The following is a 72,089-nucleotide window of genomic DNA, read 5'->3' on the forward strand; positions in this document are numbered from 1 at the left end:
CCTTATAGGATTGGCTAGTTGCAAGGTGAGCATGCTTTGGAAGTGAGAGAACAATGTCTTGTTGATTTTCAGATTGGGCAGTATAAGGATCAAGTATTGTGTGATATTGTGGATATGAACAGTTGTCATGTGTTACTTGGTAGACCTTGGCAGTATGATTGCAGGGCTATGCATGATTTTGTTAGGAATGTGTTTACTATTGAGAAAGGTGGTAGGAAGTTTTCTTTGATTCCTTTGCAGAATGAAGCGCTCGGTAGGAGAAACCTGAGTGTTGGCAGTCGAGTTGAGTTGGCAAATTTTGAAAAGATTGAAAATCAGCATGGGAAGCAAATGTATAGAACTTTGTGGAAAGTTCCTTAAATCATGTATTTAATATTTGTTGGGTGCTTAGTTGTATTTGGGTGGGAATTTAATATTTATTTAAAGGTAGTTGTATTTACCTTTTATCCCACATTGGTTGTGTTTGTAATGTCTTGGGTTAGAAGTGCCTATTTAAGCAAGGCTTATTATCATTTGTAATCAAGTTCAAGAAATAGAAGCTCGAGGAGTAGAAGCTTGAGAAGTAGAAGTTGTGGAAGGAGAAGCTCAAGGAGAAGCTTGATATCATCTTGTGGGTGTTGTAAGGATCTTCAAGTATAATAAAATTTCTTGTGAAGCATTGTTTTTTTATTTCTCTTGGTCTCTATATTGTTGCTTTCTTGATTGTGAGTGGGTAAGGGTGGTGTGGCCCTCTATCATATAACCCCATCAATTGTTACCTTTGAATATGAGAACACAATTCATTTTCCTAGTTCTATGGAGAATTGATGAATGTAATAAATTAATTAATTAATTATTAATGTAGAAACTTATCTTTGAGTTCTAATTTGAGAAAACTATACATTTTTGTTTTGAACACATAAATTAAGTATAATCTAGTATTTCATAGTTCAAGTTAATGTATAACTTTTGTATGATTATATATGGTGATAATACTACTTTTGTAACAAGAAAAATGGGACTTTACATGCAATAAGTGCCATTAAAGTGAACATGAGGTTTCCAATATTATTTCATGTGTAGTATATATGTATATATGAGTTTACATAGAATGTTTCAAATATGTTTATGTTTACCACAAAATAAATATGTTTATATGTATGCTTAATAAGAACTAATGAGATCAAAAAAACAAAATAGTTATAATTATGGTTTCAATAAAATAAAAATGACATGCAAGTGTTAGAGTATTTAGAATAACTAAGAGGGGTGTGAATCAGTTATCAAGGTCCATATGTACTAATTGAACAAACAAACACTTAAACAAATTTAGATCTTATCATTCCATAGCTCAGTCTCTACAATCAACTATTACCAACATTAACTAGTTGTTCATTGACCTAAATAACAAACTTGCAGAATGTAAACATTAATCAGTGAAACACCATAGATAAGATCCACACAAGTTTGACACTAGGATTTAACGTTCAAACACAATTTGAGAAAAACCACCAGCAACATGTCACTAATTTTCACTCTTCTAAAGTGAACTCTGTTAGGATCCAACCCTGTTAAAGGTTACAAAACACACTATTAAATATGACCTTGTTAAAGGATTTAATCACCCTGTTAGGAATGGTCATGTTAGAGGACTTTACAGAATTCCCTTAGAATGTCACCATGTTAGAGGATTTACATAAGACTATTAGGTCAACCTTGATTAAAGGATTTCAAATACTATTTACAATGGTTAGAAAGTAACAACGAAGTTTTGATCTGTTAAGTACAACTCACTTTTCATGTACAAATCTTTGTTGAGCTCATAAATCGATTCACTGTCTGGCCTCCATTATTATCTATGTCCTTGATTCACTTAGCAACCCTTCAAGAAATCACGTCTTAGCCTTCTTCTTAGATTTGCCAGTCAATAACATCAGTAACTGCTCCAATCTTTCAAACTCTTTGGAACATAGAACTCTATAGAATTCTTTGAAAGTTCACCCTTGTACATCCTTAAATATGTATTTCTAATATTTTTCTGCTTAAACATCACCATAGATCTTAGGGTTTATGATTACATTCGTCACATACAATGAATTAGATCGTCATCTTATTTTTCCTCTTCTTTCCTAGAAACTTCTCTTGGAATCCAATCCTTAGGTTGTTTACCTAATCCTCTCCTGATATTAAATGATCCAACTCATTGATCCTTATCTTCAAAAATCTTTCCATATTCCAAGAAATCAACTTAGTCAATTAGAAAGTATGATTTTTCATACATAATTAAAATGAATTGTTCCTTGGCAAACATTGTGTTCTAACACTTGATCATCACTAGGTTACTCGGTCACTACCAAATTTCTTGCTCAGCACATTCACTGTTACTCAGTCGATACTGGTGCTTGATCAACACTGATTTTTCTTGGCACTTATTATGGCTCAGTTGACACTAGCATCACTCGGCATGTACTTCAAAGTTCTTTAGTCTTATGCTCTATTTCTTGGTCAAGCCTATGCATTGGATCTATCTTTGTTCACACTTTCAAGACTTGAGCATTATTGTCTTCTCCACTTGTAACATGATTTAAACAATCAATTTATCTTGTCAAAATCCAACTAATCAAATGTTCATTTGTAGTTTACTCTTCATAACTCAACCTATCCTCTAGATTCTTTTGTTATGAACAACTTTTGAAATCCTCTTCATCAATCAAATAGATATGACATTTAGATTAGATAGTAAAGTATGTCACTGATAGAGTTGACATCAATGACAACATAACAATTGTCTCAATTGTAGTTTCCAACAATCTCCCTCTCTGGCATTGATGGCAACACCTCAAGTTACCATGCAATTCAAAACATTTTATTGTCTCAAGCAACACCCTCAATATATCATATCTTCATTAATATCCTTAGTTTCATTCTGATTTCCATCTCTATAACTCTCTTTCTATCATATTAGATCTAGCAACACCTCAAACCTTTCAAGTTAGTCTTATGAACTCCCTCTAAGTAATCCCTCCCTCTTGCTTAGATATCTCTATCATCTTTCATTATCTCCCTCTATCATTTTGATCTTCTTTTGTTGAATGATATTTCTCTTTGCTAGAGAACCTCTCTAATAATCTCTCCCTCATGTTAACTGAATTACATCTTCTCCCTCTTTGACAACAATGCCAAAGAAATCTTTAACTCTTGCATCTTTCTCATGTGGATACCTCCATATCAATTTTTAATTCTTCATCTATCATCTTTGTATGACCGATCCATCATTTTATCCTTCTTCCTTACTACTACCTTAGGCGACTCCTAAATTAGAATTATCTACATCAATTTGTAAGATAGTTTGATCAACACATTTGATGCAAAGCACCATCTTTTCTTAAGTTTCTTTGTCCACGAGAATCACCCCTAATTTACTTCTAAGATATTCATGAACATCTTTAGGTAAACCTTTAGTGAGTATGTTAGCAATTTTCTCTTCAGTGTTCACATACTCCAATTTCACTTCTTTGTCTTAAACTGGCTCTTTCAAGTAATGGTACTTGATAGAAATGTGTTTTGTCTTTGTGTGCATTATAGAATTCTTTGATATGTTGATAGCACTATTGTTATCACAATAGATAACCACTAGATTAGTAATTTCTTCCTTCATACCTTTCAACAATTATTTGATCCATATGATATTTGAATAACGCATTGTTGCTGCCACATACTCATATTTAGTTATTGATTGGGAAATGTAGTTTTGCTTCTTGCGTGTCCATGAAATTAGTCTCTTTCTTAGAAATAATGCACCTCCAATTGTGTTTTTTATGTCATTAACATTTCTTGCCCAATCAAAGTTGGTGAATACCTTCAGTTCAAACTTATCATTCTTCTTGTAATACAATCTATAGAGTATCATTTTTACCACCATCATGTGGTTTTTTTTAGGACTTGTAGAAAATCTTGTGACTATCCCAACTGCTAATGCAATATCAAGTCTGCTATGAACAACATATTGCAATTTTTCAATCATTGATCTATATTGTGTCTGGTTCACATCAGTAGAATCATCATTCTTAGATAACTTATGTCTAGCAGACATAGGTGTACTAACTAGTCTTGAATCTTCCATCCCAAAAAAAATTAGTATCTTCTTGATATATTTCGACTAAATAATGAAGATACCTTGCTGCATTTGATATACTTGTAAGCTAACAAAGAATTTGATCTCTCCAAACATTGACATTTCAAATTCCTTCTTCATTTCATCAGCAAATTATTTGCATGATGCTTCCTTGCCTCCAAATATGATATCATTAACAAAAAATTTAGAAAACAATACCTCATTGTTCTTGCAAGTCTTTAAGTACATATTGTTTTTATCATCTGTTCTTGCAAAACCAATCTTCACCAAGTAGTTATGCAATCTTTCATAGCATGCTCTAGGGGCTTGTTTTAAACCATATAAAGCTTTATGTAGCTTACACACCATATTTCTCTTGGTAGGATCCACAAAGCCTTAGGTTGTTCTTTGTATACTTCTTCTTCAAGTATCCCATCCAAAAATGCAAATTTGATATCCATTTGATATACCTTAAATCCTTTATAAGCAAAATATGCAACTAGTGCTCTAACTCCTATTCTTGCTACAGGGGAAAATGTTTTTCTGTAATAAACACCTTCTTCTTGTGCATATCTTTTGCACACCAATCTAAACGTGTTCCTTATGACATCACCATTTTCATTCAGTATGTTCTTGAATACCCACTTTGTTCCAATAATATTTTTGTCTTTAGGTCTAAGTACCAGTGTCTATGTTTTGTTCTTTTCAATATACTCACTTTCTTCATTCATTGCTTGTATCCAATCTTCATTCTCCAAAGCGTCTTTCACAGATTTGGGCTCAAACTCACAAAGTAATCATGTATCACTTTTGAGTCTTTTTCTTGTCATAACACCATATTCTTTATCTCCAATATTTGTTCCAGTGCATGGTGTCTTCTCACATATTTTGCTAATATAGGTTGTTTTCTTCTTTGTTCTTCAACATGTTCATCTTGAAAAATGATTTCAATCTCATTATCTCTCTCTTGTTCAAATTCAAGTTCATGTTATGCACACTCGGCACTACCTTCTTGATGTTTGGCTTCCTCTGTTTGTGACTCGACATCATTTCCCTATTGCTCGACACCCATAATTTACTACTCAACAACTAGCTATTGCAACTTGGCATTCCTAGTCTACTGAGGATTTGCAACTTTGTTTTCTTATTCAAGTGGAGTACTAGTAGTAATATCATTCACCTATATGAATGAGCTGTAATCTTTAAGTTCTTTCTTGCATTCAACTTCATTCCTTTCTGTATATTCATCAACTTTCACATTTGACTTTCTACAACTTTCTTTACTTGCACTCTATTCAAGGTATAAATAGTTGTACTTGCAACTTCTCTCCGGTATTTATGTGACATATTTTCCCCATCATCATGTTCTGGAACAATCCATGATTGATCTATTAATTCTTTTAGCTATTCCATTTTGAGGAGGGGTCCTAGGTGCTAACATCTATCTTTTGATTCCTTTCTCATTGAAAAATATGTTAAACTCATTAGAAGTGAATTGACCACCTCTATCAGATATTAAGCACTTCAAACTATTCCTAGTCTCTTTTTCAACTCTAACCAAATACCACTTAAATAATTGAAAAGCATCATATTTTTCTTTAAGAAAGATCATAGTCATCATTCTAGAATAGTCATCAACAAATAGAATGAAATATTTGTCTCCACAATAGCTTTGAACACCAATAGGTCCACATAAGTAAGTATGAACCAATTCTAAAATATCATCATATGAATATGTTTTGCTCTTGAACTAGACTTTGTCATTTTTCCCAATTAACATTGTTTACACATACCATTGTCATCTTTCTTCAATTTTGGCAAACCTCTTACTCTTTTCATTTTACTAATGCTAACCAAATTGTCAAAGTTTATATGACATAAACTCTTATGCCATAACCAAATATCTTCATGTTGTGCAAACAAACATGACTCATCAGATAAATCTAGATAAAATAAGTTACCTCTTATTTGATCACCACTTACAATCTATGATAGAATTTAACTCTATAACCTGATTTGTTTAATTGTGACACACTTAAAAAATTATAGTTAAATCCTTCAACTCAACCCTTATATTCACCTATGAGAATGTTGGGTCTCAAGTCTGAACTTCATATATAAGTCCTAGTCCAATGTTCAGGTTTTGAGTTAGTTCTCTTCTCATCATGTCTCTTTTCCTTTAGTTATGTGGGTTCTCGGGTTTCCTTGTTCATGTTACTCCCCTAGTTGCATTCTGTGGAAATGGGCAAAGATTATTACATGCATTTGGCACTGGGTTGTTAGTACCTTTTATAAGTAGTCAAGTCATTGGAGTCTCCCCCAATGAAAAGTGTGTCTAATTGAACATATTACTTTCAATGTATCATGATTTTGGGTTTCCATCCCCTCTTCTACTCTAGTTGGAAAAGTGGTAAAGCAACTACTCCCTGTGGAAAAAAGCAATGTCATCATCGCAAAAGGCTAAATTAAATAAGCAATTTATTCCCCCAAAGATTCCTCAAAAGTACTCCTTAGGAAAAGAGGCTTACCCTTTGTGTCCCTGCAAAGAGGAAAAGATAAAGAAACGAAAGAAGATAAAGAAACAAAAGGGCTCGCAAGAAATGGAGAAATGCCTACTCCAAGAAGAGTATCACACTAAAGGGGTATTTAAACCACCTATTTAGGGTTTGGAAAAGTCAAAGACTAAGTTTAAAAGGGAAATAGAATAGAAAACCTAATGCCATGGGAAATAAAATAAAGCTAAAAGGATATAATGAGATACAATCCATTTGTTAACAATTGGGCATCAAATTCAAATACGATCTTTAACAAAGGGGTCATTTCCAAATTAAATGCATTACCCTTCTTTTGTGTGGTGCAGAAACCCTTGCTCAACGAACACATAGAAGAAATCCATTAAAATGGTTTTGGGAAGATCTTGCCATCATAATTCTCAAATAGGCATTTTCGATTCCCATAGCAAAGTAAAGCCTATGCATTTTTTTATAAGTTCTCAACCATGGCAATGATATTCATTGGATGTGATAGCTTGAGAAGAATTGATTGTAAGTGGAAGAACTTGAATGACACCCAACTCAAGTTCTATGATTTGGGGGATTTGCGCAGGAAGGTGAGGTCTAACCCAATTCACCCCATTACATAGAAACTGAAGGAGACCAGTTTGGTGGAAGCAACAAGGTTTATGTGGTCGTTGAAGCACCTGGACTAATTCTAGATTAAATTTCTTGTTACAATCCCACCACTGAACAAATCAAATTGACAAATGACAAGTGTTTCTCATGATCGATCAGGATACAGTGCAAAACTATTTCCACCTACATGCGAGAGGTGAATTCAATTATATGGATTCCTAGAACTTGGCAGGTCACTACAATGAGAAAAGGATTGTTAAAAGGGCTAACATGCTAGCAACATGGTTCCAGGTGTCACAAGGAAGCTAGAGTGAGTTTCCAAATATGCTTTATGGAGTTAACTTAAAAAGGGAAATAGTAAATATCTCGATACTCCTACACAGAGTTAAAGGGAATGAAGATGCCCTAACTTCAAAGAGCACTATTACTATCTAGTGAAAGTGGTATCCATCAAGGGCGAATACATAGATTGGGCCTAGATCTTGAGTGAGTAGCTATCCATGTGGCTCCAAGTAGAAAAGATGAAAAATCAATTCTTTATGTCCTATATGATATAAACATTAGCTAAAGTTTAGCTATGGTTAGGGCTCCCTCATATAGATGAGTATGATGAAGACATTCAAGTGTATGACTTCTACCCCTACCTCCAGCTTCACTATAGTTATGTAGAGTTCATGAAAGTGAATGATTCTTTGACGATAAACTTATGCAGAGAATTATAGGGATGCCCGGAGAGGAGATGATCCCTAGAAGTCCTCTCTATCATAACCCAATTCGACAGTTACTTCATTCAATTCCCCTCCTTCACCTACATCTTAGTGGTTGGATTTGATGAATTCCCCTCGAAGCTTTTGAGATACTCGGATGACAAGTTCATCCTAATTTAGCTCTATCGTCAAATTCTAGAGGTAAATACTATATGTACTAATGCACATAAGACGAGAATCCAATTCTCTATCACTATTGGAGCCTACTCTTGGCCATCACATTCCAACACGAAGAATATGTTGAAGATGTTTGGGAAAACTACAGGTTTGATTCTTATGAAGTACTAAGATTGAAGTTTGATCATTTCAGCTATATTAGGGACTATCTACAACTGGGCTCAATCTTTAGGGATATTTCAAAGCTAGTCGATTATTGGGCAAATTGCGTCGATGAGTTTGAGAGTAGAGAAAGGTTCTACTCTAGGCTAATTTTACAATGAATTAAAATGTACAGATTGAATATTGGTGTGGATGATGTTGAAGGTGATGTTAACATATGCAACCATCCACATATTTGAACTAGATCAAGGGTACTCTCATTGACTCTACACCACCTACAAAGCCCATGATGGAGACTTTGGATGACTTGATGGTTGGTATCCTAAAGAGGACAGACAAGTGAGTGGAATGGACCAGAGTGAGAAGGAAGAGGATAGGTGATTCACCAGTGACCACCAACCTAGTACAAGCCTCCTCTACTACCGCCTCTAGCTCTTCTACTGCTACATCCACCACATCAAGCCCCTCTCAAATCTCTAGTGGAGACCAACCTCCAAAGAAGAACATCTAGATTCAACCTAGTGGAGGAGGTCCTGCCCCAAATATAGGGTCTTTCAAGGAGGAAAAGAAGGATAAAGAAAAAGACAAGGAGATGGGAGTAGAAAAATAGTAGTGCACAAATGTAGATGTGATTAACCTGGAGGGCTCAGACTAGAATTAGCCTTATGATGGTCTTAACAGAGATCGGCAGTAGCATGAAACACCGCAAGACTAGGCGGACCAAGGTAATGCTCCCAATACTATGGCCTCTTCTAAGAAAAATATTTTTCCATTTTCCTCTAAGAAAAAAAGTACCCCTCCTATGGTGAGGAAGCTTTTTGATGCAGACTCTCTCCAATCCTCCCTCAACGTTTTGAACGCAGAATCATGGTTGGAGAACACCTTGGAAAAGAAGAGGAAAAGAGTAGAGGAGTGATCCTCCTAAGAACTTACTCAAGCAGCAAAGCCGCAACCACCAACCAAGAAGGCCAAGAAAGCTCATATTCTGACTTCCCTAGCACCATGGAAAATGTGGTGATGGAGATTGCTCAAGCCCAAGGTGAGGAAAACATAACAGAGCTCTCACCGACGGATTTCAATGTTCAAATATACGACATGGGACCCCCAAGGCATGACACCACTGTAGGGATGTGGAAATTTGCAAACGTGCAAGTGGGAGAAGAGATAAAAGAGCTAAAGGTGTCAAAGGCCCATTTGAAAGCATCCAACCAGGAGTTGTTTGAATATATCAAGTAGCTATTGACGTCACTTTCCATTCTACCCAGGGAGTCCTCTACCTCTAAGCCTTTTGATTTGTCAGTTGAAGAGAATAAGGCTTTACTTGTCAGATTACAGGAGGAAAGGCATTTTGGGCAAATTGGACTATGATGGATTGAAGATATGAAAGTTAGGGGGATGCCTATAGTAGAGAAACTCAGCAACCTCCATAAGGAAACTTTGAAGCTAGGAGAGGCTATATTTGCTAACCTCAAGGCATTAAAGAAGGATATCAATAAGTATAAAGAAATCAGTTTGTTGCTACAAGAGATTATAGATTTAAAGGTTGAAAGTACCATTAAACTGGGAATACTGAAGATCGACGATGAGCCCTTAACACACTAGCTACATTTGCTCGAGTTCAAGAGAGAAAGCATAATCAAGGCCAAAAAACATTTGAGAAAGGTATATGAGTCATTGAAGAAAGAGGAAACTCCCTTCAAGTATCTTAAGGATCTACATACAAAATCACATGTGAGAAAAAGTGGGAGGTCATTGAAATTGAACATATGAAGACCTCTTTCCATAACTTCATTGACGAGTCTATGCATCCTTCAAACTTCCAAACTTCAGAACTTCACTACTTTGGATGGGATGTTGGCAAAGGCTTTAGAGAAGATGTTGTATGGTCCACTAAGGCTTGGAAATTGGCAGATAGTAATGAGTACTAGATGATCTTCTCTAACAATGTGCAAATACCCAGTGTGGATGACCTTTCAATTATCTTGGAGTCCATGAGGAGTTACAAGCTAAATCGAGAAAATGTCAAGAAGGCTAGTGGCGAGAATGTTGATGCTTTGGCTCCCTAGTTCCTTTTGCTATCATTGCTCTATTGATAAGTGACTAGTGTCACTCTTCTTCTCATCTGCCATGTTTTTTCAACAATTATAATTTAATGATTAAAAGAGAGAGGGCCTATATGTATTAGTTTGAAAGTTAATAGAAAGGATCAACAAATTTTGGTGTGTATTCTCCCCCTGTTACTAAGACAACTAAGTGAGACTCAAGAATCTTGTCAAGGTTTGTTGTTCATTTGTTATGTTATTTTCTCTTTTATGTGATGAATATAATGTTAATGGAACTGGATAGTTGTTGAATTTTGGCAAAGTGGAACCTTTCTAAAGTTTGATAATCATTGGGTAATTTGAGAATTATTGTGATTCTATTACATCTACTTTTGTTGTTTGTCCATGTTCTAGAAGCTAGATAAGTGATTGCATGTGATTTACTCATATAGGAGTGTTAATAGTTGCATATAACAGTAGGAATGGAGGGGATTAAAGCTTATCATATTCACACTTGTGAGTAGGATAACATTCATAGTGAACAAATTACATGCCCAAGTCATTCATGGATATGGGGGACTTGGTAATTGTCTCTTTTGTTCTAGAGTTAGGAGCATACACCTATTAATTAGGAGACAACAAAGTCATTGTACATTTTTCTTTTTACAGGGGAGTTGTGCCTTTAAAGTTTAGAGGGAAGTTTCAGCAGTATACACAACTTCCCAACTATTGGGAATGTTTGTTTTTCACTATTTGGGCAAAAAGAGTAAAGGCAAGAAGAACAATATGTTAACCAACACACACACAATGTTCCCCCATGGATTCCTACTAGTTAAAAATAGATTAAACATGGACAAATATCTCATTACTTGGGTATCTCCTTTGGATTGGTAATGTCTCTTTCTAATAAGTGGAGGTAGTTTTTTAATAAAATGAAAGCTAAATTGCTTGCTTGAAAAAACAAGTTTTTTGTCTTTAGCCTACAAGATCCGAGTCGTGAATTGCATATCCTAGGCTTCCCATGTTTATTAGTTGTCTTGTTGTATGTCTTCTAAAAAAGGCTATGATGACGTTATCAAACAAGTTTGCCACTATTTATGGTCTAATTGGACCGGCAAGGTTGGGTTCAAATACACTTCTTGACTACATTGTATTCAACCCAATGCTCAAGTTCATTTAGGCATATTGGATCTTAATACTCAAGGAGTTTATCTAGCAATAAAATGGATCAGTCGGGCAATTAACAAAGATGAACCATGGAAAATCTTAGTGCACAAGATTTTCCAAGATTGGTCAAGCCTCAATCAAAAGAAAAGGACACAACATGATGGAAAAATAAACTTTTGATGGCTCTAATTTCCAAATTAGAGCTCCTTGCTCCTTACAATCTATTTTGAATTGGAAAGATTTCTCACTAGAACATAGTTTTAGTTTTGGTTCTATTTGGTGGAATAGGTTCACTCAATACTATGGACAACCTCTTGTTGTTTCCTTCCAAAGAGAACTCTACCTTTTATTCAAGACAGGTTACTAAGAGTTTGGAGACTTGGGGGATTTTTCTTTCGTGGAATGGGATAATTGGTTAAACATTAAATTAAAGTTTGGTTTGGACAAAAACTTCAAGAGTATTATCATATTTGTGATCGATTTCTTCATTTCCAATTATCTAACAATTAAACTTTGCACCACTTTAAAATGTTATTTTTCCAAGGATTAGTGTCGGTTGTCAAAGCATTATTTTGACTTCTTTTCCCTAAAAGAAATTTATTTAAGCATCTTGGTGGACTTTCTATTAAGTCAAGGGTTTAATAAAAAAAGAAAAGTAAATTCCAAAAGAGCACTAGGAGAACATTAAGTGTCCAAATTTGGAGGTCTAGAGTTGAAACTAATGCCTAGATTTTAGCGTTGGAAAGTTATTTAAACTCCAACTGGTAATAGGTTAAAATGCATGAAATTCAACCAGATAAATGCTTATTCTGTCATCAAAATGGAAGTATTAAATATATTTTTGGGGATTGTGTGTAGAAAAAAGAAAAAAGAATATTCTCTTTAAATATATTTACATTGGAAAGAGGTTTTTTGGGCTGAATAGTTAGAAGACCACTGTTGTTGATTCTATGAGGCATATGATTTGATCTAACACATGAAATAGATGTATGCATGCGTTTTCTAACCATGATATTCCTCAAGGAGGTGATACTAAAGCTTATTCTCAGACCATATTTCAAACTCTCTTTTTTGCTCTTAATTGCAGAAACGGCCTATAAAACAATTGAGGATTAGCAATAACTTGGATAGAATCAAGTTCCAGCTGCTGCAGCTTCACAAGCATGGTACTTTATGTTCAAAATGACTTCAAAAAATTGTTAAATTCAAGATATGATGGGTCTTTGTAAGCTCTTATCGAGATGTTTTGCTATTAGATGTTTATTGCAACCTTATTTGTATATTGCATGTTGCTTCAGAAATGTTTAAGCTAAGTCCGATACTATGCTCGCTTGTTAATATAATTGGCATACATTATCATCACCGGTGTGCTTTGGTAATTATTTAATTGTCTTTTCCATATAATTTATTCCTTTGCTTTATTCAATTTTTAAAAATTATGTTACGCCCCAACTTTTAAAAACGCAAATAGAAGCATATCATGAAAGAAGAGTTCATTAACAAAATTTAAATTAACAGAGGAAAATATGACGTCACATTGAATTTTATAGAACTGATTACCACCTTTCTGGTTCATGGTGTTATAGCAAGCTTGCATTAAAAAAATGCAGGCATATTATATAATCTGCTATTGATCAAACAATGCTTAGCTAACAACGATAAACAATCCAACTATTAAAGGTGCTTCTACTATTTTATTTGGAGGCAATTTATTGCTCATTATCAATTAGCTAAGCTAAATGTTAAAAGAGTAATGGGGATTTAGATATACAAGAGTGTGAAGCATTATAAACACGTCATGCATAATCATACAACAGCCAATGTTTACTGAAACATGGTTTCATCTTTTCTTTGCAGATTTACGACCATGGAGGAAAGATGAAAGAAAATTCTTGGTTTGAGGAGATTGACGAACATCCCTTCTGTGATTGATCTCTATAGAAAATGAAGGGTTTGTGCCTTCGATTGGATCCTGCCACCATACACCACAACAACAAAAATTGATGAAATTAATATTTATATTCTGAACTAAAACTATTGCCATATCACAACTTTATATAAGATAAGATTTTTTCTTAGATAACTAATGAATGTTCAAGTTGTTGCAGAAGAGTTCAATCTTGCTAAATGACCATAGCTACCAGTATAGAGGATGGAGATGGGTACCAGTAAACCAATTTTTTAATGGGAGAAGTATAATTTAAAGATGGAGAAGTATAATACAAAATAAAGTTTGATTTTAGAAAATAAAATTATATAATGATTATCCAACTTTAAGAGGGTAGAATGCTTTAAAATTAAGAAACTGTCATTTTAAAACACAAAATAAATATCAATCAAAGAAAAATAAATTACATTAATACTTAATAATCATAAGCATGACAGAATAGTCAAATACCAGAATGGGAATGTCGTGACATTAAGAACATGGGAAGGCCGGCAGAGTTGAGAGATCTTCAAACAGAGGGTTTCCTGTTAATGCTAGTTATAGCTATGGTTGGATTCCTTCAGACTGACATAGATAACATAAAGGTTGTGATAATATAATTATATTGATGAAAATATAATTATTGCGATAATTTAATTATTGGGGCCAACTTCGAAGAGTGGCGTCCCTTTAGTGAAGGAGGGCTACCAATAGATATAAAAGATGAAGGGATCTTCCTCTCTTAGTATTGAATAAACTCACAACCTACAGCCTATCAAATAATAAATCTGCATTATTTGGAAGATAAGTGCTTGGGGGAGACGATAAACGTTTATCGTCTATGGTTAAGAGGGCAAAAATGATCAAAGTCACTATCAGCGGTTAAACATGATCTAAATTACTGTCAGTGGTTAAACATGATCTAAGTCAATGCCCATGATTAAACGAGCACACCAATCAACATGGTATCAGAGCAGCTCGGTCTTAGTAATCTTTCTGATTCTAAGTAGGTCCTATGTTCTGGGGGCAATCTGCTAAAATCAACAGGAACTCTGTTAGCCTGGCTTCACTGCAAACACTACCTTGGTTGAGAAAGATGATTCACTGCAATTCTTCACACAAACAAACACCGCGAAGTGCACACTGAACCAGGAAGAGCCAAAAACCGGTAACATAATCTACCTTGCCACGGTGGTTGTCTATCTGGTTGGTTGGGTTTAAACCCAAGTCAATAGTGAGAGTGTGAATGATAATGGTGGTGGTTGTGTTTTTTGGTCATCATTGTTAATCTCCCAAACCGGACTGAAAGCAAAATGAAACCTAAATCCAAGCCTAAGACTCCTGTCATTGATAACGATGATGGTCATCATTGATGCAGTCTCACCTTGCTCACAGGATGTAGAGGTAGAAACAAGACAACGAATGACAATGGTGATAACAATGGTCTCAAGTTGCAGGGATAACAAAGAAAAGAAAAAGGGAGAAGGAGATGATGCATCGTGGGAACCCACTTGACATCTTTACATTCGCTCTAACAATCGGGGAATCAATTAGTTCTTCAAATGCAAATGTTCATCTTCTTCCTCAAACATATTTAAAACTTGGGGCATATCAATGGGCACTATATCCTGAATTGGATGAGGGCTCCAATAAAAGATGCCACAGAATGTGCCAGAAATTGGTCAAAGGCATGGTATAAGTGGGCCTTTTTTACTATTGTAGTGATGTTTCATTGTACAATACTGGGATATTCCTATTGCGGCCAGTCAATATGTTCTTGCAGCTGTAACAGGGCATTTTTGTTCAATAACATATGCTACAAATACAAAAGGGGGAGATGATAGTTTGCAGGATATTCTTCAGCTACTTACTGGTTCAACCATGGAGCTACCATTAAAGTGGAGGAAGCATTAGATGATGGATTTAACTATGTGACTATTGATACCCGATTGGTAGTGTTACCTCAAATAATTGCAAGAATCCATTCAAACATCCCTGCTTTGAGAAAAACTAATAGGTCATTTTTGGCGTGAATTCGGAGAGGCATACACAAGCTCTTATGTATCCATTATTGGATGCATGCAAATCTAGAAGCACGTTGCATAGAGAGGCTGCTCAAGAAGTTGTTGACAAAGTGAGACAACATAGTGGTGTTCTAGTTGATCGGGCTGAGTTAGTTTCAAAGGGACTGATTGGAGAAAGCTCAGTGGCAGCATTTCTTCTAGTACACCAGCTACTTCACAGAATTCCAACATTTCGTCTGCTGGGATGCCATTGTTATACTCTTGGTTTTTTCTCATACTCATTGCATCTTACAATCCAGACAAGAATAATATGTATCTCTTCTTTTGCAAAGAGAAGGAAGTGTGGTTTCCTCACAATTCAGCCATGGCTGGGTGTGAGAAAGTTGCAGTATGAGTCTCTAGGAGAGCTTTGTAATGGTCCTCACAAGACATGTTTCAGAGGAAGCCTGAGATCTTAGTCGAGGGGCCTTTACTAGTCGTATGGATCGACTACATTATAAACTTTCTCCACAAATGGAAAGTAATAATGTTAGTGAAAATTTGGCAGCCCTAAGAGACATTGATAAGTTGATAGACGTGAAATTGGGAAAGTGTCAAAGGTCTCAAGGTTTTCAAATCACATTCATTATATATTTGAAGAAAAACATGACCCTGAGGTTTTAATACTTGCAAGTAAGGTACTGGGTCATCTTGCCAAAGCAGGGAGAGCTATGACTACAGATGAAGTTGAATATCATGTTAGGAATGCATTGGAATGGCCCAAGGGTGAAAGAGTTGTTATCATGAATGCTGATGATATTCCAAGAGGGGAGTACATCAGCATTGCTGGATACATAATTCAGTGGTTACGTATTGCATTCATGACAGTGTTTGTCATTGATGTCAACACACTTGTTATTCTGTGAAGACTAGCAAAATTATAGAGGAAGAAGTTTTGGCGTGGTTCATGGATTGAAGATCAACTTATGAGAACTTGAGATTATGTTCAAGAGTATGTCTAGATACTACAGCTGTGAGCGCGTATAGAAATATGAAGCCTGAATAGAGTTATGAGGATTTTACGAAAGACACTGTTTCTGGAAACCAGGTGTTGTTGTTTCGATTCTATCTCCTCATAGGGATGGAATTGTCTTAAGAAGACTGAGACAGAGGTTGAAGACATGTCATTGATGCCTTGGTTAAGAGGGCATAATTAGAAGATCATCGTGTGAGAAGTTATGAAGACTGTGAGCTGACATTTTGCTTGTAATCTTGAAAAGATGTAAAATTATGATGTAACGTGTATTGTAATATCTTAAGATTGTCTTATATTATTATTGTAAATTGGGAAAGCCCCAAGGCCCACTCAATACTTATTCTTTAGGACTTGGTATAAAGGAAAGGTTATTTCCTTCTGGTAGAATGTGGTTGTGATCAGTAAGATCATTTGTTGGTTATGTGAACTTGAAAGTGAGATCCAGTGCAAATAGTTATTGTATGAGTGAACCTAGATGAGAAATATATTTTGATTAGAGCAGAGTTTGGTGCAATTGATGCATGGTGAGCTTGAAAGAAACTAATTCAGAAAAATAAGTTGTTGGTTGGACAGTTGTTACTTCATATTTGTATTATTCAGTGAGAATAGTACTGAGGCTATTTGGATAATGGGTTCAGCTTTCCTCCTTTCAACTCCTAACAAGATTGGCACAACTCCTAATAGGGTTGGAATCTCGTTAAATAGGGATTCAAAGTCTCCTAATAGGGACACATATGTATTGATTGTATTTCATTGACTCCTGACAGGGTCTACCCTTTCACAAGGAACTTTTATATTAGTACATCATCTTGTGGGCATCATTCCCACCGGGTTTTCCCTCTGTTCAAGGGTTTTCCTAGTTAACATATCTGGTGTGATTGTGCATGGTTATCTTTCAATGGTTGTTGCATCTATTGTTTACATGTTTCAAAATTAATAAAGATATTGAGAGTTGTTTTATATACATAATTGGTTCACCACCCACGCCCCCCCAGTTATCTTGCTGGACTTTACTTTCTAACAATTGGTAATAAAGCTTCAGGTCCTTGAAAGAAAAGTTTAACAACTTAAGGAGATCTATTGCGCATTTCAAAAAAGAAAGTCCGAAGCTTGATGGAGTTAACTATGATAGCTGGAAAGAAAAGATAAAGACACATCTACTATGCATGGGTCCAAAATTTTGGTTGGTTACAATAAATAAGAAGACAGTAATTGAAGATAAGCTTGTTGGGTGTGAAGAAACATAGAAAGATATATTCATACAGAATATGTTTGCTAGAGAAGCACTATTGACAGCCCTTCTTGAGGTAGAATATGGACAAGTAAAATCTTTGAGACTTGCTCATGAGACTTGACTTGCTTTACAAAAATTAATTGAAGGTGATGATCATGCAATAAAAGCTGGATTGCAAAGTTGGATATGTTTATTTCAAGATGCTAAGAAGTTGGAAGATGAAACTGTAAGAGGTTATTTTGCTAGAATATCAGATATTGTTGCAGGAATTAGGAGTTGTGGAGGTTCAAAGACAGAAGATGAAGTTGTATGGAAAATATTGAAGACTTTGACACCTTCCTATAAACAAACAACACAGAAGATTGAACAAGTTATCCCTTGTACACCTAACTTTACAAGAGAGACTATTCTTGCAAGATTACGAACATCTAAGATGTGGATGAAACAGAATGGAGAATCACCTAGAGTTGAGACTGTTTTCAATGTACAAAGAGACAGGCCTCCATTGACAAGAAGTGCAAGTACAAGTGGAGGTTATGCTAGTAGAAGCCGAGCAAAAGATGAAGACAAGAAGATTGAAGGTGATCTTTCCTTGCTTATGAAGAGAGAACCTACAGGTAACAAAATTCTTGTTTTTTGAACATGTAAAGAACTCGATCATTATTCTTCTAAATGTCCTAAGAGAATAAAGAAGCCTAGAAAGCCTTACAAGTCAAAAGTATCTAAAAATTGTCACTATGTTGATGAGGATGGTGAAGTTGATTTTAAGATGATAATTTTTTTAGAAAATACTAATGATGAGGATGATGAGTGTAATAACTCTATCTGATTATAGCTTAAGCAAACATCAATTTTCTTTACAAATCAATGGTTTGACATTTTGTCAAACACTAGGTGCACAACTCTATTATAATTGTATGACATTGGAATGTATTTGTTTCTTTTTTTGTTTTTAGATTTATAAATGCTTCACACTAAAATTCTGAAAACAAATACTGAATTGATCTATTTTTAACAAAAGCTTGATGCTGCAATCAAATTGCTCAAATCATGTACTGAAAATTACATTAATTGATAAAGAACCTGATTTCGGCATAATGGTGGATTTTCCTTGACTAGCAACTTGAACGCAAACCACTAGAAATTGAACCAAGCCACCAGGAAACAATTGTAGGCCTCCATATTTACAACAGCAAGCTGTATAAAGGTGTTTGCAGATTATAAACAAGCCAATTGCTGCTCTAGAGATGAATGGCAGCCTCCGCAATATGCACAGGCATCTCCAAACCCCCACACACGTGTACTTTGATCACAACAGCTCCAATTAGCTCATACCTGGATCAAGGAATGATTGCAATTTTGCACAAATTAAAATCCATGCAAGAACTGGCTAAACTTAGGTAATGATGCCACAAACCCTTCCCAATTCGCAGGCTGAAATGCAATTAAGTTCCCACACAACAATGTCTCCTAGCTACAATCAAAACAGAAGGAAGACTCCACAATTCAGACTATAACAACTCTCAAAATTCATTCACAATACCTCAACTGTGAATTACCAGGCGCTTCTCAAATCCAAACCCTTATACTTCAGCAAGGGCATATAAAATCAGAACTTCAAGAAACGTCACAAAGACGTCAAAGGAAAATAAGATAATCAAATGATCAAATGCTTTTCTCATCAAATGTCCTCATATTTATAATCTCCAAATGGCACCGGTTTCCCACAAGAACACCACTTAAGAAGCTTACGCTACACAACAATAGAATATATTAAAGTGTCATTAATATAATTTATTAATTGCTTTTGGCTCCAAAAAATGACCTTTTCCACCATAACTTAAAATTTTGACATGCAAGGTCACTGTTTCTTGTTCCCACGATTTAAAACTTTTTGTCCTTGTTCCAACAAGCTATGATACTGAGGTGATCAACAAACAACACCAACAAAAATAGCAACCTCAACATATTTAGATGAACAATAATAATAATTCACCTGTCTTGCAAAAGCAACTGAAGAAGCATCAGAATCGAAATCTGACAACACCAAAGTGATCCTGATGATGAAAGACGATGAATGAACCTGACAGGGTGACTTACTATAAATAGACGCTCCCTCCCCAAGATTCTTGGAGACCAATCCGAAATCCTAAAATAAAAACTGAGAGCATCACCCAACTCCTCTAACTCAACTGAGCTCATCGAAACGAACAGTTTGACTTACTATAAATAGTAAGTCCCTCAAATGGAGCCAAAACACACCATAGGCTGTTGGAAAGCCTATAACTACATAACTGAGACCCTCAAATCCTACTGCCCGCTCACGAGGGTCGCAATGGTGAACTAACCTAGCCAACTACAGGAACCTACTAAAATAGGGGGACATTACAATGAGATTGGATTTGTTGCTATTATGGAAGAAAGCCCCAAAAAATATATAAATAAGAGAAGAAAAAGAACTAGTATCACAAATTGAAAACAAAAAATTTGATTGGAATATACATAGAGGTTGTTCACATCATATGATTGGAGATATGAATAAATTTGTTGAATTCAATAGTAATGATGGTGGAGTAGTTAGAGTTGGAAATAATGCAGCATGTCACATAAAAGGAAAAGAATCTATTACACTTGATGGAAAGACTAACACTCGAGATGTTTATTTTGTGGATGGTTTGAAACATTATCTTTTGAGTGTCAAACAACTTGTTGAAAAGGGATATCAGTTGCAATTTACAGAGAAAACATGTATTATCGAGGATAAAGATGGTAAATTGATTGGTACTGGTACAAAGACAAGAGGTAATGTATTTCAGTTGAATCCTTCTAAAATGACATGTTTAGTTGCTAAAGTGGATGACACTTGGTTATGGCATAAGAGATTTTGTCATATCAACTTTGATACCATTGTTAAGGTTAGTAGTACATTTGCAGTAAGAGATTTCCCTAAGATGTGAAACCCACTAACATGATGTGCAAAAAATGTATATTGGGAAAATAGAAGAAAAGTTCATTTCCAAAAAAGACATTTACCACTTGAGCAAAATTGGAGATTGTGCACACAGATTTGAGTGGTCCTACAAGAACAAGAGCATTCTATGGTGAAAGGTATTCATGCTTCTTATTGATGATTTCACTGGAATGATGTGGGTTGCCTTTCTAAGCGCTAAATCTGAAGCTTTTGAAAAATTCAAGATATTCAAGAGTGGAGTCGGGAGTGAATCTGGTTTGAACATTAAATGCTTGAGATCTGATAGAGGAGAATTTATTGCAAATGAATTTAACAATTTTTGTGAAGATAATGGTATAAAGAGACAACTTTCAGCCCCTAAGACACCACAACAGAATGGAGTAGCAGAGAGAAGAAACAGATCAGTAACAGCGGTAGCAAGAGCAATAATGTTTGAGAACAATGTATCACGTGTACTTTGGAGAGAAGCAGTGAACACAACAGTATACACTATGAACAAAGTGCAGATTAGACAAGGCACTAGTAAGACACCTTATGAAATTTGGTTTGGACATGCAAGTACTTTAGAATCTTTGGAAGTAAATGTTATATTAAAAGAGATAATGATATTGGAAAGTTTGATTCAAGAAGTGATGAAGGAATGTTTCTTGGTTATTCATTGAAAAGAAAAGCGTACAGAAGTTTTAATCAAAGATCAAAACTATTGTTGAAAGTGCTAATGAGTTGATGCAACGTTTAGAATTCAGGAAAGGATACTTGACTATGATTCTAATGGAGAGAACAATCAGAGAGCTAACATTCGGAATGTTGAGCAAGAATTATTTTATGAAATTGACACAAACTTGCAGACTGAATTACAAGGAGAAATACAGAGAGAAGAACCTAGATCTGAGCCTAGAGCAGAAATCAGAATTGAACATGTGACACCTAACACAAATGTGGCAAAGAATCACCCTGCTAAACAGATAATTGAAAGTAAGGACAAAGGAGTTATGACAACAAGGTAAGTGAAGAACTATGTTTGATTTCTCAAGTTCAACCTAAGAATGTCGATGAAATTTGCAAAGATGATTATTGATTTAAAGCTATGAAAGAAGAACTATAATAGATTGAGAAGAAGAAAACTTGAGAATTGGTTCCTAGATCTAAAGATAAGAATGTTGTTGGAACTAAATGGGTATTTAGAAACAAAATGAATGAACAAGGTGAAGTTGTGAGAAACAAAGCAAGATTGGTATGTAAAGGTTATTCATAGCGAGAAAGAATTGATTTTGAAGAAATTTTTGCACATGTTGCTTGATTAGAAGCAATGAGAATGTTTTTCGCATATGCAACAAACAAAAACTTTACAGTTTATCAAATGGGTGTCAAATCAGCTTTTCTAAATGGAGAACTTGAAGAAGAGGTCTACATTGAATAGTCTAATGGTTTTCCTTTGACTGTAATGTCCCCACTCCTTGGGACAACTTTACCTATAGAAATCATTAGCAACATAGACTATTAAGTCCATTTCTAGTGATTAATATCTCATAATTCCAACTAGGAATATCACTACTTCTAGACATCCTTAAGGATTCCTTTAATCAAGCTTCCTAACCCTCTAGGAGGATCCCCTATGTCCCAAGGAACGATCCTCAATTAGTCAGTCTTCCTCCTTGAAACTACCTTTCAAGTCAAGCTTCATAATCCTCTAGGAAGACCCTCTGTGTTCCGTAGGACAACCCTCAATTAGTTAGCCATCTTCTTAAAAGGTTGCCCTTAAGGTTTACCAAATTTGACTATCCAATCTTCTACATTTATATCATAATCAACCATTAATCCTTGATATTAATAACCTCATATAAATATTTTTATTTCTACGATCTTAGTTTATTAATACAACATTATCATTATTAATTATTAGGAATCCTAATTAATACCTTTAATACATTGTAATATTTATTTTGATAGTTATTTATCCCATAAGAAATTATATTGATATTCTATAATCAATTAATTATTCTTATAGTATCAAATATTTAATTATCACTCGAACTAAAATTTATTTTCCAAATATTACTAAGATAAAATAAATATATTTTGCAAACTTTCATATATATATATATATAAAATATCCAAAAAAATGTATATTAAAAACTTATTTCAAGAAAACCTTTCTAATTAATTAAATACACTTATCTTTTTATTACATACCTTCTAGCTTTTACTCCTAAAATATTGGCTATTATTTCTCTTCCCTCCTTATTTGGTGGACCTCCTTTTATTTATGTGTTTCTTTCTTAAATTTGTTTCTCATACTTCTACAATTCTTTCCATTCCTATTTATACAGGGCTGCTTGTATTTTTGTTTTATTCTTTCCATTGGATTTTTTTCATTTAAATACCATCCCTATGTTGTTTTCAGGGTACATGACTTTTGAGTGGTGTTTCCCATAATTCCAAATATTAGTTTGTTATTGTGTGTCATTTTCTAGTTTATTATTTATTATTTTATATGCTTGTGTTTTATATATGTTTGTTAGTTATTGTTAAATATTGTGGATCTTTGATAGATAAAACAATTACAAATAAATGCTTGGGAAAATATCTTACTTGAACAATGCAGAATATATTTGCTTTTCTATGGTAGAGATCTCAGTAATATATTTACTTATCTTTAGCAGCGCTCTCAGTAATATGTTTATTTATCCTTCTCCTTCAACAATTTCTTGAACTCTAAAGTGTTGTATATCAATTGAAATAGTGGTGATAACAAAAGTGATGCTTAGATAATATTATCCCTGACTGCAGGTACTCGGATGCCGTGTGAATGATGTTTTCCCTGCGGCAGCTTATGCACATGTATATAAGGGTGAAAGACATGACTCCGAAGAGTCATGTCTCTACGTGGTCTACCTCTTCGAAGGCATGTTATTTTAAATAACAACCAAACTTTGCATAAGTTAGTGCTCGATAACAAATCAAGGCACGATAAGACTTAACACCCAATAACAATAACAAGGCACAATATGTATTGACACCCGATACAAGGAATGATAAACATAAGTGCCTAATCATTATGAAGTCTGCCGACTAATCAATAACATGATCTCAATAGTATTGTTAATCAATGAACTATTATAGGGATGTAAGCATATGTATGTGTATACATACATTAATATATATATATATATATATATATATATATATATATATATATATATATATATATATATATATATATATATATATATGTATGTATGTATGTATGTATGCTTATATCTCTGTGATTATGGAATCAGCAGTAGTTTCAGAATATCAATTAATTCATGTTTTGCTTCTTCTAACACTAAACATTAACACTCCCTCTTTAGCTAGGGAGAAGTAAAACATTAATTAAGTCAGAATCATCGTATAATCAACATAGTAAATGATCTCTACTTGCACTTAAGCAATGTATAGAGATTTCCATTGTGATAAAGTTTCCATGATCTCTACTTGCACTTAAGCAATGTCTAGAGAAGTCCATGATACGTTCATAATCTCTACTTGCACTTAAGCAATGTCTGGAGATGCACATATAATCTCTACTTGCACTTAAGCAATGTCTAGAGATGCCCATATAATCTCTACTTGCACTTAAGCAATGTCTAGAGAAGCCCATATAATCTCTACTTGCACTTAAGCAATGTCTAGAGAAGCCCATATAATAGGTTTATTATTTACAAGATCGTCACCTTGTAAATTATTTTCTACAAATGAATATGTCCATGAAAGATCGTCACCTTTCATTACATATCAAATACTACTAAGTAACCAAGAGAGGCATAAACTCAAATGAAATAAATATTTTATTTCAAAAATTTGTCATTACAATTAATCATACCAAGTTTTTCTCTGAAGTATTTCAATTTCACTTTAGCAAGAAGCTTGGTAAGGATATCAGCCGTTTGATCATTTGTACATATGTATTCCAATTGAATAACTCCTCGATTCACCATATCTCTAATGTAATGAGATGAAATTTCAATATGTTTGGAGCGGTTGTGAAATACTGGATTCGAAGAAAGCTTAATACAATTTTGATTATCACAATAAATCACAGTGGGTTTCAAATGTCTTTTGAAGAGATCTGAAAGCAACTTTTGTAGCCATACTGCTTCTCTAGCACCCAAGGAAGATGCAATGTACTCAGCTTCGGTGGAACTCAAGGCTACTGAAGTTTGTTTCCGACTAGACCAAGAAATCATATCAGATCCAGGACTGAAACAATATCCTGAAGTACTCTTTTGCTCAATGGAGCTTCTAGCCCAATCAGAATCTGAATATCCAATTAGATCAATGTTGACTTTGTCATATTTGATTCTCATTCCAATAGTACCTTTCAGATATCTTAATATGTATTTAACTGCATGTAAACGTATCTTCTTAGGAGCACACATAAACTGACTCAAGGTATGAGTTGCATAGTATATGTCTGGACGACTATTGACCAAATACATAGGGATCCAATAACTTGTCTGTAGTAAGTAGGATCTGCAGCCCCAAATTCGTTCATATCATCTTTTAGTTTGTGTAGATTTATTTTCATAGGGGTAGCAACTGGTTTAAATTCCATCATTCCAAATTTGGTTAGGATATCAATTGTATATTTTCCCTGGTTTAGTATAATATAGTTGTCTTATTGCCAGACTTCTAATCCCAGAAAGTAGTGAAGTAACCCTAAGTCTTTCATTTCAAATTCTGCAGTGAGTTCTTGCTTACATTTCTTTATGAGATGTTCATCACCTATAATTAGCAAATCATCAACATATAGAGCAAGAATAATCATATCATCACCTTCAGTTTTGAAGTATAGATTTGGGTCAACTTCATTTTTGGCATATCCTAAATTCAATAGATGATTATCTATTCTTTTATACCAAGTTCTAGGAGCCTATTTAAGTCCATAAATTGCTTTCTTTAATTTACAAACATGAGCCTTACTATCATAAGTATTGAACCCTTCTGGTTGTTCATCGTAAACTTCTTCTTCAATCTTACCATTGAGAAATGTTATTTTGACATCCATCTGATGTACTTTCCATCCTTTGGATGTTGCAATTACTAGGATTGTTCTAACTAAAGTGTACTTGGCAACAGGGGCAAAAGTTTCCTCATAACCAATACCTTCTTTCTGAGAGAAACCTCGAGCTACAAATCTTGCCCTGTATTTTTCAATACTACCATCTAAGGCATGTTTAATCTTGAACAACCATTTGGAAGAGACAACTCATTTGTTCATAGGTCTTGGTACAACATCCCATACATCATTTTTCAATATAGAGTTATATTCCTCAATCATTGCTTCCTTCCAAGATTGATGTGAAAGTGCTTCTTCAACATTAGTAGGTTCTAATTTTATGAATTCAGATAGTAATGCAACATAACAAGATTGATTTCTGGTCCTTTTGCTTTCCTGAATTACTTCATCTGTTTCAACTTGATTTTCTGCTAACATTTTTCTAGCCCAAAGGGGTCTCTTCTTATTGATATTGATGATGTTTTCGGGTTCTATATGATTAGACATGGAAGAGAAGTTAGAATTGTCCTCCCTCTCAATTTTTGTAGGTTGATCTTCTTCTGAAATAGATTCATCACTATTACTAGAAATTTTAAAGGTTGTGTCTTCTTCAAATATTACATCTCTACTAATTTCAATTGTCCTTTGCCCAAAAATGTAGAGTCTGCATCCTTTTGTAGTTTCACTATATCCAATGAATATTCCCTTTTTCCCGGAAGGCTCCAATTTGGTTCTTTTCTCTTTTGCTATGTGAATATAGACTAGACATCCGAATATTCTCAGGTGGCTTAAATCTAGTATAATGCTTGTAAATACTTCTTCTGGAGTGGTATTTTCTAATATGGAATGAAGGCATCGATTTTGAATGTAGACAACAGTATTGGATGCTTCAACCCAAAATGAGTAATGAAGATTTTGATCATTTAACATGGCTCTGGTTAATTCAACAATAGATCTATTTTTTCTTTCAGCTGTTCCATTTTGTTGAGGATTATAAGGTACAGAAAACTCCCTCTTAATCCCAATAGAAATACATAAGTTTTTAAAGATAACAGATGTGTATTCACCTCCATTGTCAGACCTTAGGGTTTTGATCTTTTGACCTGATTGATTTTCAACTAAGGCTTTAAACTCTTTAAACTTGGATAAGACCTCAAATGACTCATTTTGTTTCAGAAAATAGATCCAAGTTCTCCTAGAGTAATCATCAATGAAAATTATATAGAAAAAGCATCCATTAAGAGAGGGGGTTGACATAGGACTACAAAGATCTGTATGAATCAATTCAAGAATGAATTTAGATTTATGATCACCTTTGGGGAAGGAATGTTTAGTATTTTTACCTAATGCACACCCTTTACAAATACTTGAATGATCTGCTTTCAGATTAGGTAGACCTTTTACAATTTTCCCTATAGATGATAAGGTTCGAAAGTTAAGATAACCTAGTCTCCTATGCCAAATTTCAGAAGAATTTGACTTATCATTACTAAGGGTTAAGTTTAAAGTAGGATTTTGGTTATTACAAAGCATATAAAGACTTCCATCTCTGATTCCAATAGAGATGGCTTTCTTAATAGTTGAGTTCTTAGTCCAAGATAGAACTCTATCTTCTTGAAATGCAATTTTGTACCCTTGATCAGCAAGTCTGGAGATGGTTCGACGGTAGTATTTATATATATAAAACCAATAAATATGTTTTTTTAATATAATTTCAATATGTTATATCTTTGTATTTCAATTTCTAATTTTTTTAAAGCTTCACTTTTTTTAATAAAAGTAATTAAATTATTACTATTATTTTACATTTATAAAAATAAATTAAACAATATTATTTTTTAATTATATTTTATAATAGTGCTTGTAATATGTATAATTGATAAATGTTTCAATTTATAAATTATATCATTTATTATTATTAATATTTTTTATTTAAACAATTTATCATTTAGTTTAAATACATTTAAAACTTAAATATATATTTTGATGTTAAATTAATAATTATATTTTATATTAAAAAACATACTAAAGAAATAACCACAAAAAATAAATAATTCAATTCTAAAAAATATATAAATTATTATTAAGATTTTATAAACTATGTTTTAAAATTAAATAGTTATATTTTATTTCTTATTTATTACATCATATTTATTCATCAACATCAAATTTATATGTATAAAATCTATTTATTATTTACAAATGTACATACTAAATTGTATAGATATTATTTCATAATTAAAAATTACTTAATTTTATGAAAATTTTGGAAATACAAAACATTAAATAGTAAACCTTCTCTAATTGTTAAAATTAAATAATTAGTTTTACTTACAAAATATTTTTATATTTCAATACATTTCGTTTTTTTCTTATAGAAATATGAGTTTTAATATAAAAATTAAATTCTTACTTTCTTAAAATTAAAATATAATATATTTTAATTTTTTATTATAACCATGATTTTATTTTGACTATTTGTTTTATTAAGAAAAATAATTATATTTAATTCTCTCTCTTTCACAGACACACAACTTATGTTGTTATCATTCTATCTTACTATTTTATCTCTCTTCCTCTTCCTCCTCTATATTATCTATCATTTTTTCCTCTGCATATATGTTTATGTTGTTATTGTTGTATACTGCTATTTATCTCTATCTATATCTCTATCCTAGTTTGTGTTCAGTGCTAATGATTAAAAATAGTGTGAGTTCTATTTGATAATCACTATGAGAATAATACATAGTTGGGGGAGTTTTTCCAACTACTGATGGTTCTCTAGTAGCATGCATGGTATGCTTAAACATATAATGTGATACTCCAAATGCTTCATCACTTCTTCAAGTTCTATAATTCAAATATTGGTATGGATATCTTTCCTCATTGCACATAATTTAAGTTGTCAATGTAGAAGGTGTGAATTTGTCTAAAGCATATGTATTGATCGTAGTATGATATTAAGTACTTAGTGTCATATTGGGGACATTGGCCTCTTATTCTTGGGCTTAAATGGCCAAAGATCTAATAATATAGCATGAGAACTTAACAACAAAATATGAGCCATCCTATCAGATCACAAGCGTATTTCTAGGATGAGAATTTAACAACAAATTATGAACAATCCTATCAGATCACAAGTGCATTTCTAGGCAAAAATTAATGCATTCACAATGTTAATTTAGATTCTCTACAACCATTATGCATTAGGCAAGAACTATGGCGCATTGCATCTCTTGTTATTATATATGGCATTAATAAGGAAATAATATATTGAAGATATAGATTCAATAGAGAAGATGGAATATATGTATATTTGTTTAAAATATATATTTAAATTAGATATGTATCTATATTATATTGGAATAATCTTATATTATCCTCTAGAATTATTATTATCCTTAGTATTATATAAATCTCTCTCTTATTTTTTATGTAATATTTGAACTATTTGCCTTGATCTTTCTCTTTGAGGATGTTCTTGCAAGAAGAGGGAGACTGATATTAAGAGGGAATCTTGATACTTCATCAAAGGAAACCTTGAAAGAGAGGCAGCGGATAGAGGATATGGTCTAGTCAACTTTAGATGATCTTCGTTATTTATTAAATCAGAGGGAATTTGACACTTTCTTAAAGGCAAGTTTGGATAAGAAGCTCAAAAGATTGATCTTCAGAGGGAGTTTGACACATTCATTTAAAGGAACGAATAGAAGGTATGTTTTAGTCGATCATTGAAGATCTTAATCATATCAGAATTAGAGGGACTTTTGACTTCATGTAAAAATTTGGTATCATGCATATGACTACATGGTTTAATGGGCCTACCCCCTATGTACATCATGAGGAAGTGACGACTTCCAAATGATTATTACTTTTGTTTGTAGAATTTATTGAAAGGTGGCGATCTTACAATAACTTAATTTTCTATTATGATGGATATCTTATGATGTCTCTGCAAATCATGATAGATTATAATTTGCATGGTGGATGCTTATATGGTACACATTATGAGAATGTGTGTACGCATTATGAGAATGTGTGTACACATACCTTATGAACATTTTTTAGTACATGGTGAATGTTATACAAATTAATGTTTTGGAGGCAATTACATAGAGTACTTGGTGAATATCATGTGACTTGATGTTCAAGAGGCCATTACTCACAATAATTGGTGAATATCATATGTTGATATTTGGGAGTTCAATACTCATGATATCAAATGTGATATCAAACCTTATTAAGTACATGGTGAATATCATATGTTGATATTCAATAGGCCATTACTAAGAGTATTTGGTGAATATCATATGTTGATATTCTGGTGGCCAAAACTCATGTGATTTCAAAATGCCAAATATCATGTGTTGATATTCTGCAAACCATTACCTTATTGAGTACATGGTGAATATCAAGTGTTGATATTCCAGAGACCATTACTCAGAGCATTTGGCAAATATTATATGTTGATATTCTAGAGGCCAATACTCATGATATCAAATTGTGGATATCTTAAATATCCTTTAAAATTTGCCATGCCCAATATTATCAATGGTGCAATATTTATCTTGTGCTTATCCTCCCTAGCTAAGAGGGAGTGTTAATGTTTTCTAACTTTAGTAGGATAAAAAAATGAATAGTTATATATGAGATAAAAGGTTATCATTATTATATATGTATATAAATAATTATTATATTAATTATGTAATTAATGAAGAGACGTCTCATGGAGGGGCATGTCTCTTCATAACCTTATTCCAAATATAAATACAAGGGAGACTGCTGCATTTGAGAAACATATATCAAAGAAGCAATGCAACTACATTTGCAGCAATCCTAAGAATTAAAAAATTACAAACATATTGCAAATCCAAAACTGAAAATAATGCATTACACATACAAAATTTATCACTGATCTTGTTTTGAAAACTCATTGTCATGACTTATATTTCCAGGTTTTCTATAAGATATTGAATTATATTAAAAAAAAATTACGTACCCAAGTACTCCTGTCCCCTATTTTGAAAAGTAGCTACAACCATACTGTACCCTAAGTACCCGTCCCTGTGCAACCTTGTCTAGAAGCTATGATTGTTTAAATAGCATCTAATATACTTTAAATCAATGTCTATTTTTGAAGCAACACATAGAAGATTGGGCATTAACCTTCATATTATGTATTTCCAATTATTAATGAAAAAGCATGCTGAGTAGTGTGAAAGCTTGTGAGTGTGATTGGCTAAGCACATTCTATTTTATTAAGGACAATTGTTCACAGTTGAAAATAACAACATATAATTTCAAATAAAACATAATCTTCAAGAGAATATACATGTTCAGGGATTTTGTTTTGCTAAGAATATGCCTCCATATATTGAATTAAGAATAAAGCAAAACCGGGGTGTTAACCAAGACCTTTCGAAGATTAGTTGGATCAAATTAATTCCTAGATATACTGTTAATTGGAAACCCCCTGAAATGGGGTGGATGAAACTATATTTTGATGGTCTCTTGAAAGATAACCTAAGAAATGTTAGGGGAGTGACAGAGATAAAAAGAGGTGGCCGATTGAAATTTATGCAAAGCAATAGGCAATAAATCTAATAATGAGCCTAAGGCTACAACTTTTTGGTGGGGGTTTAAATTGTTGGAGAGGTAGGAGTCTAGAAAGTTGAGAATGAAGGGAATTTTAAAATGATTATTGAAATTCTGAGTTTAATCTTTTTCACCCTGGAAAGATCAGAGATATGACAGAGGATGTAGAATTATGCTGAGGGTCTTTATCAATGAACCCAAACCCAAAAAACAATTCGACTGAACACACAAACAAAACACTCGAACCCTAAACTGAATCAATACCAGGACTGGTAATTTAGAAAAATGCATAATAAAAGGATGCAAAAAGTCATTCACTTTCCTTATTATAATTACTGAATTACTCATAAGACCAAGAAATTTTTTTAACATGCATCAGAAAGGGTTTGGATCTGACCTTCAATCCAGCACCAAAAACATTTGAAGAACTTGCAGACCTTGGAGTCCCAGCTGCTGACTGGCTGCAGGAAGAAGTAGAAGTTGACAGAACTGAAACATTGACTTCTGAAACCATCCGATAAAGATTATCAGTAAAGCATTTCTCCCACGTGAACATGACTTTCAAAAGGAAACAACAGAACATAATCTTTAATCCTTCATTACCCATACCAAAATTCCCAGCATTTACTTGAAATAAAATTTCTCTTCTAGCAGATACCTGGCAGAACAGGAGTTTTGCGTGCTGAAGCAGAAAAAGATGATGATGATGATGATATTGTATGGACCTCATTTCTATGAACAAAAATATCTAAACATTAAGCTTTAAAAGGCATAGTTTCGCAAAAATAAACCTTATCCTGACATTTCACTAGAAAGGGAAAAAACAATGAAATTAACTTGGGAAGAACTAAACTGATAAAATCTCCTTTGCTAGAAAAATGGCACAAGAAATTTTACCTTGATGGAGGCTTTGAGATAAGATTTGATGCAATTTTCATGTGACCTATCAAATTTTCCAAAAGAGTGGATATCAGTTGTACATGAAAAATATGTATATCAATACAGCATGTCTAGAGTAAACACTCGACTGTAATAAAGTTGAATCCAGTCAAAGCTAAACTGCCCAGTTGAAAAAAGTTAATTTAAATTGAGTTCTTTGTTTGGAGCTTTGGGATCTTGAATAGTTTGCTTAATCAAGACGAGGTTCCAATGCTTGTTAGGGTGAATATAGATCATTCAATTTGTATACAAAACGTATCAGTAAATGTTAGCCACTATGCACTAAATAATAGATTGGCATTTACTTCAGACATCTGAATCTGTTTGAATGGCTCTTTGGATTTCAGATTGGCATTTTCACTATTTCGAAGGAAAGTATTTTATTTCTTAAGATATTGAACAAAAACTTTCTCCCATGACATCTAAATATGAGCCCATTTAGATATAGCCTATGACATTGTTAGTCATGCTTCCGTTTCGTTTCCTTTTAAAGTTCCCCTCAAAAAGCTTTTGCCAATTGTCACGCTTTTTTAGGCTTTCTCCAATTGTTGGCCTAGCCAAGTTTCTTGTAAGCTTGTCACAGAATTACGATGTTCCTTAAGTCCCTAATCTCCCTTTATGTGCTACTATTACCAGTTGCCCAGTCGAAGGTTTTAGGAAGTCCAAAAGCCCCATTCGCTAGTTGTGAGTTTAGATATGTGGAAGATTGGGCGATCAGTGGGTCCCAACCCATACCGTAACTCTTCGTAGGCATCTTTCCCTTGTTGTGTCAGTTTTTGTTCTTCTACATGTAGGTTGGTACGAGATGTATGTGTTTTCCAAGAAGAAAGAAAGTGCCTCATTTAATGCATGTCCCGTCAAAATCACATATCACTTGGGTGGCGGATTATTGGATATCACTCTTTAACACCTCCAATACGCTACTTGCTCAAGCTTTGTCCTTGACATGCAATCTGTAATTCAAAGCCAGCTATCAAAGGTAAAGGATACAGAGACAGAGCACGGAGATTTTCATGAGTTCCTAGAGTACTAGGAGCACAAAAAATTAAGCCCTTAGGAGGAGCAGCTTCTCTAGAGCGGTCTAATACACACATGAGCATTTCCCTCTGCCATGCAATGCCCTAAATTAGCAGTAGCATATGTGAGATTTTATGATCCTAAAGAGCGGTAAATCTGAACAGCCGACGAAAAGGTCACAGCAAAAATCTTTGAAAGTGTTACTCAAGCTTTAGGCATTCTTAGTGACAGAGTGATGGAAAGGCTTTTCGTAGAGGTTAGACATGAATATTTCAAGACACCTGAAGAATTTTGCCTCAACAGCATTGCAAAAACTGCCTCAAATTAGAAAGGGGAGGTAAGTCCCAATTTCCCGGTAAATTAAAGAAGTCTTATTTCAAAGAACCCATTGCAAACATAATTACTTTGTTGCATAGTGTGGTGGGAAACTCCAGTTCTGAGTGTTTTGAATTTTGGATGTGTAAATTCATTTTTAGTTTGTGGAAAGAAAGATTTCATACATTGGGCCAGCCTCATGAGTTATTACCTTAATAAACAACTAAGAGATTTCTCAAACAATAAGGTGTTCAATTTCTCCTTTGTATTAGTATATATTATTGCTAGCCATAGAAACTTTTGGGAAGGCCTGACTACCCAACAAATACATTCTGTTTGGGCTCCTGTGTATAAAATGTTTCCCCAGCTCATTGTGAAGAAGGGCAGCCATGATTATGTCCAAGTGAATGATGCATTTCTCATGAAGTTAGTCAGAGATTTGGAAGGGTGACCTAATATGAGATTATCTCAGCAGGCTACCAACCTTGTGTTAGCGTTCCAAAGTATTTTCGCCCAATTCATACAATTAACCTACCTGAGGATAGGAGCTTTGAAAAAGATCCCTTGCGGCTTCTTAGATATCCTTCAAACCTCCTTGTGTTTTTAGAAGTGTGTTGACAAATGGCTGTGATAAACATCAAATATTTCAGCATGCACATGAAAGGCTTCACTTTCCCCATTTCTATGTCCTTTTATTCATGCAAAGCTCCAAATGCTACCCAAGGTGTCGAGAAATTTAAAGAGGGTTATCACTTGCCAACTCTTCTTGAAAGAGCTCAATTTGACAGGAAAGGGATTTGCAAGACAAAACCTATATGGAGCCTGGATTTATATCCATAAACCTACAATTAAGGATTTTTAGGCGGACTGCATAGATGCAGCAAAGGTGTTTAGAAAAATTTCACAAGACTCACTTTGCAACGAATTCAATCCCTTGGAATTAATTTGAACATCCTCGTCGGAGCACAAGAAGATAACATTCTCGTTGATCCCAAATTTCATGAATCGAAGGACAAAAATCTTCCTAAAGTGGATTGGAATAAGGAGGAAGTCTTTGACCTAGCAGCTCAGACTACCCCCGTACTCAAAAGGATAGTTGATTGGCTTGAAGGAAAGTGGAGAGGGAAAGTTGTGCCTTCTAGTGAGGAAAATTCTGCCAACCCTTCAACCCAAGGAGAGACTTTTGTTACCCCTATGGTGACCAATGTGAGTGTAGCTATTAGCCCAACCCAAAGTGATGTGCAAAGTGGTGGAGATGAGAGGCAACGTAATAAAAATCAGGTTAAGATAAAGAGCATGTATGAATTGGATGAAGAGAATACCCTTGCTTAACAGAAGGAAGTTGAAGAAGACCCTAATGTGGTGCATCAACACATTATGCAGGATAGTGACATAGCTTCAATAACGGAAATCGCATCTTCTCCTACTCCTCCTACCCCTACAACCCTTCCACCTGCATCCGCTGGTGCATTAGGAGCAGGTGATACCAACAATTTTGGATCAAGACTCACTTCCCTTATTTGGTTGACACAAGAAGTAGAAAAGAAAAGAAGGAAAGTAAACCCAAATGTTGAATAAGTTGACATCATTGCTTTACTCTTTCGGAGTTCTAGGATGCCTAAGAAGGCCAAGAGGATGTCTAAAGTCGCTGTTGATTCTAGTACTAGACATAACATCTTAGACATAGTCAACCCTATTACGAAAGTAAACATGGATACAATCACAGAGGCCGACTATAATATCTCCTACATGGATATGGAACCTTCTAACCTAGAAAGTGAAGCCTACCATGAAAATTTCCATAAAAAGGCACTAACTGAAAGAGCCCAAGTGTTGAAAAAGAAGAATCATAAGCTACAAGAATGCTTGACGCAGGTTGGGCCTTATAAAGAATTTGTGACCTTTGTCATTAGTTTTATCAAAGGACAAGCCTCTAGATCTAGTCAAGCCCTTGAAATAGAGGTCCTTGATCAATTCAAAGATGGCATCACCAGAATGCAATTATTAGCCAAGTGGGTTGAACAAATGCAGGATCAAGGTATGGCACACCTAACCACCCTCAGACGCATGTATATCAACATCACCAATAAAAGGTAGGCTTTGATTCAAGAACTACAGTAGATGAAGGATGAACAAAGTAGCTTATATGTTCTAGTGAAAACCATTGAAAACGTACTGGAAATGAAACCTGCAATGTTGGTAACCAAGAAGATAGCAGACGATCCCACCGAAATTCAAACTTCGTAGTTATATTCTACTAATTGGAAACTCTCTTTGTATAATGATTACACCATCTATCCTCACCAAATCCTTGATCAATACTTTCACAATCTAATCAATATTAAAAGTGATTTTAGTTCTTTGGAAGTGGACTTGACTGATAAATATGGGGAGAAGGTCAATGAATTGGAGGAAATCAAGAAACAATATGAAGAGATGTTGCCTGAAGAGGTGGGCAAAGTCCAAGATGGTGAGATACAGAGATGTTCAACAGGTTAAGCAAATTGCACACAATCTTAAACAATCTTAAGCTAAAGGACACAAAAACTCCTAAAGAAATTATGGATGCAGAAAAAGAGCTAGCCAAATGGAGAATCAAGTTACAAGTCACTATCATCCCAAATTGTGACAAAATCATGACATATGCTAACAGGTACCAGGAATATTGTCGGAGAGTAAAGGAAGTGGAAGCAGCAAAAGGAACTACAGGGGGCAAGGCAACAAGTCTCCAAGGTTCACAAAAGATGGAAGCTTAAAACTCTTTATGAGTTTTATTTTAAAAAAGTTTTCCAAGAAACATTTGTTTTTCATTTTTTCAAAAGACTTGGTAAAGTAACAATTCTGGAGAACTGTTATATTGTGATATTTTAAATAATGGTCGCAAAGTATTTTGGGATCTTTTAAGTGAGCTTTGATTGACTCTTAAGAGCAATTTTTAATATTGTTCTATGCTTTCTTGCTTTTGAAAAAGACTTTAATGCAAATTACCATGCTAAAGTTCTACATATTTGATCTTTGAATTAGAATTTGTGAATGTTTTTCATGTGAAAAGATATCAGTAGATAGATGTGTTGAAGTTTTCTTTGATCTCTATGGAATATGGGAATCTTCTCTATGAATGAGTTTCTATTAAATATCTTAAGTCGCTAGAATCTCTTAGTTCAATATCTCTTTATGTGGATTATATACCTTTGCAAGCTTTGTGGTTAAAATCCTACCCTTATTGCTTTCTGGTTAAAAGCAGCTTCAAGTTAATATTTTGTTTTAGTTATAAATCATATGAAAGTAGCTACAACCTTTGAAAATAAGCAAAGAATTGATTGATGATAGATATTGTTTAATCAATTCAACTGTGGTTGCATTTATCACCTTGTTTGGGCATCAAATAATAGCAGTAGATTTTTTATGAGAAGAACATCAAGGAAAGGCAGTCAATGTTCAGACTCTAGCTCCTTGGTGAAGGAAATATAAGGCACTAAATTATTGATGTGTTGGTGGAACTCCTCTAATCTGTCAAGCCCGTGAGCGAGAATGTAGGGAGTCAGTCAGCTTCTCCTCCTTCACCGCCATCTCCCACCACGGATTCTTTGGCGTGTGTCCCTCCCAACTCATTTATCCACTCTTCTAATTTGGTGCACAATTAGCATAACAAATTGGTCGTCAACTTATCGAATGTCACCCTCGACCCCCACTCTTTTAACCTTTTGAAATGCGGTCTTAACTTTGCGATGACACCTCATACCATTCTGTATGTTGACTTTCTCGTTGAGATTGGGAATGCAATCTGTTCTCTCCCCAATGATGTCGCCGAAGAAATTAGGCAGGATTGCGCAATTGCTTTGAGGTGTGCCAAACCTCCTAAGAGCAACATCTCCAAAGCAGAGTTTATTTCTTTCAAAAAAAATTGCATCACAATGACTTAGTAATCACCAGTGACAAGGGTAATATTATGAAAAAGCAATATTATGTTGACAAGGGTAATAATATGAACAAGCAATATATAAAAAGACATGAATATATCATCTTTGTCCATTTCAAATCTTTTGCCTACATATTTAATATATTCTATTATATTCTTGATATCTCTTGTTAATATATAATTTAATGCACACTTTTAGTTATATCATATATTATATGTTCTTATATAATATTGATATCATCATATGATAAAATATAAAAAATTTAACGCTTTATTTAATTGGTGTTCATTTTTAGTTTCTAATTCTTTTCTCTTTTGTCCTTGGAGTGTGATCCTTGTGGCTCCTTGTCCAACTATTTACTCTTTTATTCTTTGTATTTTATTTTTATTCTTCAACCTTGGTGTGTGTGCAATCTTTCTTGCCTTGGTCCCTTTATCTTTTGGATCAGCCATCATCTACAACATACTTTGTTTTGCATCTCTTGCTCTTCATCCTAATGATGGATCACGTAGTGTGATTCAACATGTTGATGGTAAAAATCTTAACACAATCGAATCTAGAAACATATCACTGCAATACAATGGATTGTGGAAATTTGTTCTCTTTAATTCAAACCCTTCATGTGAGGGAAATTTGTTTCAAATCCAAACAGCCAGGGATACTACGGATTAAGCTTATGAAAAAGGTTGCAGATTTGGCTTTTCTCAAAAGATGTCAAGACCCTCAGTTGATCCCCTCCTTTGTTAGAATCAAACACCACCTGTGGGGTGCATACACCAAGTAGATTTTCTTGCGTGCAAGTCTCTCCCTTCTCAGAGTTGTCATTCAGTCCACGAGAAGATCAATAAATCATCTCAATGCCAAATTGCTCCCCCTGCATCTAGAGCTTGCTTGATCCTTACAATCGGACCTTTGGACTCGTCTAGACACTTCATCACATGCCAAAGCATTGAGGCGGCAAAAGGAATGTATCAGCAGACCAAAAAGGAAATTTGAGGCGTTGTCTCACAAGATCCATCATTATCAAGGGATTCCTAGCACTCGACAGTACTATTCAACCAACTATTGTTCACAGGCACAGCCCCCAGTGCATAATGAGCCCCTACTGAACCAGGCAACCAGTCATCTCCACAAGGACTCCACATCGCATGCCATACTGCGACAAACACCTGTTATAGATCTCGTGACCATGTGCCCGATACGCCCAATTGGCGCCATGCTCGTTTGTCTCCTCAAGTGCTCAAGTGCCCGCTACCCATTTCTCCTCCCATAAAGCCAAAGGCATCGCAAAGGCTCGACAATCCACAACAAATTGACAATCGATGCCCCCCTCCATAGGCAAGAGTTTCGCAACAGTCAAATCCCTTCAACGACTCTTCTCTTGCAAGCTCAGGTACGTCTTCTTTTGTTGGTGTTCTTTCTATGCCTCCTTTTGATGGTGTGTGCATTACATCTTGCATTAATAAATGCATAAAGTCTCGTAGTTAGATAGTGAACCTCGAGCCCCTCTTGGCAATGTGCATATTCTTTTGTCATGCAATGATGTGACCCTTGAGCCTTGTCAACCCGCCACCCTTCACCTTATGACACTCGTGGTAGCTTCTAGCCATCTTAGTCAAGGTCGACCAATCCTTTCCAGCCTCGTTCCTTCATCCACCTCAGGCCCCTCTCACACTTGCCCGTTGACCAAGATTGTACGGAGGGAGTTGGCTTCTCCTCCTTCGTCACCATCTCCCACCACGGATTCTTTGGCGTGTGTCCCTCCCAACCCATCTTCCCACTCTTCTAATTTGGTGCACAATTGGGATAGCAAATCGGTCGTCAACTTATCGAATGTCACCCTCGACCCCCATTGTTTTAACCTTTTGAAATGTGGTCTTAATTTTGCGATTACACCTCATACCATTCCACATGTTCAGTTTCTCGTTGAGATTGAGAATGCCATCTGTTCTCTCCCCAATGATGTTGCCGAAGAAATTAGGCAGGATTGCGCAGTTGCTTTGAGGCGTGCCAAACCTCCTAGGCGCAACATCTCCAAAGTGGAGTTTATTTCTTTCAAAAGTTAGTTGCATCACAATGACTTAGTAATCACCAGAGCTGACAAGGGTAATGCTACTATCATTATGAACAAGCAAGATTATGTTTCCAAGATGCTTGACCTTCTGGCTGATTCTCATAGCTTCAAAACCTTGTCTCATACCCCTTGTGCCAAAATTTTAAAAAAAAAAGTCAAAGCAAATGTCATGGCCTCGTCCTTTGATGATAACATCAAAAAAAGGTTAGTCACTTCTAGGGAAGTTACCCCCCGCATCTCTGGTGTCCCAAAATTTCACAAGGAGGGTGTTCCCCTAAGACCAATTGTTGACACCTAGGCTCCCCCATGTACCCTCTAGCTGCCCATCTTGCCAAACTAATCTCGCCCTTGGTAGGCAAATCTAATTCCTATGTCAAAGACTCGACCCACTTTATCGAATTCATCAAGGATGCTCATCTTGGTAGTAATGGTGTCTTGGTGAGTTTCGATGTTGTCTCTATCTTCACAAAGGTCACAATTCCCGATTCAATTGAAATCGTGAAGCGTAAGACCAATGCGGTCATTGCAAGTTTGGTTGAGTTGTGCCTCAGATCTACTTTCTTCTCCTTCCAAGGGGTCATATACGAGCAAGTTGACAGTGTGGCCATGGGTTCCCCTCTCTTCCTAGTCATTGCCAACCTTTATTTTGAACATTTTCAAGAGTTGGCCCTTTGATTGTTCCCTCTTCAGCCTAAGTGGTGGAAGCGATATGTTGATGATACTAATGTGTGTTGGCCTCACAGGCTTAACAAATTAGAGGAATTCCACCAACACATCAATAACTTAGTACCTTGTATTTCCTTCACCAACAAGCTAGAGTCTGAAAATCGATTACCTTTCCTTGATGTTCTTCTCATCAAAAAACCTGACAACTCCCTTGGTCATCATGTGTTTAGAAAGGCAACTCACACAGACTTGTACATACACTCCTCCCACCACCATCCCAGCCAAAAATTGGGCATTCTTAAGACCCTTGCATTGAGAGCCTATAGAATTTGTCATAATGACTACTTAAGCCTTGAGCTTGACCACCTTCATCAAGTCTTCAAGCTCAATGGGTATTCTCCCAAACAAATATATAGGGCTCTTAACCAAGCCAAGTCCCTCCACCATTCCTTCTCTATTTTCTAACCTTCTCCACCCCCTCTTGTGTTGAATGCCTCTCTCTCCTTTGTGGAAGGCCTTTCCCAAAAAATCTCCAAGATCTTGACCAAGAAAGGTCTACATGTAGCCTTCAAACCCCTCTCCAAGCTTAGAGACCATGTTCCACCCATCAAGGACTCTAGAGACGCTTATTCTAACTCAGGGGTCTACAAAGTAGTTCACTCTTGCGGCACACCTTATATTGGTGAAACGGGTCACTCCTTCCACACTCGGATCAAAGAGCATGTTGCCGACATTAGACATGATAGAGTATGCAAATCAGCCCTAGTTGAGCACTCCTTCTCAACCAAGCATCACATTTGTTTGGAAGACACAAAGGTCCTTGCCAATGAAGACAACCACTTCAAAAGGAAACTCAAAGAAGCTGTCAAGATTTACAACCACCCCATCAACCTTAATCGTAATGATGGTTGGATACTTAACCCCTCTTGGCTGCCAATGTTGGCCTCACAAGACAGAGACCAACATCACGAAGGGTGACCTTCCTGTTTCTCCCCCCTCTCCTTCCTGCTTGGTTGCTCCCCCTCCATCGATTAGATTTCATGTTCTCTCTTTGTTCTTCTCCCTTTGTGTTTCAATTGGCTCACACTTCGCCTTTTACCATGATGTTTGGTTTTGTTCCTTTGTGATTCTTCTTTTCTTATTGGTTCTTGCTTGTGTTGTGGCACTTCTTGATTGTTTTGGAGTGGTCTTTCTAGGTGTCTAGGTTCGGGTTGACCCTTAGTATTCCATTTAGCTCCTAGGGGTGCACTTCTCACACACCACCTTTGGGTTGGCTTGGGCTTGGGTGGTCTTCTAGTGTTTAGGTTTTTCGTTTGTTTTCTTTCTTTTTTCATTTCAGTTATTTCATTTCCACCTTGTTTCTTTGCCTCGTCTTCTTCTCTTAATTTTGTCCACACAACACATAAAACACGCACATATAGTGTATGTATATTAATATATACATATATATACATGTGTGTATATATATACATGTGTGTGTGTGTATATATATATATATATGTATGTATATGTTACATGCATGTAAACATATATATTTATATATGTATACATATATACTTTTATACACATATATACATATATATACATACATGTATATATATTGTATGTATGTATACATATATAGTTTTATATATATATGCATATATATATATATATATATATATATATAAACAGACATGTATATATCATGTTTGTCCATTTCATATCTTTTGCCTACATATTTGATATATTCTATTATATTCTTGATATCTCTCGTTAATATGTAATTTAATGTAAACTTTTAGTTATATCATATATTATATGTTCTTATACAATATTGATATTATCACATGATAAAATATAAAAAAATTAACACTTTATTTAATTGGTGCTCATTTTTAGTTTCTAATTCTTTTCTCTTTTGTCCTTGGAGTGTGATCCTTGTGGCTCCTTGTCCAACTATTTACTCTTTTATTCTTTTAATTTTATTTTATTCTTCAACCTTGGTGTGTGTGCAATATTTCTTGCCTTGGTCCCTTTATCTTTTGGGTCAGCCATCATCTGCAACTTATTTTTTTGCATCTCTTGCTCTTCATCCTGATGATGAATCACGTAGTGTGATTCGAAACGTTGATGGTAAAAATCTTAACACAATCGAATCCATAAACATATCACTGCAAAGACAAGTATATTGTGATTATATCTTGAATATGAATTTGTATATATATTATGGTGGGTTATTTTAATCTCTCTTGGTTGCAGGAGAGATCATGAATATGAGGAAACTATTTTGATGATACATATTGAGAGGGAGATGTTTTAGCTTCAAAGAGAGGTTTCATCAGCTATTTTCTTGTGATGGTCAAAGTTGTTTTTTTACTGAGAGGGAGTCTTTTTGGAAACCCTACCATTCTCACATGCTGTTAATGTTTTGATATTGCAGAAATTGAGACTCATTGGAAAGGCATCTCAGCTATGATTTCCTTTCCTTTTGATTATGTGTTCTTATAGTTGTAAGGAGAGCTTTGAAAACTGTTACACTTGAGGGAAATCATAGTGAACATCACGTAAAGGGAGTCCATGGTGTCGTCACGTTGAGTGATTCTGTGATGAAGTTGGATGTCATGTTGAAAGAGTCCATGACAACATCACATTGAAAAAGTCTATGATGTAAGCTGGTCGTAAGCCTTGCCGGCTTGTCATGTAGAGAGATTCCATGACAGCATCACATTGGGAGAGTCCGTGATGTAAGAGCCCTGCAGACTTGTCATGTTGGGAGATTCCATGACAACATCATGTCGACAGTCCATGATGAAGTTGGTTGTGATTCTTCCAAGTTTTTCATGTTGAGTGATTCCATTAATTATGTTATGCTGAGATAACATGCTTTTTTATGAGAATCTATGCGATTAGAATTTATCATTGACATTTTTGGGTTGTAGCTATATGTGACTACTATACTATAGATCTCTCTCTTGCTAAGAGGTAGTGTTAGATTGTAGCTGCAATAGAGATCTTTATCTCTGGTTTTAGAAATATGGTCGTTATAACTGTTATGGTCACATTTAGCTAAAGAAGACATTGGGATAACATTAAATATAAAGACATGCATCATGCGTCATGCGTAGAGGCATGCATTTGGAATATGAAGTCTTGTTTTGGGAAATTAAAGAGACTTCCGGTTGTAATGTGAAGAGTCTATTTCTTTGTTATATATATCGCATCAAGCGAAAAGCATTGTAAACTTTAACATTTTATTATCAATAAAGTGATATATTGTTGTGAGGCTGGGTTTTTCCCTTGAAGTGAGAGGGTTTTCCTGGAATAATCTTGTGCGACTCTTGTATCTATTTTGCTCTCCCTTATTGTTGTTTACCTTTATTTCTGGGCAGTAACTTCAACAAGTTACAAGATGAGCATGCCATTTGTTACGAGTCTTCAAAATTCAAACATAGTTATTTAAAATCACCACTGAAGTTGAGTTGGTTGCCATAGTATACGCATTAAAAGAACAGGAGGCATTTTCCCCTCTGAAACAAATTTGAACTTAGTACATATCACATTAGCTCAGAGTATTTGTTATAAACCTGTAACCTGAAGCAAGGCATGGGAGGTAGCAGGATTTTAATATTGCATATGACTTTCAGGTTAAGCATATTAAAGGCAATGAAAAAAAGGTTACTGATCCCTTGATTAGGTAGCAACAAATAGCAACTTTAAGCTCATTTTGATCCCCAACAAAGGAGGAGACATTGAACAAGATCGTCAAGGATCTCTATCTGCAGATCAAGGAATAACTTTATAAGGTATAGATGGTGATAATAAAAGGTTTTAAGATCATCAGATTAGGGAAGATGGAAAACTTAAGTATGATAATATAATTCATTCCAAAATCAGAAGACCTGATAAGGAAGTTCTTGAAGGACAACCTAGTTATCACAAGACATCACTGCACTGAGGTATCAGTGTTTTGGACAGGAATAGGAAGGAAAATGGCTGGGTATCTGACAAGATGCTTGAGTGCAAGAGGGTAAAGGCAGAGCGCCAGTTACCAATGAACTCAGAGCAATTACTACCAATTTCCTGGCAGAATTGTAGTATTCTGGCAATAAAATTCATAAGTAGATTTTCTAGAAAAGCATAATGCCATCATGGTCTTGATGGATCAGCTAACAAAGACAAGCATAGATTAATCCAGGCAAGAAAATTAACAAGACACTGAACACAGCCAAGGTTTATTGTGAAGAGAGTCGAGCTTCATGGTGGTCCTCAGAAAAATTTCACATATTTTACATCAAGATGTTACCCTTACCTCTCAATCTTGGGCAGGATGGCATACGGAAGTACATGGTGAGTTGTTTTAACAAGGCCTATCATTCTCAAATGACTTGCCTCTACTATGAGAGTAAATGAGGTATTGAGTATATGGTATGTAGTATGTACTATGGATGCATGTGATGGATAAGATAGCTAACTGGAATTATTTTAATTATTTTAATTTCCCCTGCAGGAATTTTCTTGTAGCAACATTATCCTACATCCTAGGAATGAACCTCTCCAAAGCTCTATATGGCCAGAGTTTAACAATTCCTTGAGTTGGAATAATGAGAATTTTGACTGTGCCGAAACAGGTCAAGGACATGAAATACCAGATTTCCAAGATCAAGCATAACTTCAAAATAGTCTAGGACATATAACAGATATTTTTATATGCATATGAGTTTTCTCAAGAATAAAACCTACGAGAAATGCAAGGAGCTCTCATTCAAACATTGACATCCATTTGAGATAATGGAATGTGTTGAGACAATGGTGAACAAGCATGTTGTGCCATAGAATGTTAAAGCTTGTGAGCTTTTCATGTTTCTTTTCTTAAGATGACCTTGCCAGTATTAGTGAATGTTCAATGCTTCAGGTAGAACCTTGTATAGAGTTTTCTGCTTGCATAACATTTTTCACTCATGCATTCTTAGGTATCTCTAGCATTTGGACTGTAATACAAGGTTTAGGGTTGGGCACTCTATATCGTTCATGTTTAAGTCAAAAAATGTACTTTCTTGAAGATGTTATTGAGATTTGACCAAATGAAACAATTAGGTTGGTTGCAGGAACAAGATGGCACCTCGATGCAATGGTGGCAGTTGTACTCGCTCACTATCCTGGCCAATGCATGACTCTTTTCCTGAACCAAACTTAGTCTCTGTGCCTATTTGAGAATCATGAAACCAAACCATTTAGATAAGATTAGTCAGGCCTTGAATGAATCAAAACTTGAAGGAGGCTATATAATGCATTTATTATTTGCAATTTGATATTCCAACGTACCTGGTATAACATAATGTTTGTGATATCTTGGGAAAGTTTGTACCAAGTACTGCTGTCTGAGAGCATTGCCCTCAATATACTCTTTACTTGCAAGAACTCTCTACAAGATCCCAACCCGCAAGTTATGGTGGGGAAGCTGAAGACCATCTTAAATGCATGAAAATGAGACAATATAAAACAAGATGACAAGATTATGGGAACATTTTAGTAGTTGTAGTTCCATCTATCTGTCGTTAAGTCCTATTGAAATGTTGATCATTCTGCACTAAGAAAAACACTCCATCTAGTTGCAAAATAGAAACAATGACTGCATTCAAGTGTGTATTATCTCTTTCCTTATATACTTACAAGAGATCACATTTTAAGGTAACCACATCACTAGAATATGCAGAGTCCTTTATCTATCCTTTTATTAAACAAAACTATGCAGAAATTAGGAAAACTTTATCACATGGGACATAGCACCTGATTAAGGCAATTGATTCGAACTTCTGTGGCAGCAATCTTGACAAACTCATCGCTGAGAAGTCCGTTTATCTGAGAAGCAACATTTCCAAGATGATCTACGGCATTCACCAAAGCCTTTACTGCATAATCCTTTGAATTCTCCAAAACCCTGAGCAGGCACCAAGCTGGGACTGTTGAGATTTCCATTCATCAACATTATAGGTATAAGCTCATGCTTGTCATCTTTAATCAAAGAAAATCAAGGATTAAAAAATCTGCCATGCTCCACTATCCTGGCCATGAGCAACTGGGATTGTAATACTCAATTAGGCCTAATGAGATGAAAAATTTATGCAATCTACTGTCTTGTTGCCCAAGGAGTTAACTACTTACACTAAGAGGTCTAGAATTTAAGGCCTAGTTGTAAGAGTTTCACAAATTGGTCTTGAAAGCAGTTAATCTCCAAACATTATGGCTCAAAATTATACAACATAATTTCATAGTCGCATAGATCACACAGGTTTTCCTGTAAATGGTAAGAAAACTTGCATCGATTTCTTTAGAGTGAGGTCCAACCTTCCAAGTAAATGGACAATAGTTTTCAAGGTACAGAAGTTAATTCCAAGGAAGAAAATAGCCGCGCAACTCTTTCTATTAACAGTTCAGCATACATAATCACGGGTTGTATATTGCAAGTTGATTAAAGGTATCAAGGATGCATGATGGACTCTGCAAAATTTCCATGCTAGCTGGGTTGGGTCAACATTACATATAGAATAGAGGGAACAAGTTCAAAGAACAAGAATGGCACGTCATGATAATGACCGAGATTCAAGGCCTTACTGGACATACTAAATAATGCATGCAATTGGAGGAGATTTCACTGCCGAAAGGCATCACAAGCTTGATGGTGGCTTCAAAGTGGAAAAGTTTGTAAGCTTCAAGGGTTGCTGCCCAGGACATTTGAAGGATAATTTATAAAAATTGAGAGCTGACGGTCAATAAAGGGTGTAAGATTTCATCAAAACTTATCAGGAGTTTAGCAGAAATCAAAGTTCTGCCACACATCATCAGAATTGATCAGAAAACGGAACTGGGTGGAACATATCACTTTAAGGAAAACAAAAGAACTCCAAAACAGACTAAACAATTTGTAATAATCTTTTTACAGAAAACAAAAGGTTCGTACGAATTCTTACTTTCTTTTCTGTTGATCGAATAAATAGGATTTCTCACAATAATCAGCTGCATAGTACAATTGCGGCCGTAGATCCTTCAGCTCCTGCATATTAAATTACAGCACATAAACACAGCTGAAAAGACAGATGAAAACCCATGTTCAGAAAACAGAATAGATGAGGCCATGAAACCTGCAGAGCACTGCGGAAATCTCTGCTTTGTTTCATAGACAGTTCATCGAAGGTCATGCCCTCTTCATCCTGCTTCTCCTCCATGGTGCCGCCTACTTCTTGCATTCAGAAACTATTGCTCACCCATGTTTTCAAAAGTTTTTGTGAAGATTATTAAGGAATATGAAAGTGGTAATAAGCCAAAAGAAACAGCTGCATTACAAGGACTGCGCAGCAGCTTCATGACAGTTATAACGTATGGTCTAATCTGCATGTTTAGGTGGCACACGGCCAAATGAATGGAGGTTATGAAATAAATTTGTTTATAGTGAAAATTCCACTTGGCACAGGAGACCCATCATAAGATACTTTCCCATAGAATTTGGAATGTGGGTAAGTGCCAAAATCGAAACCAGTATGGCCTCCACCAAGCCCATTTTATCGATTTTTGGAACTGCTTTCTCTCGGGAATGCAAATAATCTTTAAAATGAGGGAGCCCACATCTCCCGTGCGGGTTTATTCTTCGTATGCACGGTCTCGTGAACCAATTGATTTTGTGTTGAAGATTTTAAATATTCTGAAAGTAATCCGTGGATCACAGGCTGGTACTAACTTCATCATGTGTATTTGAATTAAGTCAATCTTATGTTATTCTTTGTTTTTGATAAGCGTGCCCTATTAAGACGCGGATGAAAAAACTGGGACTCCTGGGGAAGATGCAGTTAAAGTTGGATGGCATTGTGTCAACAGTGGCGGTGTTTGACTGTTATGGAAGGAGAATATATTTATTTTGTAATATGGGAGCCGTAACGACATACTAGAATGTTGAAGTCATATAATGACATATATTTAAGCTATGGAGATATTTCTTTTTAGAAATATGTAATTTAAAGATTCTTATTTTATGTCTTTATGTCGTTGCTTAAGAGTTTAATTTAGAGTATTTCCATTTTTGTGTGGAGTAGCTTATAAGTTGAAAATAAGCACTTGTCCTTGGTGATCAAAGTTCATTGTGAGAATAACTGATATGAAAAAAAAAAATTCAAAGAGTTGTTTAAGAGTTTAATTTAGAGTATTTTCTTATTTGTGTGGAGGAGCTTATAAGTTGAAAACAAGTGTCACATAGTGGCATGTACTTGTTTTATTGTAATTAATTGCGTAACGAGTGCCACATAGTGGCATGTACTCCCTTTATTGTAATTAATTGTGTTTGTAAGTATCAAATATAAATTATAATTCTTTTAAATTAATTTAATTTAATCTAATTTAATAAAAAATAATTGTAAAAGGTTGAAAAAAATTATAATTCATAAATTCTTAAGTATAATTATAAATGAGTAACTAGAATTTTGTAAAAAATTATTATATTCACATTACCTCATATAAGTTCATATGTACTATTTCACTTATATATTTTCAAGCAAAAAAATTATTAAGTGGAAGTATCAAGTGTTAACTATTATTAAATTTATTAAGTATCAAACATTTGTTGCATTATTTGATTTCGTGACATTAACCAAAATATATTGAGAGAAACTAAAACTTGCATTAACCTTGAACTTAACCGAAAATATTGCATTATAGAGAACCCTCCGAAAAAAGGGTTCCTATAACACAAAATAAGTTCACCCAATCATATAATTTATTTCAAATATTAAATTTGTAAATGAATAAATAAGCTTTAGAAAAAATTTAATTATTCAAAAATCATTACTTGTGATTGGTAGATACATTTTGAACTAATTCAGTAATTGTGCAAACTGAATACAATAGTACATTGCCTACGGCAAGTACAATAAGCACTTGTCCTTGGTGATGAAAGTTCATTGTTGGAATAACTGGTTTGAAAAAAAAGTTTCAAAAGGTCTAAGGTTTTCACACCCTACTTTATAGTGTTTTTTTAATGGTTCTCATGGGCGATGTTACAATAAGTGACATAGTAACCGTTAGGGGGTCCAATAAGCATGACTTTTTGGTCATGTTTACGTCCCAATTACTAGAGTCCCAAAAATGAAAACATGTGTACTAATAGTCTATCACACTTGCACTAATGTTCAATCATTTTTAACTTTTTTTTGTTGGTGATTGGCCAATGTGTGCACCACTATTGGCACATTTCATGAAAACTAGTGGAACATTTGGCCACAAGTACTAGCATTTTTGAGTGAATGATAATTGGTGCAAGAACATAGCAAGTATCAAGTGACATTTTTGAAATGTCACTTTTTAACCACTTTGCGCTTGGCAATCTCTATAGAGAGATCTGAGAATCCAAAAGCTGAAATCGTAGCTTTAAGCTCTTAACTCACTATCAAGATACGTCAAAAAAATCAACAAAACTCAACTTCCTGTTTAGGAGTTCTACGTGTGCAAAGTTAGCCTAGGCGGCTACAAGGTCATTGCCCCTGTTAAAAAATTCCATTCATTCATTCATTCTACATCTTATAGGCTCTTTGGTCTTGTAAATTGTTTGGTTTAATGTCTTGAAGAAGTGTTTTTTTAATTATTTGGATCCTATTAAGCAATATTTTATTTTATTTTATTATCTTTTATCAATTATTTTATTATATTACATATATTTTATTTTATCAATCAAAATTTTGTTGAGTATAAAGACTTTAGTGAAGTTGAAGATTCTTAATGATTACAAGGTTCCAAATAAGAAATGAATTCTTGAGTGAACTTAGTAGAGCAAATATCCCTCAATCTTTGGCTCCTAACCAAAGAGGTGCAACTTAAAGCATGTGCTCTTGTAATAGGTAGTTTAAATGGCTTAATGGATGTAAATCAAAAGTCATAAAAATTATTAAGTATATTTCTGCAAAGAAAAATGAAGAAATTATTATTAATTGAAAATTAATTACTCTTCTCTTCTTAACATATTTTATAAAAAAATTATTAAATCTTTAGTTATTTATGTGAAATCAATTATTTGGTACATTGTCAATCCTAAACAAAAAGGAGTTGTGGGACAATTTTTCATATTGGACAATATTCTCCTTACTATATTGAATGGGCATGCCAATCTAGCTAAGACATTTACGTCAACAAGATTGACTTTGATAAGGCATATAAAAAAATTAGACAAACTTTATAATGACTTGGGTTTGTTCCTAAACTCATCTCTTATATCAAGATCTTATTTTTTTCAGGATAGTGCTCATTATAGTTTTGATTAAGTAAAAATAGGTTTTGAAAGGACCCGAAACCTTTTAGGGCAAGAAAGATATAACAATGAGGATGAAAATACGACTGTGGGAAACCACCCAACAAAACAGAGGGAAACACCAAAGTTCCCAACAAGAGGGCAAACAACCCAAGAAGTAATAGACCATCAAGATTTACATTTTGGTCCAATCTTTTGAGAACGTAAAGACATATCAAAAGAAGGAACGAAATATTTTCCTTTTTTTCCTTTGACTAATGTCCAACCATCCTCTACCTTCCCAGCAGCCTTCTGCTAGTCCCAACTGACCCCTAAAAACCCCTCATCGATAGAGTCAGCAACAGAAAAAGGGACAATAACAACATTATGATCCAAAGCCATCAAAGGGATAATAGTCGAATCAATAGAGACAACAGTAGGTGACAAGTCAGAAACAACATTCTGATTCAAAACCATCGTAGAGACAACAGCAGGCGACGAGTCAGCAACAACATTCTTATTCAAAACCATCATAGAGACAACCTTCGAATCACCAGAAACAACAACAGAATCCTCGGCCAAAGAGAGATCAATATGCGAAGAGCTATCCAAACCATCCACTTGCGTAGAAACCTTATGAATCGTATAGTGATCATCTGAAACCCCCGACTAGCAAGAAGGTGATTTCTTCGATCTAGCCTTGTCAGAGGAGCAACTTGTAGCAAGATGGCCAGTCTTATGGCATTTCTTGCATTTGAAAGAAATACCCTCATAATCAAGCAGTTGAATCCAAGAACCAATTGGAGAAGCCAACTTCAACATTTCTGGAAGCCCCTTGGAGGTATCCATCTCCACCAGGATGCGAGCATATGTTGTCCTATAGACATTGGAAGAAACCAAATCAACCAATATGAAATCCCCAAGAGCATCCCCTATAGCCTCTAGGACTGAATCCTGCCAAAAATGAAGGGAAAGATTTGGTAACCTCGCCCAAAGAGGAATCTTATTAAAAATTTCAGTAGTCAAATTAAATGCTGGAAACCAAGGTTTGGCCATCAGAGGGAACCTTTCCTCCCAAGAGAAACCACAACCTAGGATGGCATTTCTATCATCAGCATTAGAAAATTTCATAATAAAAAAACCCCTTTCCACAGGGTAAATATGCATTTCATCCGAAATGATTGGTTCCCAAAATTTGGAAATCCAAGCATGCAAATCTGAAAGAGAGGGACAAAAACCCCTAAAATGAAAAATAGCAGCCGTATTGGAGTAATCCACCACATATGAGTTGATCTCCTCAACAACATCTTGTTCAAAATGAAGCACAAGGGGATTACTAACCAAGATAGGCACAGTCGAACGACTGACAAAAGGAGCAAACGAATGGAGCCCCTTCCTCACTGGATCAGAAATAGCTGCCTCATATGCGGCCACATCCACATAAGAGAGGGTAGATCAAACAGAGAACCCTTCACAGCAGGAGTAACATGACCACCGGGACCAGGACCACCCCTAGCTGCAGTAGTCACCACTGGAGGAACCCTAGCTGCAGTAGCAGGCAGAGCTGTCGCAGAAATAGGGCTCTTCGTAGCTCCATGGGTAGACAAAGCTGTTGCAGAAGCTAGCACAAAATCCCCAAAAACCAGTGCGAGAGAAGTCACTGGACGAGCGGGAGAAATTGCAGGAGCGGGAGTGGGAGTTTTCATCATTGATAATAGTGCTTGTTATAGGTAATGAGTCCCTCTCCCCTTAATTTTTTTTGTTCTAAGATCCATAAGACCCCTTAGCACTCGTCTTTATATTGAGTTTGTCGATAACCTAAAATACTTTGTCAATGTAGACATTCTCTCAATCCAGTATGTAATATATTTCTTCCCAATAATTCTTATGTAATGAACTCTCAATTTGCTGATGACAATATGCTCCTCATTCATATTCTATTGAAGAAGTTGCTAAGAACCTTAATATTCATGATCTCTTTTGTTTAATGTCAATTTCTTAACTATCCACATTTAAAATTGAAGACTTAATTATTAACCTTTGACTAGATCCCAAAAAATTGCATTTAATTGATTATGGAGTGGTCTCAAGGTAACCTGGAATTATACTTGGTCCTAGAATTACTAAATTGATATTTAGAAATAGCATGTTAATAAATTAGAAGGTAAACTTCAATTGTGGACTTATAAGTTCCTCTTCATGGCTTGAGCCACATTCAAGTTATTAACAAGGTTTTGTCAACCAATGTTGTGTATATCTTTTTCTATTGGTTTCTAAGAAATGGTAAACTTGTTAGGATTAAGTATCGTGCAATATAATAATTTTTGAAGAATAATGGTAAATATTTGATATTGATATACTATAATGTTTGGCTCTCTTGAAATGGGGCACCACCATAGAGGACTCACAGTGTTCTATGTAAGACATACTTTGACACTTGCTAAATAAATCATAGAGTACAATTCAAAATGGTGATGATGAAAATTCATACACAATCTAATCTAAGAGTTGCCAATAAACTTTATACAAAATGGGGAAATCTGATATCATTAATTGACAAATGAGCTATAACAAATATAAAGGAGCATCAGATATAGGAACTTTATAAAGTGGGTTGTTGCAAAATTATTTTAAAATTTTCTATTTTGAGTACCATATAAGAGCATTTTGCAAGAGGAGTTGCATCTTCCAAGTGTCATGGCTAGTTTGACTACTTGACTAGATAAATGATGAGGTTTACATAATTTGCATGCATCAAAGGTGACATGGCATCTAGGTTTGGATTATTATTTTAATTATGAGTTAAGCACCCTCTTGTGGAAAAATCTAATATAATAGAGATCTTAGCAAAGTGGTATGGCATGAGTTTGATTATATTTCAAAAGTTGTACATTCAAAATTTGGGTTTATGGAGGGTTGATATGGAGAGAAATTTATTTGCAAGGTCTTTTCAATAATTTATGAAACATGTATTCAATTTAATATATTTTGTGACTGAATTTTTCACCCAAAAGATTTTTACAATGTATTTGTTGACATTCCTCATATATATATATGCCATGTCATTTCAATTTTACCTATTCCTAGCAATCCTCCCAAAATGGTCATTATTAGGTTCTCAAAGATCTTAAGAAAAAAATTCCTTATGTTCACTATCTAAAGTCACATGCCAGAGTTACAAAATGATTTCTACGTACCTACTAGGATACTGAAAAGGTTTTCGAATTCAGCATTGAACTTGCAAGTGTATAAAGTATATGATTTATCATCAAATGCGCCCATGGTAGAAAGAAAATGTTTCCCAACTTAAACTCTAAAAAAATTGTAGACCATATGTATGTGTTTGATCCACATCTTCACTTTCTAGTTTCCCCTAGAATTTGATATCTCTCACATTCTTCATTTTTTCTCTTTTTCTTCCTCTTATTACATAATTAATTTCCCACCCTAGGAAACTCTAGAAAATCAAAACTTCAACTTCATCCTCTTCAGTAAAACAATTAAGTGTATGCAATACATTGAGTTCCTGAAAGCTACTACAACAATTTTCCCATCATCTTTCTCTTCAACAACATTGCGTTCCTCTTTCTCTATGTCTTCTAAAAGACCAGGTTCACTTGGAAACTCCTTCACCCCATTCACATCAATATTAATAAAGTAACCAAGGGATCCATCTTTCACATCCCACAATGAACTATTAGTTACAATATCTTCATCTTCAAGAATCTTTGTATCAACCAAGAGATCATCAAATAGATTAATCTTCACCTCACTCATCTTCTTCCTCATTTGTACCTGCATTTCCCAATGTGTCAATTGTTGCAATATTCTCCCCTATGCAAATCTTGTCATTCTTAAAAAGTCATATTCCATAATATTCTTACAAAAACAAGATTTCACCTCCATTTCCTTCTCCATTGAAATTTCCATTCCACCCTTATGAAATGCAATCAATATTGTTTAACTCCGTCGCTAATGAAATGCAAATCATAATCTTTATCTCCGTCGCTAACTTATTCTTTAACTCTATTAATCAAACATTTACCAATGTTCCTACATACCTTTTTATCATTTTTACTCAAGGGTTTCAAATTATTTTGAGCTCCACCATTTGCCAGTATGTTAGTGTTTGCATGACCATCATGCATTGCCTTATTTCCAAACTAGTATGGTCTTCCCAATAACAAATGACATACATTCATTGGCATAATATCATAGAAGACCTTTTCATGGTAATCTCCTATTTCAACTTTAACCAAACACTATTAGATCTTACCAAAACTTTTTTATCATACTACAACCAGGCAATCTAATATAGATGTGGGTGCCTTTTTTCTTTCTAACTACAACTTTCTTACTATTTCTTCTAAAACAAGATTGTTTATACTTCCACAATCAATATTGACATCGCATACCTTATCTATACACTTAAACCTTGTCTAAAATAAAGTTTTCCTTTGAACTGATTCTTGTCTTTCGTTCATCAAGACTTTTCTTACAACAAGTATTTCTCCATTTCATGCATCTTCTAATTATCATGACTTAACAACTTTCTTGTTTGCATTTACAATGTAACGCCCCGCTCGGGAACCCAAGAGAATTAAACCTAACATGTTACAATGTTTACTGAACTATTTTTATTTTTTTTAAAGTTTAAACAACATCCAGATAACATTAAAGCGGAAGCAATATGAACATACACATCAAATACACATTTGCAATAACATATACAGTTTCAATTCCTCAAGGATTCCTTTACGTTGAGTCACATTTAATAATTATTAATTAATTAGTTTAAGTTCCAAGTACAATGTCTCAAGATCATAAAGAAATAACAGATACATAATCGCATAAGTAAATGTATAAGTATAAACAATACAATGAAAGTACATCCAATTAATAACATCCACTGCACATGTCGCAGGGTATGTGAGAAAAGATACAATACCTCATGATACATGATAACGTATATACATCATCTGAAAAGAAGTCTCTAAGATAAGAAATAAGAATGATAAAGGTACATCTTCTGCAATGAACCTCCAACAGCTGGCAATGTGAAGGGGAACCCAAATGGTAAGAAGACACTACCTCCCGACCGCGTGGTTGCCTAGTCAGGCTTCCACTCCCACCGTGCAGGGAAGATAATGAACGATCCACATACAACTAATCAAACATAAAACATTCCTAGGCAAGGTACCCCTAATAGCCAAAACTACCTCAAAGGTAACACATGCTACTCAAGAAGATAAAATAATCCAAAGAGAAAGAACACTCAATCCAATACTGACACCTCATAATCAAACATCAATCATAAACCAAGAATAAACCAAATACCAAAATCACAAGATAAAGTCAACAAAAGATAATCATCTAAAGTCAAAAGCCACATGTCAAAAGTACAACATCCATGAATCACCAATCATCATCAATGAAAGTAAATAACCATAATAAACACATCCGACAATAGATACACCACCAACAATAAGTACACCACCAGAGATACACAAAATCTACAGAGGAGACTCGGGCTACATACTAGGGAGTGTCATCACATGGCTGCTTGAGTTACCCTGGACTGATCTCTTAAGAGACCCTAGACCCTCAAGCGTTGAGTTACCCTGGACTGGTTACTCTGAACCTCGGACCCTCAACATCACACATATGGAAACTAGAAAGCCCTCTCAAGAAGACAAGGCACTCTTCTCATTCCCATCCTTAGTCTATACAAGCACTAAAGGCATGGGTAGATCAAATATCTCTAACTTATCTTTTTTTTAGTGTGTTTTCCCCCCATAAGTTTTAATTACTAGATTATCACTTATTACATAACTTGCATTAGGTTACCCTGGTACTGACCACTTTGGGTCCCGGACCCCTATGCAAGCCACTCCCAAGTCACGTACCTAGAGAACCTCTCCTAAGCACATAAAAACACAGTTGTGTCCCATACCACAACACCCATAAGATCAAACTCGGTTCCTTAACAGGCAACCTAATAACAAGATGGTTCTCCCACCCAAGTACACATAATTTCTCCACAAGATAAACCTCATAGATATAATCTCCAATATGAATCGCAAAACACATCACAACATCTAGTCCCATAAATAGTATCCAAGAAATCTCACAAAACCTCTGGTGTTCATCCTAGACTGGTCAACACCTAATTGACTCCAAAATCCAAAGGCATAAACATCACATAGAAAACAAGACAATCTCACAGTTGGGTTTGATTTGAAAATACAAAGTTGAGTTAAACAATAAAGTTTCTAGTTCATGTTTGATTTACAATAATACACAATAAGGTAAAAAGTAAAGTTTCAGTTTTGTGTTCAATGTATGTTTCAAGTGAATGAATTCTCAGTTTATTCCATAAGTCAACTCTATAAAATTACCCCCATTTATTTATTTGACTTAAATATGTAAAATTACCTTAATAATAATAGTCATTTTCCCAAAAGCATTATCTAAAGATAATCGATTATTTATTTAAGTTATAAAAATAACAATTGCTAAATTTAATAACATCATTACAATCTTATTAAATTTACACATTTAATAAAATTATACATTGTTATATAATTTTCGTATTAATCATTCCTAATTAAATCAAAATTTAATTAGCTTAATTAATAATCATTTACTATGTCCGACTCATTAATAATCCTTAATTAGATCCAATTTAATTAAGTCAATTATTAATTATTTTTTTAAAAAATATCTCTCAGTTATTAATAATTAATTTAGTTATTAATACAAATTAATGATAATATAATTTTAAAATTTAATAATTAAAGTTTTATATAATTTAAAATTTAATAACTTAAAAAAAATCTAACACAATTTAAATTTATTAAATTATAATTAAATTACAATTTTAAAAAAAAAAAAACATAAATTAAAAGAGACGTTTAAAGCCCGCCGGCTTTTGGCCGCAGCCTTTGCTAAGCCGGCGGCAGCTCTGCCGTAGCAGGCTGTTGCCGCAACAGCAGTACATAGTACTGCTGCCGTTGCAGCAGTCCTTGCTGCGGCAGCAGCCTATGCTGCCTACCAAACGGTAAGGGGGGTAGGGGCTGGGGTAAAACCCGCCCCTCCCCAATTTTAATATTTTTTATTTTAATTTTTTTTATTAATTAATTTTTTTTTTATATGCAAAGTAAATAAATAAAAACATTTCCCATTTTATATATATATATATATATATATATATATATATATATATATATATATATATATATATAAACATATCTTGCAAATATGGTCTGATAGAAGAGTTTTCTATTAACCATATATATAAATATATGATGTACAAAGTCTTATTTCAATTTTATTTTATTTTTTTTAAATTCTTCCCAAACCATCCGATAAAAGGGTTTATCTAACATTCGAATTTCTCAATTAAATTTACTTTTAAACCTCAAACCATATTTCAATTATCTAATAGATTCTCGTAGTGTTTGATTTCTTATTCAATCTTATGTAATCCTCTAAAATAAATTCAATGAAGTATCCATCTAAGCCATGTACAGATATTTCCCAAACAAGAACAATATTGCATACCCAAAAAACAACACATGCAAAAGACACGAAGCAGACAGAAACTTGAAAAGCGAAAACTACTATACAATTAAACCACGAGATCCTACCTGGATCTGATGCTAAACAGTGGCAGCTAGATAAAGATTCCTACTTCAAGTGAAACCCTTCAAGCTACGAAAAACTTCCCTTCTTTTCCAAACCCTCTGATTTTCTCTTCAAACCTGTGTGTGTCCTTCCATCTGTGTCTGAAAAACTCTCCCCTAAATAATGACCCCATCAAATTTGATAAGGAGTTCTCTTCCTACAATCGGGGCACTAATTGTGCGTTTACCCGAGAGGTCTCTTGATCCCTCTTGTTAACTCTAAAATCAACCTTTATTTATCTTATCTTTCATATTTTCATGCACGTTAAATGGATTATTAAATCTCTTTATTTAATTTCCACTCAACTTCTATTTTAATCAATTTATAACTTATAAATCTCATGCGCACTTAATGCTATTAAATATCTTTATTAATTTCAAATGTTTAATCTTTTCAATTAATTTCTTTTATTTCCAACTCATGCATAAATCATACAAACTATAATCTTTATGATAATTAAATATCTTTTCACTTTTAATTTCATTTTTAGAAACTTAATTGATAAAAATATTTATTAACTTAAATAACAATAATATTTAGCATTTATTTAAAAATGCACTCTTAATATATTATTATTAAATTAAATAAATATAATCATGTTCTAAATTTAAACTTTAACTTTTATCTCCAATATTTAATTCTCTCTCATTTAATTAATTCATTCATGCACAATTAATTTCTTTTTTAAATTAAAATATTCTTTTATTATTCTTTCATGCACTTTAAGTGAATTGTTAAATTACTTTATTTAACTTTCCACTTTACTTTACTTTAATAAATTTATAACTTTAATCTCATGTGCACTTAATAAAATATCTTAATCAAGTTCACATATTTTATCTTTTAAATTAATCTCTTATATTTAAAACTCATTCATGCGAACTTAAATCTTTTCCATAAATTAATATCTTTTTCCTTTTTAATATATTTTGAACGTTTAATTTGATAAATATTTATTAACTTAAATAACAATAATATTTAGCATTTATTTAAAAATGAACTCTAAATATATTATTATTAAATTAAATAAATATTATCATGTTCTAAATTTAATCTTAAAAATTTTATCTTCCAATTCAATTCTTTATATTTAATTAATTTCTCAATTAATTAAATATAATTAAATATTCAAAAAGTCATAATAATTTTTCATTAAATTAAATTATTAATTTAATCTATTAATTAGACTTAATTAATAGAAAATACATCAAAGACTCACAAAACAACATACGCATAAAATACTCACGGGTTTAAAAAGGGTAGACAGTCTGTTACGAGTCCTCCTTGCAGGACAAGTATTATAGGCTTATGGCTAGGATTGGACCTGATCATTATCTTCCCATTCTCACCATTTGAGTATTTGTAATAGGGCACGCTCATCTTGGCAATTCAGGGAAGTCGATGCCCGGTACCTGCATTCTGCATAAAAGACGAGCATGTACATGTATATAATATATCTAAACTAAACAGACAATGGCGGGGAGTGGTTCATCGTGTAGATCCCGACTAGCAGGTGACTACGACTCCCTCCCTTAACCACATCAAACACGTCAGACAGAAAGATAAAATAAACACGCGCACCATACACATGCAAGTATGGGGTAAGTATTGTAAAAATCACAAGTCTAACATCAAATGCGTACATATAATAATGCATCTCTATCAATACAACATAATCATCATTAAAGACATCATGTTAACCTTTTTATGAAAGAAACCACATTTACTAACTAGGAATCATCAAAACATCATTAATGTTATGAATGAAATCAACTAAGCAATAATAACTGATACATTTGTAATCAAAGACATGATAAAATATCATAATATTGTAAATCCAATATCTCTAAACTAATCAATGCACAAAATCAACCTAAAGCAAATTGACAATGATAACAGAAATGCGAACTAGGGGCAGGCACTACATACAACTCTCACTCTATGTTCATTTCTTTTTCTTGAGTTTCTATATTCTAGGCATTCATATACCTTGTGTCTTCTTCACCACATTCAAAATAAGTTATCCTATAATTAACACTTCCTAAGCCTTTACTTGATCTATCTCTACCCTTGAACTTTGATTTCTAGGGCCATGAGTCTCCTCATTTCTCTAATTCATGTTGTTATCTTGGTCTTCATTTTTCTGATTTTTCTTATTTTAATCCTTATCCCAATCGATGTATGATCTTCCCTATTTATTTTAATCCTTGCCTTTTTCTTCTTTGATTGTTCTCAAATTTCGCATTTATCTCTAATCAATCTTCAATGCAAATTAGTAAGCATATTCTATGGAATAATCTTGATCTTCAACTCTTCTTGAATGCTTGGCCTTATCCCGTTGATATAATGGGTCATCTTCTCTATGTATGCTTCAAAATGACCAGTTCTAATTAGAATTTAATGAATTTTCTTCGTATATTTCTCAATATCCTACTTCCTTACTTTGGGGTTTGTGTTTTGCTCAACAAATCTAACTCATAATCAACCAAAATAAATTGTCTATTCATTATTTCCACCATTTTATCCCATTTGCAAACTTTTCTTTTTCATGTTCTTTTTCCAATTTGCGCCTCTTCCCACATGATTTTGGCATGGCCTTTCAATTTGGTTTTAGCAAACCTTAAACCTTACTCTATCTAGATCTTCCACTTCTTCAAATCTAAATTATTCTTCCATATCATGTATCTAGTCTATTAGCTCCTCTAGATCCAAGTTCCTGTTGAAAGTAGAAACTTCAATCATTGTTCTCTTTCCCATCCCTATTGATGCTTCAAGTAGAGGAACATCTAAAGATAATATTGCTTCATCTTCAATATTTTCTCCTCCTTTTGAACTTTTACCAATTTTATGTTCTCTCCTATTAGCAAACCCTTGTCTAATTTCTTCTTACAATGCTTCAACTTGCCTACTCAAAGCTCCAAAATTGTCAATATAAACATCTAGAGAATTCCTTCCTTCACTTCTATCACATCCACCTGGAGCTCCTACATACATTTCCACCACAACCATAAGCTCAATCCTAGTGCAAACTATCTCCTTAAGGTGAATCTATTTGCACACGCAAAACCTTCTAGCTCTAATACCTCTACTACAATAGAGAAGAGCCTTTGACTATAAATTTCAAACTCAAATGCAAAAAGAACATAACTATATATATATATATATATATATATATATATATATATATATATATATATATATATATATATATATATATATATATATATATATATATATATATATATATATATATATATATATATATATATATAAACGTACATACATAGAGAATTTTTGCATAAAACAATGCAACATTGCCACAAAGAAATCATAACTTACATTCTCTTAAATTTGCAAACACAAATTCAACAATTGTAGCCTCTTCTTAACCTTCACCTTACACAAAAAAATTTGATGTCGTCTACCTATCACATTAGTCTCTTCACCATTCCCCCTATCATTCCCTTCCTTGCCTCTAAATTTCTATGACTATTCACTTTGGCTACAATCACACCCTAGTAGTCACACACCCACCACTCCTCTTATGTTACACTTCCACCAAAACATTTTACAACTTGCAACTTATTCTTCCATTCCCCCTCGCATTCCTTCCTTACCTCTAAATTTCTAAGACTACTCACTTTGGCTACAATCACACCCTAGCAGTCACACATCCACCACTCCTATGTTACACTTCCACCATCACATTTTACAAGTTGCTCTTCCACTCATATTTGATGCAATTGCCTCGATTCCCTCTCTTATATCCCCTCAAATCTGGCATTGTATTTTGACAAAATAGGTGTTAAGTTGAATCAATTTAGATTCTACTTCTAATTTGATTCTCTACATCCTCGAAACTATTGTGCCATTTCAATGTGACCTATTCCCAATCATTCTCCCAAAATGGTCATAAATAGGTCCTCAAAAGTTTCCTCAAAATCAAAGCTTCGTTATATGTCCACTATCTAAAGCCATATATGCTACAATTATAAAAACGATACTTATATGCCTATTAGGATATTGACAAAGTATTGGAATTTGACATTAAACTTGCCAAGTGTGTAAAGCAAATGCTCATGCATAAGTAGTTGTAGATAGATTCAATCATTGTAAGCGATGCAACTAGTCTATCAATATTCAAATAAGGGAGGCCTACCGGTTCTATAGTTTTGTATATTGTTTAATCACTAGAAGAGATGAGATAATATATCTATATTTATTAGTTTTGTTATTAGCATTAATTATTAATGAGGTGTAATTTTTATATTTAAATTTATTGGTTATAGTTCTATTATACATTAGAAGAGAGAATTGGTTCTCATGACATTGGATAAAATATTTTGGAAATCTGGAAGTTGATTCTTAGAGGAAAGTTGATTTTCATTCTGAAAACATTGGGAGGGATTTCAACACTCAAATGAATACTCTGTCTTTTTACAATGCTTTGGCATTTGGTCTCTCATCCTTAGAAGATTAGTCCAGCTTGAGCTCACCCCTTCCCAACCCCATCTTGGCAACAAGTCCATGGTAAGATAGGTTGGGGACTCGACTCGGTCATGGCAATACCTTTGGGTTGGATGCAACAAAATAAGCTAAAATAGATGATCTAAAGATCCTCTAATGCAATAAATTTTATATGTTTTGCGTAAGTAGGAGATTTGTTGGAGTTGCTTCTTTAAATTTTCATTTAGATTTTTTGTTAGTCGAATATAACATTATATTACATCCATCAGATAATTAACATGTTAATAAATAGAAAATTAGTTTAAATTAGTTTATAATAAATAATAATATTAAATTTTACTAATATTTAAAATATGTTAAATGGGGATTAGATTTTAGTATGGAGGTTGTGTAGGAGGTCGTATCACCAATGTATAAGGAAATTCATATAATCAGATTAGTGTAGTTTAATATCATATCTCTATAAAGCATGGTATAATTTCAGTGTTATGTTTGCCATTCTAAAAGTTTACAGGCATAATTATATAATGCTGGGCTCGTGTTTACCTGCACTTCTATCCAAACCAGTCAAAAATTTCTGGGGCAATTGATTAATTTTTTTTTTCAAGTTACAATGTCAATTGTATTGAACAATGCTGAAAAAATGCCATAAACAAACCCATCCCGAACATTCAAAATGTAGAAAACTACTGCTAGCTACAGCCAAAATCCTTATCTTGAAAAGCTCAGACCAGATAACTCTATTCAAACAACGTGCTGGTCTTTTCTGAAGGTGGTAGAATAGACAAGTGGAAATCTTTTTGGAATTACTCTGGACTATACACTTAATCATGGTTCACAAGCGGCTTTTATACATTTCAAATTGTTTAACCCCTGATTCTTAAACGAGTTCTTCACTTTTCTGAAGGTGGTAGAATAGACAAGTGGAAATCTTTTTGGAATTACTCTGGACTATACACTTAATCATGGTTCACAAGCGGCTTTTATACATTTCAAATTGTTTAACCCCTGATTCTTAAACGAGTTCTTCACTGCTCTTCTTCATCTCATCTGCTGCTTTAGAAATTGCCTTCACCACATCTTCAAAACGACGCCTGAAAGTTGGCATTCTTGATAAAGTTGTAGCAAATCCACGAATTCTGTTTTATAAAAATGACAAATTAACCAGATCAAAACGTATCAAACCTCAAGTAAATTTCAGAAAATAAATATATCTATTAAGGTTTGTTTTGAAAGGAATCACATGAAAATGCTACAGTAATTCAAATCGTTTATAATGCTCTTGACCTCGGGGGAATGTTTCCTTCAACAAAGTGTTTATCCTTTCAATGCCATTATGCACATCCATAGACGTTATTTTGAAAAAATGTGATGAAACTTGAGGTTCAAAGACTAAGCCATGCTGGTTAGTACTCTAGGAAAAAGGAATCCAACAAATTTGTACAATAGAAGCAGTAAATGTAGAATCTGAAGCAAATAACAGAATCAAAAAGAAAGCAAAAACAGTACCAAAACTTTTATCTGGAAAAACTCTTTTGGTTAAAAGCCCAAGTCCTCCTTTTCTATTGTATAAAATTGCAACTGTTAAAAATACAGAATTCAAGTTTTAATTCAACCCTTATGCAAGTGCAGATACTAATAGGCACATCAAAAAACAATTTTACAATTTGCATAAATGCTTAGAAACCACAGACAAAAGTAGCAAACCCAATAAAGTACCCAAACTTTTTACCCACAAAAAGAGTTTAAACATCAAAAGAATTCAACAAATTTCTCATAGGGACACCTTGGTTCCCAAATTTAATTTACTATCAAATGGTTCACCTATTGCTGGATGCTAGATGGTTTCAAACCTGCAAACAGTATTTACAGATTTCTTCTTCCATAAGAACACTACAATTGCACAAAAACAGTTGGAAGCTCTTTCGCCATTCTACAAAATCAAGTTGACTGTGTCAAAAAGGTCTGAACAACCAAAAGAGAACCTCAAAATTTCCACGACAATAAAGTGACCAGGAAGTTTTTTCAAATGAATAATTTAGTGCTATGGAAGGATAAACTGCATGAAAAGCCAGCTAAGCACTATTGAGTTTGAGTTGAGCACACTCTTGCATGCAGAGGTAGCAAACAAACTACTTGAGGAACTCGTCCTGGCATTTAACTTATGAAAAGGTATATCATAAACTACTTGCCCACATTGCTTACCATAATGGAACCTTGCACTACCATCAAAGCATTTCAAATCTTGTCAAATATCTGCATTTTATGCCCAAATACAGATTTTTACAGATTAAACTGCTGTAGTTCCATCCCATGCATATATCAGAAGATTAGAAAAATCATATTGGTTTTAATGTCATAATTTGTGTCTTATTCTTATAATTATATGGGAGAGAAAAACTCCAATCATTCTTTGGTTGCATGAGTGTCTGTTTATACTTTTTTGTCACAACCAAGTTCCGTAGGGCCTGTTTGGTTGCAGTCATAGGAATTTAGTATTAGAATTGAAAATGAGAATGGGTATAGGAATGGAGAATGGGAATGGAAAATATGTATTCCAGTCCTGTTTGGTTCACCTGTAATTTATTTGAGAATACGTTAATCCCTGTTTGGCACAGCAGTAACAAACTCCAAAACAGAGAAGAATCACAAATGTATTTTGAACAAAGAAAATGCCGCCATTCTAGTACATATCAAAACTCCCTGCAGTATACTTACAAAACAAGCCGATCAATCAAGAAATATCAACAATCCCTTTGCTTTCTAATCCTCAGACCGAAACATTCATAGATTTTTCAGCTCTCATTTTGCATCTATTGTCAGCAATGGAAGCTCCTAAGTGAGCCATCATGTATATGAATATGAACCTCAGTGTGAAGAGGCCTGAACATGGTGAGTGAACAAATGAAGAAATCTCACGCACCCTGTCATTCTAAGATTGGCCCCAAGAGACATGAGAATGGTATTATTGCCTCCCTGAGTAGGATCATAATCTGGATTGAAGCTTGCAGAAAAGGGCTCCACGGGAAGAGTTATGCCGATAAATTGAGACCTCTGAGACATCACTTTTCCGGCGGGAATGAACATGAATCCAATCTGATTGCCCTCATATTTGAGCTGAAGGGTACTAGCATAATAGCTCAAACTTGCCCTACTGGGATTCTTGAGCGTCAGATAAACTGAAATGGTGAAATTTACGGTACTATTTCCTGGATCTGGGAAGTCAGAGACATGGAAATCAGAGACCAGTAGAGCACAAAGAGCCAAAATGAGCAGGAGTTCAACCGTAAACCCCAAAACAATGCCGACACCTACCACGGACCCGACCAAATTGTGAAATATGATTAAGTGAGATTGAGAATAGGAAGGGGCATTCCAATTACAAGTATTTTTGGGATTAGATAAGACTCATTTTGTGCTATTTTGGGAATTGGTAATCCTATTCTACATTCCAATTCTGCCAACCAAACAAAGAATATAATTCGTAGTCTAATTTCCAATGCCTATTACCGTGGTATTCCAGCAACCAAACGGGCCCTTATTGCATGGATGATTAGTTAGTCTTGTCTTGGGATAATTGCGTGAGACCTCATGAGTTCAATTTACTTCATTGAATGTGCATTAGCATACTACATATCAAAAGGGTCCCCTTACAAGTTAAATTTACAACCCCCATGTGCGAACCAGAGTTCTTTACTATATGTTAATTTTTTCACAAAATCAAGTTTTCAAGTTTTCATTGTAAAATTGGAATTGCTTGGCTAGTCATGCAGTTCTATGTTTCAGACCTGCCATGCACTTTATTTACGGAATTAGAGTTCAAACTTTGAATACCAAATTACAAGGAAAACTTCCATAGACCATTAATTTTGGCTGTGTTATAAATACATGCTTCAATGCCAATGCCAGAGTTTAGCTTCTTGTTATAAACCTTGGAAGATCAAATTACTGAGGTTCCTTTATACAGAGATCATTCATTACATTCATAATCCCTCTTATCTGATTCATTGTATCTGGAAAGCAATATAAATTACTGTTGGAGTTTAGCTCAGAGAAGAAACACTGTTTAACAATTATTTATATTGCATATGGGCGTGTATGATATGAAAATATTGGGCACAATAAGTGAAAAAATTGTTGGAAAAATTTAAGTGCCATATGATTTCAACTTGCCTTTTACTTATGCCTTGCAATTGACCTCTTTTAATCTCATCTGCAGGTGGGACTCCCCCATTGTGCCATTTTTCCATCCGTTCAGAATCACCTCCTGTAAGTACCAATTTGGACAAATATAGTTCTTCACTCTCAGTAAGCTTTAGTTTTTTGAGCTGTTCTAACATGGTTGACATTGGCTCCCAAAAAAAATCAAAAGCTCTTCCCTCGGGCCTATTAGTCAGCGTTAGTACCTTGCCATCCCCTAAACAACAAACAAATGGTTTAAGTAAATCTGAAAATACATTTTTCCCTGTCAAAATTCTCACTATCTAATTTTGCACTTCAGCTGGAACCAGATAAAACTTTCAAAGTCAGAATCCAAAGGAAGAAATTTTCATACGCAGAACAAAGCCAGGCACATTAGACTTTATTGAGCGGAGAAAACACTGTAGCAGAACATAGGCTGGAAGCCCAATACTGAGTACTCTGCTGTCAGAATGCTTCCAGTCTTTCAGATCTTCATCTGTAATTACACCAGCGTAGTGCAAAACTTTACCCAACTCCTCACAGGCCCCAAAGATACTATTCCATACCTGAAAATAAATATTCAAGCTCAATTAAAACTAAACATACACACAACCAAAACATTTAACTTGGAATATCATCTAAGAATAATAAATGAAAGCTTGCCTGCACTGCTTTCAATTCCTGCAAAGCATCAGTGAATGAAGGTGCACGTTGTGGAGGATGTTTTTGAACCTTGGAAATTGGACTACCTGGAATAGAATTATCGGTAGCATCAGAGGCACTTTCCTTGCGGTATTTAGGTCTGTCATCCAAATGTTCTCAATGTCATTAACTGAACAAACTAAAAGACGACAAAATTTATCTGTGAATTGAAAAATTTTACGGTCAAATTATCTCTCATTAGTTTCTATGATCACTAGTATAGAACATTTCTAGTTGGTTCATATTTGTAATCTTCCATTTATAGTAAGCTGCAACTCCCCTTTATACTTATAGTAAGCTGCCACTTGCAGTGACTACAAAGCATGACCATGGTCCATTACCTTGGAAAGCAAGTTCCTTCTCGCAGGTACAAAAGGTCATTGGTGTATTCATCAAACAATGCTATTGCAGCCACAATGTAGGCTAATCCTCGAGGAATAGAAGTTTCCTGAGATCTCCATAAAGAATGTAATCAGTAAGTAAATAATGGTAAAATTATATACCTGTAGAGAGTGATAAATTAGTGCATGCAAAAAGCACTTGGTTTCCAGCTTATTGTTGTTCTGTAGTTCTTTTCTGCTACTGGTGAAGACATTCTAAACTTTCATATATAGGTAATATCCTGAAGCTACATTGACCATGAATAAATTATAACTAAGAAGTATAAATATTATCCACAGTAATATATTTAATTGAATTTCAAATGTCATTTGTCCTGTTTTAATTTCAATTTTATATGATGACTAAAAGCATGTATCGAAATAGAAAGATTTAAGATAATTTTTCAAGGATGAGGCCAATATATTTGACAAGCAAATTCTGGCCACACCTGATAAACAATGGCAGATGCATAAATGCCGAGGAAAAAGCTTGATAGAATCGCCACCAAGACGCTGAACACAACTGCCAAAGGCCAAAGAATAATAGAAAGGCCAGCAAATGGAACACAAGCAGTCTCCAAAAAGGGCCCCGCCCTTCCAATAAGATCTCTTAATAACTGTTTCCATCCCTTTAATAACATGAAGGGGGATTTGTAAACAGCTATTACTGTAATTATAGGCACATCTATTAAGATGCCAAGTAGCCCCACCAATATACACCCTGGTATCTGCAACAAACTTGAAACAAAATAGCATAGGAGCAAACATGAGAACAGTAAATTATTCCGATCATTTTATTTTTGATAGAAGTAGCTGGTAAACATATCTTCTTTAGACTTAACTTTCAATCTTAATTTCGTTTGGATAAATAGCCAAGTATTATTTCCATCAAATTCATCTAGCATCCAATTTTATGCAGATTTAAGTTGAGAGCATATTTTAAATAAACCTCGACCCTTCTACATGTCCAAAGCAAACAAATCAATGAGCAACATTTTGAAGCACTAGTTAACATGAGAAATTAAAATCAGTATGCCCAATTATATGGATAAATAACTGCAATTGCTAAACATACCTAAAAAGCCAAAGCTATGCTGATATTATATTGGATTCTAGAATGAATCCTTGATGGCACAAAAATCAAATGATTTGTAGGGCAATATCAACTATAGTAGGCAGTAAGCTCATAAAATATGCCAGGCAAATTATGCATATGATCATTAAAGATTATTGAAGAAACTATTGAAGCAGTACTCAGAGTTGTTGACATGCTCCCTGCAGACTTTAGATCACCTATGGCTATAACCTACACGTGAGCCACCAAGTTTAGCATTGACATTCGTAAGTCAAAGGTACTGCAACTAATTTACAACAATAATATGGAAAAAGGAAAGCTGTAATAGTCCTTAAATAGCCTCTTAAATTATTTATCATTTATAATCATATTTCTGTCTCATATGCTAGGGACTTCAAATCGCTTACTGCTACATCCTGCATGAACTCAGGAGTGGCCCAAAACTGATGCACATCAGAATGCGAGAGTTGATTCTAAGGAGTCCACTGCCATCGAGAGGAACATGAATGCAATCCAATATTATCATTTAATCAGAAACACAAAATCCAAGAAAAAAGTTAATGCTGATAAATTTCTGTATGAAAAGGAGGATGAACTAGATTTTAGCATAAATATAACTTTGGATGGAAATCATAGAGATTAATAATGATCTGGGTGAAATTAATATAACTGCAACCAAAACTATATGTAATTGTATTAATTTCAAGGCCAAGAATATTTGTTGATGATATGGTTGAGATATATATGGATGTGTGATAATGGCTCTTCATGACAATAAAATTAAGATATATAAAAACAACCATATAGAGTGGCTCAAAAATCAATTCTGTCACATCCCCACCAGCTTGCAAGACAACAAGCACCTTCTGAAAGGTTGTGGACATCCATCGAAGCATAAAAGATCAGAGGAAATTCGTCAAATGTGATAGTTAGCTCTATCCTGATAGACATGAACACAAAACATAGAAGCCTGAACAAGACAATAAAAAAAATTAAAATTTTGAAAGGTTTGATTGTCAATTTATTTTAAAATATCATACAAACTGACTTCTAAATTTTCATCACAGAGATTATCTTAGGGGGTGGTGACAAATTAATTGCAAGGCATGAACAACGCAGAAGGTAAGGCTGAATGGGAGATCAGTGTTTGCAAACTCCAACATCTGGCATTGATCTAGAATTGACAGGCATTTGACTCGCCCAGTAGCATGGAGTGGGTAAGATAACAATTTTTGCGTGGGTCAAGAGATGGAGGGGCAACAATCTTCTGCAAGATAAACCCCAGCTCTAGGAATTTAAGAGAGGGAAATAAAAGGTATATGTGCCAGACTGTGGAGCCATAATATCATTGGCAATTATGGTTTTATGAGTATTGCACTTCTTATTAATATTTATAACTTTGATGTTTAAATGTGTGTATAAATTCCTAATATATCAATATGAATATATATGTGTGCATGTGTAGAGTCGTAGACACGCCCATGTATGAAAGAACCCAAACTGGAATCCAAGGAGAAAAATATTTGTCGAACCCACCTACCTAGACCTGAACCCCTGCCTGAACTAGAAACAAAATAGACAACTAACATTATACAGTTGAGTGTATGTCTTCATATGACGATCTAATGGATACAATGTTGAAACTATCTTGAGTATGACTAAATGTGGATCATGCTTAAGGCATGTTTACAATTATTGTGGTAAGGGTTTCAAAGTTTTCGATAACTTTAATGTGGCTTTGCAGATACATGTGTTCTATTGAAGAAGGATGTCATAAGATTATTAAATTACACTAACTGACAGCACTAAATCCTATTTGAAGCCATGTCATGTATTTACATAATTGTTGATTATGAAGATATTTTGATTGCCATAGCCCTATTATTTGAAATGATTAGAGTAATTTCATATTGTGTATGTTGTTAGGGATAATTTTGTTGTATGAAGTTGATTTTGCAATGTTTTGTAACAGTTGGTTGAGTTCCCTTGTATATTGTTAAGTCAATAATGATTGTTAAGAATCATTTAAAGTAACCCTATTGGGATATGAAATAGTAATACAAAAGTTTGGAGTTTTGCTATTAATCAATAAAAATTTTGAATTGGAACTTTGTTTTGGAATGGGTCATGTAAAGAGCCATTGTTAAATCGTACCACCTTGATCCCTTTTTACGCATTTCCTTCTATAATATTCTTTCTATTCCACATCTATGAGAAAGTTAGTTGATTATAAAACCTTAGGAATCTATGCGTATGTTCCTTGAAAGACAGAGGTTAGGAGAACTATATGGCACTTTGATCCTGTCTGAGAGCAAGTATGTAGGCAGTTCTTGGGCAAAGGGCACCCTTGTGAATCAAGTCCATAGAAAGGGGGTCTAGGGAATCGCTTCAAGGTTTGGGTTTTCTTTATAACTTGGCTAAGCTTTCCTCTATGCTTCATTTTGAGGAGAAATAAATGATTGTGAACTCGCCTCACTAAATAATTAGTTACCACCATATATGTTTGAGCCAATAAAAGACACTCCATCATCATAGATCTTATCCACTTTTATGATTTGTGGTTTTTGGATTTCCAAAATCTACTCAATGCTCGATAAACTTTTGGAGTCACTATCATCATGATTTGCCTCATGTGTGATGGCTTGATAATGCATCTAGACTTGTTGGAACTAACATAAAGTTTTGAATATTAAGCACAATATTATTGTAACTTGTCTTGGTGATAAGTGTAGGAGGATATAGGTTACACTCAAGACACCAGTGAGGTCGATTGTACCAAGAAGAATAAGGACTTGATAAATGTGGCTATGAAGAAAATAATTTTGTATTTAATGATGATACTAAATTAAGTCATTATGATTTGATGGTGTAAACAACTCTAGTTATATATGGACGGCCTACCTACTCTAAATATGTGCCTAAATGTATGTTGAGTTCAAGATGGAGTTCCTTATGATTGTTTATGCTAACTATGAACAATTATAGTATTACTAGATATGGTATGTGTTGGTGACAATATGACACATTTGTCATCTTGATAGAAATGTTGGATATATCAACTCTCCTAAAAAGAAATCAAGTTCCAAGGTGGAAATTGACTAACCCAAGGTCCCTTGTGGCCAATGCTCGACCTA

General features: G+C 34.4%; 2 protein-coding genes and 1 long non-coding RNA gene across 9 annotated transcripts in view; all 3 read right to left on the reverse strand.

The window, feature by feature from the left end:
- Positions 1–12,990: 12,990 nt before the first annotated feature.
- Positions 12,991–47,603, reverse strand: LOC149551028 (protein ABIL1-like). 6 transcript variants are annotated; one of them, XR_016352656.1, is made up of 10 exons: positions 47,339–47,589; positions 47,168–47,250; positions 45,987–46,137; positions 45,522–45,621; positions 45,319–45,402; positions 32,184–32,229; positions 31,945–32,018; positions 31,684–31,787; positions 18,763–19,014; positions 12,991–13,451 (listed from the first exon to the last, which is right to left on the reverse strand). XR_016352656.1 is itself a non-coding variant. In XM_089786604.1 (9 exons), exons 1-8 carry the CDS (start codon positions 47,441–47,443, stop codon positions 31,686–31,688), a joined length of 705 nt encoding a protein of 234 aa, XP_089642730.1. In that variant the 5' UTR covers positions 47,444–47,603; the 3' UTR covers positions 12,991–13,451; positions 31,684–31,685. The 6 variants fall into 6 exon arrangements, 4 of the variants coding, with proteins under 4 accessions (XP_089642730.1, XP_089642727.1, XP_089642728.1 ...); XR_016352655.1 differs by having other exon boundaries at positions 31,684–31,790; positions 47,339–47,587; XM_089786604.1 differs by lacking the exon at positions 18,763–19,014 and having other exon boundaries at positions 31,684–31,747; positions 47,339–47,603.
- Positions 47,604–63,327: 15,724 nt separating this feature from the next.
- Positions 63,328–72,089, reverse strand: part of LOC149551029 (putative membrane protein At3g27390) — a 17,959-nt gene continuing 9,197 nt past the window's right edge. For both annotated transcript variants that reach the window (XM_089786605.1, XM_089786606.1), the window contains 6 exons: positions 68,330–68,618; positions 67,842–67,948; positions 67,462–67,600; positions 67,172–67,364; positions 66,790–67,033; positions 63,328–63,755 (listed from right to left, as the gene is read on the reverse strand). In XM_089786605.1, the coding sequence (XP_089642731.1) occupies positions 63,632–63,755; positions 66,790–67,033; positions 67,172–67,364; positions 67,462–67,600; positions 67,842–67,948; positions 68,330–68,618 (1,096 nt within the window). In that variant the 3' untranslated portion in view covers positions 63,328–63,631. The remainder of the gene's footprint in view (positions 63,756–66,789; positions 67,034–67,171; positions 67,365–67,461; positions 67,601–67,841; positions 67,949–68,329; positions 68,619–72,089) is intronic.
- Positions 69,075–72,089, reverse strand: part of LOC149551030 (uncharacterized) — a 5,972-nt gene continuing 2,957 nt past the window's right edge. Inside the window, exons 1-2 of the long non-coding RNA XR_016352657.1 lie at positions 69,363–72,089; positions 69,075–69,186 (exon numbers count right to left, since the gene is read on the reverse strand). The exon at positions 69,363–72,089 is cut by the window's right edge and continues 2,957 nt beyond it. This is a non-coding gene — a long non-coding RNA (uncharacterized LOC149551030). The remainder of the gene's footprint in view (positions 69,187–69,362) is intronic.

The sequence above is a fragment of the Cupressus sempervirens genome, chromosome 6 (assembly GCF_028749045.1).
Source record: "Cupressus sempervirens isolate cs-2001-9-10 chromosome 6, ASM2874904v1, whole genome shotgun sequence".
In the NCBI taxonomy this organism is placed as follows: Eukaryota; Viridiplantae; Streptophyta; class Pinopsida; order Cupressales; family Cupressaceae; genus Cupressus; species Cupressus sempervirens.

What these genes read in the sequence shown, in the direction of transcription:
- LOC149551028 (XM_089786601.1), bottom strand. Translation starts at nt 47,443, where the DNA reads ATGCAAGAAGTAGGCGGCACCATGGAGGAGAAGCAGGATGAAGAGGGC. An exon ending in GAATCAATTGCCTTAATCAG is followed by an intron (nt 45,622 to 45,986) that starts GTGCTATGTCCC and finishes GGGATCTTGTAG; the next exon opens with AGAGTTCTTGCAAGTAAAGA. An exon ending in ACTGCCACCATTGCATCGAG is followed by an intron (nt 32,230 to 45,318) that starts GTGCCATCTTGT and finishes AAAATTTGATAG; the next exon opens with GTCACATGAAAATTGCATCA.